The sequence below is a fragment of the Callospermophilus lateralis genome, chromosome 4 (assembly GCF_048772815.1).
Source record: "Callospermophilus lateralis isolate mCalLat2 chromosome 4, mCalLat2.hap1, whole genome shotgun sequence".
In the NCBI taxonomy this organism is placed as follows: Eukaryota; Metazoa; Chordata; class Mammalia; order Rodentia; family Sciuridae; genus Callospermophilus; species Callospermophilus lateralis.
In genome coordinates, this window is record NC_135308.1 from 78,714,774 (window position 1) to 78,786,862 (window position 72,089).

The following is a 72,089-nucleotide window of genomic DNA, read 5'->3' on the forward strand; positions in this document are numbered from 1 at the left end:
TTTGAAGATGAAATAAATATCTTCCATAATAAACCAAGTTAAAAAGAATTCACAACTAGAAAGCCTACACTACAGAACATTCTCAACCAAATATTCCATGAGGATAAAATGAAAAAAAAAAAAAAAGTGAAAACCAGCAAAGGGAGGAACTACACTAAAAGAATACTCAATCAAAGGAGAAACTAATTCAAATTAAAAACCAGAAATAAGCCAAAATTACCAGAAATACAAATCACAACAACCTTGAATGCTTATGGCCTAAATTCATCAATCAAAAGACATAGATTGGCAGATTGGATTAAAAAACAAGCCCCTTCACATAAATACAGTTATCTCATACTAGACAAGGCACCAAAAACATATATTAGAGAAAAGATAACCTCTTTACCATAGTGCTGGGAAAACTGAAAATCCTATGCAACAAAATGAAAGTAAGCCCCTATCTCTCACCAGGCACAAAACTCAACTCAAAGTGGATCAAGGATGTAGGAATTAGATCAGAGACCCTGCAACTAATAGAAGAAAAAGTAGAATTAGGCCCTGACTTCCTTAACAAGACTCCTATAGTGCAAGAAATAAAATTAAGAATCAATAAATGGGATGAATTTAAACTGACAAGCTTCTTCTCAGCAAAAGAAACAATCAGTGAGGTGAATAGAGAGCCTACAGAATGGGAGCAAATTTTTACTACACACACATCAGATATAGCACTAATCTCTAGGATATATAAAGAACTCAAAAAACTTAACACCAAAAAAATAATAATAATAACCCAATCAATAAATCAGCTAAGGAACTGAACAGACACTTCTCAGAAGTAATATATAATCAATCAACAAATATTAAACATCTCTAGCAATTAGAGAAATGCAAATCAAAACTCCTCTAAGATTTCATCTCACTTCAGTCAGAATGGCAGCTATTATGCATACAAACAACAATAAGTGTTCCCAAGGATGTGGGGGAAAAGGCACACTCACACATTGCTGGTGGGACTGCAAATTGGTACCACCAATTTGGAAAGCAGTATGGAGATTCCTTGGAAAACTGAGAATGGAACAACCATTTGACCCAGCTATCCGTCTCCTCCATCTATACCCAAAGGTATATACAGGGACACAGCCACATCAATGTTTCTAGCAGCACAATTCACAAAACCTAAACAGTGGAGCCAACCTAAATGCCCTTCAGTAGATGAATGGATAAAGAAAATGTAATATATATACACATTGGAATATTATTCAACAGTAAAAGAGATTAAAATCATGGCATTTGCAGATAAATGAATGAATCCTAAGTGAAGTAAGCCAATACCCAAAACCAAATGCCAAATGTTTTCTCTGATATGTTTTCTGCTGATTCATAATGGGGATGAAGGGCCATGTGAGGAACAGGCAAACTTTAGATAGGTCAAAGGGAAGGGAACGGAAGGGAAGGGGCATGATGTAGAAAAGACAGTGGAATGAGATGGACAGTACCTGTATAAAGACACGAATGGTGTGACTACTTTGTGTACACCAGAGACATGAAAAATTGTGCTCTATATGTGTAATATGAATTGAAATGCATTCTGCTGTCATATATGACAAATTAGAATAAGTAAAAAAAAAAAGATCCAACAATAAACACTCTCCAAGAGATTCATTTCATAGGCAAAGACATTCACAAACTGAAAGTGAAAGGATGGGGAAAAAAACATATCACTCATTTGGATTGCATAAATAAGCAGAGTTTCCATCCTCATGTAAGAATATATTTTAACATCTATAGGAAATAGAAAATTCCTACAAAATACCTATTTAAAATTTTAGTATAACAAATAGTTGAGCAAAACTATATATTAAATAAATTTATTAAAGAAATTTAATCTGTTATATAAACCATTCTAAAGACTAATCCTACAAATACATATGGTATCGTGAGTCAGTCAGCTTTCATCATGGACATATTTCATTATGAAATACCTGACAAAAATTACTTGGAAGAGGAAATATTTATTTTGGCTCATAGTTTCAGAGATTCAGTTCATGGTCCACTAACACCAATTTTATTTCATAAATTCAAGATTATTTAATATTTTAGAAAGATATAGGTAATTTTTTCATAAACACCATACAGAGAAAACATCATTCCAATTGATACAAAAAATAATAATAAAAAATCACTTGATAACAAAGTCTAATAGAAAAATAAGAATATTACAGAACTGTATCTATTGGAGAAGTTGTGATAAAAATTCATAAATCAGATGAAATGTTGAAATTTTTTTCTAGAGTAGGAAATGATACACGTAATATAAATAGAACTTTGAAAATCAAGCAATTGCACTTGGAAAGAAAATAGAAGTGTGATTATTTATATATAAAGCAGTAGTTTACAGAGAAAATACATAATAATCTATATTTGAATGTTAGCATTAATTCATAAAATCAATGAAGCATTGGATGTAAGATCAACATGTAACCATCAATCATAATTTTATTCACAGCAACAAAAATTACTAAAAACAATTTACATTTAAAAATAAGGATGTCATTTACAAAACCGTTATTGTGAATACTTAAATTTCTGTAAGACTAATATCAAAAGAACATGTGATCAAGAAAAATTAAATAACCCTAATTTGTTGAAGAACATAGCATAGTCAATATTATAAGGATGACTAAACTTTACCTGAGTCAATGCAATCTCAAAGATAATTCTGGAAAAAAATGTTTTAACAGCATCATTGAAATACCCAGCATAAAATTCATACTGTTAAATTCTATAAATCAGTGATTTTTAGTATATTCACTTAGCTACAATCATCACTGCTATCAGAAATCTAAACAATTTCCATCACTCCAAAAAAAAAAAAAAAAAACACATACTTAGTAGTGGTCAAGTTCCATTGCGTCATAATCTTAGCCCTGGTAACCACTAATCCACACTGTTTCCACAGGTTTGTCTGTTTTTGGCATTTCACAGAAATGGACTCAGGTAACATGGAATCTTTTAGAAAGGTTGAATGTCATGAATAGAATATTGAGTAAAAAAAGACAGACACAAAGTATTATTTTTATTTTTGGCATATATTAGAATTCAATAATTGTTTTTTGAAAATTTTTGTTATTAGAACAAATGATATAATTCCATTCTAAGACTAAAGCAATCCTAATATTACTTCCTCTTCATGAAATACAAAATTACCTGACAGACTTCAGATTTAGGTGTATTAATGTTAAAGCTTATGTTTACAATTGTATGTATTTGAAGATTCGCAACTGTCTGATTTAAGCTCAGATGAGTACAGCATAGCACAGTTACGTTCATCATCTGATGATTCCTTTACCCTGTAATGATGAAAAGTGCAGAATTCAGTTATATTTTATAGAAAAAAATCTATTAAGTGAAAGCATTTTTCTTGTAATTGTAAAAAACAATACTAAAATGGATGACATTTTCATATAATTTTAGTAAAAGCTAGTAATTATAAAGACAATCCATTCTTTAATATTTATGTCAACATTTCACTAATTTGCAATATTTTTTACATGTTTATAAGTCAAATTATTAATACTATTCTTTCGAACATAATTTTTTTAGATGTAGCATAATTTAAAAAAAAAAAAAACTTACTTTAATTTGAAAGTTGAGCCATTTATCAATTTCCATGGATGATCCTTGCTCTTACGAAAGACTCCAACCCATGACAGAAGTGAGAGGGAATGTAGAAAAGACTGCCAGAAAACAGAATTTTTATTTAAATAATCAGTGTGAAAGGTTTCATTACTTTTAAAAATAGTACATTATGTCATAGTATCTTAATGTTCCCAACCAATTAATTGGATAAACAATAAACCCACTTTTTGTATTGTTGAAAACCTTGCATAAATGTTCATAATTGAACATTTTTTGAACTTTAAAATTAACTCTTTATTTAATAACCACATGCTGTTTCTGTGAATAAGGAATACTGTGATTCATGTATTCTGTTACACATGTTAACAAAATAAACATAGCAAGAATTTAAATAAGTTTCCAGACACTATATATTTAATTCTCCAGAGGCTGTGTCTAAATCAATGTATTTTTCCACTATGTTCCTCAGAGTGTGAGTTTTAGAAGGAAATTAAGGGTTTCCACTGAAGAAATAAATTACATGGAAGCCAAAAATCAGGTGTTCTATGCACCACATCATTTTTTAAAGTCTCTACTGTTATCTGTTTCTGTATTTGTGAAATGCTGATAGTTCAGTGAAGGTGGCATTGATTTGTGTCTCTCTGCTGCTACATGATAATACAACTATAAATTATGGGATTAGTGAAAGACAGGAGCAAAAAAGAATTCTGAAAGATGGAAAGAAAGAGGTAAAACTGGTTTGACACTGTAGTATTAGGGAACCACAAAGGACTTAAATCCCTTATCCAAAAGAAGAAAGTGCCCCTTGCATGCTGGCTCCCTACCCAACCTAGCAATAAGAGGTAGCTCTTGTAAGCTCCTCTGTGTGAAAGGAACTCCCATTAGCAGGACCCGACACAGTAGAAACCATTGGTGAAGATGATCTTTCAGAATATCCATCAACAGCGTGAGGGGATTCAGAAAAAGGAATTCCACCTTGGAAGTCTGTTTGTCCCTGGGGGCATGAGACTCACCGCTCCCATCCAGAGATCAGCTATTGGAACGGATTTTTAAATGTTATATCCACATAATACAGTAGTGAAAATTAGAAAATTACAGGTAAATGTAGTAAGATGGATAAATCACCCAAATACCATATAAGATTGAAACGGGAAAAAATAAAAATGCATAGTTATGATTGCATTCATGTAAAGTTCAAAAACAGGCAAAGCTAATTTATCATAGCAGAAGCCAAGATAGTGGTTTAGGCAGGAGCCAGAATGTTGAGCACATATGCAAGGGTGGGGACAGGTGGGAATTGGAAACTTTTTATCTAGTGATCTGACTATAATTACCTCAGTCTAGTCACTTTGCAATCAATCTGCACAATCAAGAGATGTTTAGTTTTCTTTATGTGAAATAAAATTAAATAGTAAAGTTTATTTCAGAATGAAAGGATAAAATTTTTATGAGCATGACTTTTCATAAAAAGGAAATAAACAAATGTATATTAAAGCATACAAATAAAGATAAAATCATAAAGCCAAATAATGAAATATTATTCAGACTTGTAAATACCTGGCAAATATGTTCAAGAATATGAATGAATTCTGTAAATATAATATTGCCCATGAAAAAGCTTTTAATAGAATGAAACATTTAAAACCTTACCATTTCTTCTTCATTGTCTATATAAAGCAGATTAGAGTTCTTAGAAGCACAGGACACCAAACTCTCATTCCAAGTCACTTTTTCTATGCTAATGTAGTAACAGTTATTCGAATATGTTAACCATTCCTTTGGACAACGTCTGCAATGATATGCTGAAGGAAGATTTTCATGAATTTTTATTCAGAAATGAGGTAAATTTTTTAAAATTAAAATGAATTTACATATTTGTGTACATAAAAAAATTGTATACCACATACCTATGTACCCCTTGGGCAGTTACATATTAAACCAAAAATATACTTATATACACAAACACGGAAAAGGACCAGCCTCTCATCCCATGGATGTGCCCATAGAAAGCAAACAAAGAGAAAAACCTCACATGAGACTCTTAAAGATCACTGAACACTTCTTTTTCTAGAATATAAAATTAGTTTATGCCATGTAATGTACCAAAATTAGGAAATTGGAGCCATTAGGCCAAAAGATTATATAGTTATTTTAAATTGGAATTTCATCTTATTGTCTGGACAAAAAGAAATGTCCTCCTATAATCTTTATTTATGGGAATTTAGTGCCAATTTTTCTAGATGTATTTTTCCCCAAGAAATTGATTACCATCTTTGCATAGCTTTAGTCACATAGAAAAATATAATATATACAAATATATCAGAACTTTGAAAATCATTATGTACCTTTCTGGGTTCCTATCAGGGAAGAATTATTCTCCTCCTGTATTACAGTAGCTAGAAAAATTAAAATAGGTCTTATAAAAATTATTATCCAAATACATCATAATCATTTTAGTTTCTTAGTGTAAAATATATGTATTATTTAGAATGAGAATAATGTAGACTCAAATTGATTTTTAAAAGAAAATCAATAAAGAAAAAAATTACTTCAATGAAAACCTAACATCACCATCTCTTTCAGTACAATATTTAGCATAACCACATTCAGAACACAATTTATATTTCTCAGTGAAACTTCCCAGTCTCCTAAAGTATGTTTTTGAGTTACAAAATCACAATAGATAAACATAATATAAAATACTTACTGCAATCCTTCAGTTATATTTTTGACAAATTCAGAATAACCATTTCACATTTAGTCTAAATATTAAAAGGAAAGTTCTGTTCCCTGAAATGAAATATATAGAGGACCTTCCAATGATTAGTGAAAACTTCCCTTATAATCTTCCAAAAATATTCTTACATGGAATAACAACTGTAATCATCACCACCACAGTGACCATTAAAACAAAGCAGGTGATTCCCAGGATCCCAGCAATGAGCTTCTCTGGAGGTGATGGAAACTCTGCAGAGGAGAAATGGTAGCACGGAGAAAGGAAGATGCAGATAGCTGTTCAGAAGGTTTACATACAAGAGAAACCCCATACACCGGGAATCATAAAGATAAATTTGAACCCAATTTCACGTCTACCATTGTAATCTGTCTTTAGAATACACCATCACATTTTCAATGAACACAATGCTCCAGAAGTTCTTTATCAAGGATTAGAAACTTCAACAATGTGACAAAAACTAGTCTTCATATTTTAAAATAGAGTAACAGCTCAAGTTAGAACTCCTATCATCACAAATATGAGAGTTTATTCCCTACTTCCTACCCACACATCTGCATCCCAACTACACATCCTAGAACAGCTAGACACTGAGGATTGATTACATATTTTACCTTTGCAGTGGTTGTCCTTGTCATTCCCTGGATGTTCCTGAGAAGAATTTCGAAGATTTAAATCTGCATAAGTTATTTCCTCCTCAGTTACTGAAATGGAGCTTTTAATGTCCTTATATTTTCTTCGCTGCTTCTTTGGGTTCTTGCCAAGATTCAGTTCTGTGTAGATCACTCCTTGATTACTCATTTCTGAAGCTGAGTTGATGTCAGGGACTGTGCTCTGATAATTGTGCTTAACTAATGGCATATGTGGTGATGAGAACCTTAATGCAGTCAATGGGCGGGGTGAGGAGCAAGTGTTGGTGCTCACTTTGCTTTTGAAGATGGCAAATCTTTCCCAAGAGAATTAAACATTAAAACTTATGGTTAAATTAGGTAATATTTTAAGGATCCTCTACTTTTGACAAAATATTATTGGTGGGGCATCAAACAATAAATTAGTGATAAATTAAGATGCTTATGAATAAGGAGATCTTTAATAAAGTTGGTTTGCACAGAAATAATTTAAGATCATGAAGAATAATATTGGCATGAAAAATCACAATGCTGTAATAGAAGAAAGTATATGTTGACTTTATGATAAATTGACATCCAATGAGGTTTAAACTGTTTAAACAGAGAATTGAGAAGTAGACACATCTTAACTTCTTGCACTGTCCTACCTTTATTTAGTGGCTTATATGTATTTATTAAAATTGATTAGAAGTATTAAATAGTCTTATTTTGAATAATTGAGAAGTGATTAGGAAATTACTAAAAATTAAGGATATTGTATATGTTGAAAAATGTTCTCTGACATTAAAAACATATGCATGACATAAACAGTATTGAAAAGACTACAAAAGTAATTTTAATACTTATTTTATGGAAATAATTGGCTATGAGATCATGAAATGATAAAGTATAGAGTTTTCATTGTAAGTTGAAACTTCCAGATAGTCTATGGTCATGAAAATCATTGAGGGTTACTTTAGTTGTATAAGTAATTAGAATAATGCAGATAAAGTAATTTTATAATTATCAATAACCAAGTTTACTCTTCTAAAATTCAAATATGAATATATAAAATATAATGCATGTAAAACACTTAACACAATCTGGCACTTAAAATTTTCCATAAATGTTAGCTATTTAAACTACTATTTAAGTCATAATTGCTGTCATTGTTTATAAATCATATCAGCTATGCCATGTATAAGAAACCTTTATACAAGTTTGATATATATTTATTGATTAATTGTTTAGAAGTCTTTATTAAGTTTAGTAGTTTGTTTAAGCTAGCTCATCCGGATTTTTATTGAAAGCATAAACTACAGTTATTTACCATCTAAGTAAGTATCTGATGATTTACATTTGGCTTTCACCATTCATAGAAATTTCTCTTAAGACTCTATAATGGCTGAGCTAAATATAAATTGTTATTTTTCAAATATTCAAAGCTTACTGATTATAATATTTAAAAATTAATGGTCTATTGTTTCAATGCCCCTGGATTTCATTTTAAATCATATTGATTAAAAAACCCCAATATATGTGGATGCACTTGATTAATTAGGTAATAATTAGAAACCTTTAAGAAATCCTCCAATGTATTTCATATTGTAAGAATTTTCCTCAACCTATTTAAGACATGGATGCCGTACTTTGATCTTATTGTCTATGACTTGTACTTCAGGTGCAGCATGTCTAGTATTTGCAACCCCCCTCTATCTGAGGTGGGCTAGCAGAGACAGGAGAGTAGCGACACATACCTTGTGTTGCCATCCTTTATTGGGAAGACCTGGTTATTCACATAAGGAGGTCTGCCATAGCTGAGTAAGAAAAGGTGAAATTGAATGACCTAAGTCCAGGATAAGAACAAACAATATCTATGATCTTCACAGATTGCCCTTTGAAGACTCAGAGTGAGTCAAGAATGGAAAAAGAAGATTTCTCATCAATGTGTCACTTTAGGTTGAACAGGAAATTCTCACACACAGGCTATTTTGAAATCAATTTATCTTATCACACATCACTCCAGAATATAGGACACTTGGGCTTCTGTTGAAGAACAATAGGGACTTCTAAGTGTGTCATTTAGTTTTTCCATTTCCAAGTGCCTCTAAAAACTTGTGTACATATTCTACAATATCTGGAGGGACAGAATTCTAATCACTCGTGCACTTAACTGGTTTCCATTTTAAACAAACATTTTCTTAAGAGAATCTTAGATTTTAATTTCTTTTTAAATATTAGGCTTCTGAATCTTAGGATTATATCTTTTTTATTTATTTGCTTTTGCTTTTTTGTTTTTGGGGGCATTGTTTTCATATTGCTTTTTGATTTCTGATGCTGGGGCCTAGGGCCTCATCTATACTAGGTATGTGTCTCATCACGGACTTCTTTTCCTCAAATTTTTTAAATCATTTATGTTATAATGGAAAAAAATACAAAACTCATAACATTTCAATAGAAATATATGTGTGTGTGTGTGTGTGTATACATACATACATGTCTCACTAATTATTCTGAGCAATTACTACACTTTCAACTTCTGTATTTGGCACAAAAAATACTAGTGCTGAACTTATTTTCTCTGCTTGAGTTCTTTAAACTTCTGCATTTTATTTTATTATTATTTCTTTTTATTTTATTTTATTTTTTTGGTGTACTGGGGCTAGAACCCCAAGCTTCACACATTCTAAGCAAGCACTCTCCCACTGAGCTACTTTTCAGTCTTTTGTTTTGTTGAGAAAGGTCTCACTAAGTATGGCCAGGCTGGTCTTCAACTTGCAATCTTCCTGCCTCAGCCCTCTGTGTAGCTTTAATTACAGGCATTATAGGTGTGCACCATTCTTTCCAGTTTAGGTTTTCAATACATTAATCTTCATAATTCCCTTGATAAAAATAAATATATTTAGATGGATAAAATATTATTTGATGTTGAGCTATATCAGCATGCCTGAGGTTAAAATATTAAATAACTACTCTTTCATTCACTCATTCTCAATCAAAACTGTCAATTTTAATAGGTATAATTAGTTGTAAGTGACAAAAAAGAAGTTAAAATCTAGAAAAGTATAAATTTCTTAAAATTTCTCCTAAAAGGTAACATCAACAAGTTAGCAGAATAGGAGTCCTTCATTCAAATCCCACCAGAGAAACAATAATTTTGCAGCCATCCATAGATGAAATGCCTTGGAATTCAGGAAGGAGTTTGAAAACTCTATTGAAGACCAAGATCAAGGAGAAGTGTTTTAAGAGGGTAGACTCATACCCATGTGGGGGATTTGCTGAAAGGGGTCCCTACTCTAGACCCAGAAATAGCCTTATCCCCTTTGAGTTCAGTTACAACCTATCAGGCTTTGGTCCTGCTACCAAAACCATCTACCAAGGGACCTGGAAAGAGTCATACTCACTAGAACTTTGAATGACAGTTTGATTGACCTCAGTCTAAGCTCAGACCATGGAACCACCATGTACCTTCACTCTGGCCCCTCTCAGCTTCACTCTGGGATCAATCTTGTTCCCTCAGGAACCTACTGTGAGATATACCCATTTACATTCCCAGAACAGGCTTGCTGACATCAGAAATAGACCCTGCTATGGTTTAGATATGATTTGTGCTTGCCAAGACTCACTCTGAAATTTTGTTGCCAATGTAACAGTGTTGAGAGGAGTGGGACATTTGAGAAGTGATTGGGTCATTGAGGCTCTCCCATCCTGAAGGAATTAATGTGGTACCTGTGAGGCAGAATTAGTTGGCATACGAATAAGTTGTTTAGGAAGTGAGTTTCACAGGTTGGGGTTGTGGCTTAGTGGTACAGTACTTGCCTAGCACATGTGAAACACTGGGTTCGATTCTCAGCACCACATAAAATAAATAAATAAATTTATGAAGCTTAAAAAAAAAAGTGAGTTTCACTTCTTTGACTCACTCTCTGCTTGTTCTCTCACCATATGACCCCTTTATTCCGTACATGCACTCTGGAGTAGCATGTGTCTTTCATCAAAAGACCAGTTGCTAGCACTTTCCTAGCTTCTAGATCCATGAACCAAAATAAAACTCTTTACCTTCTGTATTAAACATCCTCTTGAATTTTGCCATAGTAACAGAAGACATATTAATAAGGCATTTAATCAAAATTCCACCCCTCCACTGTAGCTTGGGAACAGTCCCACCCCCACAGGGACCTGAATTAGACTTGGTCACCAGCAGTAACTATGATCTGACCTGCTGAATTTGTGTGGATCCTTAAATGCCCCTGTAATTCAGTTCAAGTTCTTCTCGACTGCGACTTGAGCAAAGTCCTCCCTAGCCAGTTACACACCAAATAAATAATAGAATGTTCATGAACCCAAAGCATGAGAAACTTGGTCTCAACTATAGACACTGACAAAGCCCTGGGACTCCATTGCATCCCCTCTTAACTGTGGACCAGGGCAGTGTTGTCCACCCAGTAACCCACCCAATGACAGTGGAGGCTTTCTCAAGGACCCCCCAAAAGTCACAATATCACATACCTATTATTAGACCCACCATATGTACAAGAGGCAGACTATCATCCCAGCACTAGTCCTGTAAACCAATGTCCTAGACAGAGTCTGAGATGGGACAGAATCCATGTCCATTAGAGACCTAGTAACAGGCCCAACAACCATGGTTGCCACGGTGGACACAGAATCTCCAACCTTATTTGACTATTATCTTGAAGATAATTTCATCATCCCAGAAACAAAACAGAAGTCATTAAGCTGTCAAAAACAGGTTGTAAAGACTAAAAGAGGTATCTGCTCTTTCAAATGCAGACATAAGTGCAAGAATATATGGATAATGAAGAATCAGGCAAATAGAATATCAGCAAAGGAAACTAATAAAACTCTAATAACCAACCCCAAAATGGAGATCTGCAAATTCCCTAAAAGAGAATTCAAAAGAATCATTTTAAAAAATCTCAAAGAAGATCAAAAAAACACACATAGGTAAATAATAAAATTAAGAGAACAATGTAGACACATAACTAAAAGTTTAAAAATTCAATAGCGAGTTTTCACAGCTGACTCAACTATGCAGAAACAGCAAACCTAAAATAGATTTACTTAAAATTAACCAATTAGTAGAGAAAAAAATAATAAAAAATATGGAAAGAAAGAAGGCATACAGTACCCAAATGGTAATCTATGAACTATTTTGACTAATGGGATACCATCCCAAATATGAATGTATGGATTCTGGATGTCAAAAAGGGAGAAGAAAGATAAAAGAAAATTCATTATTTCAAAGAGCACTGTTTGAAAAGTTTGCGAATCTTGGAATGAATATGGTCACCCAGATATGTGGAGTTCAATAGATCCCAAGGAATATCAATCATTGAAACAATTTATGAGCCACATTATAATAAATTGTCAAAAGCCAAAGACAAATAGTCTCTTTTTTCATTTGTTCTGATTTGTTTTAAATGACAGTAGAATACATCCTGACACATCTTACATAAATGGAGTATAATTTCTCATTCTTCTAGTTGTACATGATGTAGAATCACACTGGTCATGTAATCATATATACACATAGGATCATAATGTCTGAGTCATTCTACTATCTCTTCTACCCCCATATCTCTCCCTTCCCTTTACTGCCCTCTGTCTAATCCAAAGTACCCTATTCTTCCCTAGCCATCCCCTTTTGTGAATTAGCATCCAAATATCAGAGTTCATTTGGCCTTGGTTCATTGAGATTGGCTTATTTCGCTTTACTAATCAAAATATTCTGATATATTTGGAAATATATATATATATATATATATATATATATATATATATGAATAACTGATATTTTCCAGTTCCATCCATTACCTGAAAATGCCATAATTTCATTCTTCTTTAAGGCTGAGTAATATTATATTGTGTATATATACAACATTTTCTTTATCCATTCCTTTGTTGAAGGGCATCTAAGTTGGTTCCATAATTTAGCTATTGTGAATTGAGATGCTGTAAGCACTGATGTGGCTGCACCACTGTAGTATGCTGATTTTAAGTCCTGTGGGTATATGCCAAGGAGTGGGACAACTGGGTCAAAAGGTGGTTCCTTTCCAGGTTTTCTGAGGAATCTCAATACTGCTTTCCAGATGCTTGAACCAATTTGCAGTTCTGCCAGCGATATGTGAGTGTACCTTTTCCCCCACATCCTCACCAACATTTATTGTTTCCTGTATTTTTAATGATTGTCATTCTGACAGGAGTGAGATGAAATCTTAGAGTAGTCTTGATTTGCATTTGCTAATCTTTAATTGCTAGAGATGTTGAACATTTTTTTCATATATTTGTTGATTGACTGTATTTCTTCTTCTGTGAAATGTCTGTTTAGTTCCTTGGTCCATTTATTGATTGGGTCATGTCTTATTGGTGTTAAGTTTTTTGAGTACTTTATATATCCTAGAGATTAATGCTTTATCTGAAATATGTGTGGTAAAGATTTTCTCCCATTTCATTGGCTCTTTCTTCATGTTATTATTTTTTTTTATGAGAAGATTTTTAGTTTGAATTCATCCCATTTATTGATTCTTTACTTTTTGTGCTTTACAAGTCTTGTTAAGGAAGCCAGTTCCTAAGCCAACATGGTGTAGTTTTGGGCCTACTTTTTCTTCTGTTAGGTGCAGGGTCTCTGTTTAGTGTCTAAGTCTTTGATTCACTTTGAGTTGAATTTCATGTAAAGTGAGAGATAGGGGCTTAATTTCATTTTGTTATGGATTTCCAGTTTTCCCAGCATCATTTGTTGAATAGGATATCTTTTCTCCAATGTATATTTTGGTGCCTTTGTCTAGTATGATATAACTGTATTTATGTGGGCTTGTCTCTGTACCTTCTATTCTGTACCATTGGTCTACTTTTCTGTTGTGTTGCCAATACCATGCTGTTTTTGTTACTATGACTCTATAATATAGTTTAAGGTCTGGTATTGTGATGCCACCTGCTTCACTCTTCTTACTAAGGATTGCTTTGGATCTCTTATATTTGAATATTATTTATCCCTCTTATTTTTCCAAATGAGTATCATGATTGCCTTTTCTATGTCTATGAAGAAAATCATTGGGATTTTAATGGAAAGTACATTAAATCTGTATAATACCTTTGGTAGTATGGCCATTTTGACAATGTTAATTCTGCTATCCAGGAGCATGGGAGTTCTTTTTATCTTCTAAGATCTTTAATTTCTTTTTTCAGTGTTCTGTAATTTTCATTGTAGGGGTCATTCATCTCTTTTGTTAGGTTGATTTCCAAGTATTTTATTTTCTTCATGACTATTGTCAGTGGGATAGTTTTTCTGATTTCTTTTTCATTGGATTTATCACTGATGTATAGGAATGCATTTGACTTATGGGTGTTGATTTTATATCCTACTACTTTGCTGAGTTTATTTATAAATTCTAGAAGTTTTCTGGTTCAATTTTTTTGGCTCTATAAAACCATATAATTGGCAAATAGTGATAGTTTGATTTCTTTTTCTGTTCATATCTCTTTAATTTCTTTCTTCTGTCTAATTGCTCTGGCTAGAATTTCAAGAACAATATTGAATAGAAGTGATGAAAGAGGGCACCCTTGTCTTATTCCAGGTTTTAGGGGAAATGATTTCATTTTTTCTCCATTTAGAATGATGTTGGCCTTGATTTTAGCACAGATAGATTTTACAATGTTGAGGTATGTTCCTACTACCCATAGTTTTCCTAGTGTTTTTAACATGAAGGGGTGCTATATTTTGTCAATTTTTTTTCTCCATCTATTGAGATAACATATGATTCTTGTCTTTAAGTCTATTGATGTGATGAATTACATTTATTGATTTCTGTATGTTAAACCAACTTTACATCCCTGGGATAAACCCCACTTCATCATGGTTCACTATCTTTTTCATTTATTTTGTATGAAACTTACCAGAATTTTATTGAAAATTTTTGCATCTATGTTCATCAGGGATATCGGTCTGAAGTTTTCTTTCTTTGATGTGTCTTTGTCTTGTTTTAGTATCAAGGTGATACTAGCTTTATAGAATGAGTTTGTATGGGTTCCCTCCTTTTCTGTTTCATGGAATAATTTGAGAAGTATTGGTATTAATTCTTCTTTGAAAGTCTTGTAAAACTTGGCTGAGAATTCATCTGATCCTGGGCTTTTCTTGATTGGAAGGCTTTTGATAGCATATTCTATTTCATTGCTTATAGATACTGTGTCCACCTAAAACTAAAGAAATAAATATTTTTAAAAAATCATGTATGTCCTCCTGATTCAGTTTGGGTAGTTCATATGTCTCTAGAAGTTTGTCAATATCTTCAAGATTTTCTATTTTATTGGAGTATAAATATTCACAATAGTTTCTGATTATCTTCTGTATTTCTGTAGTATCTGTTGTGATATTTCCTTTTTATCAAGAATTTTAGTAATTTGAGTTTTCTCTTTCTCTTCACTGGTGTAGCTAAGTGTTTATCAATTTTATTTATTTTTTCAAAGAACCATCTTTTTGTTTTGACAATTCTTTGAATTATTTCTTTTGTTTCAGTTTTATTGATTTCAGCTCTGATTTTAATTATTTCCTGTCTTCTTCTGCTTTGGTGTTGATTTTTGTTGTTGTTTTGTTTTATTACCCTCGGGCTGTGAGATGTAATGTTAGGTCATTTATTCATTGCCTTTTTGTTCTTTTAATGAATGAGCATAGTGCAATGAACTTTTCTCTTAGCACTGCTTTCATGGTGTCCCACAGATTTTCATATGTTGTATCAGTATTCTCATTTACCTCTAAATATTTTTTTATTTCATCCCTGATATCTTCTGCTATTGATTCATAATTCAGTAACATATTAGTTAGTCTTCAGGTGTTAAATTAGCTTCAATTTTTTAATTTATTGTTGATTTCTAATTTCATTCCATTATGATCTGATAAGGATGCAGGGTAGTTATCTCCATTGTTTTATATTTGCTAAGAGTTGCTTGGTGGATTAACATATGGTCTGTTTTAGAGAAGGATCCATGTGTGGCTGAGAGGAAATTTTTTCACTCATTGATGGGTAAAATAGTCTATATATATGTTCATTAAATCTAAATTACTGATTTTTTTATTTAGTTCTATAATTTTTTAATTTAGTTTTTGTTTGGAAGATCTATCCAGTAGTAAAGTCACCCAGTATTATTGAGTTGTTTTCTATTTAGTTCTCAAAATTGAGAAGGATTTGTTTGATGTACATAGATGCTCCATTATTGGGTAATGATTGTTATGTCTTGCTGATGTATAGTTCCCTTAAGCAGTATGAAATGTCCCTCTTTATCTCTTTGACTAACTTTGGTTTGAAGTCCACTTTACCTGATATAAAGATAGAAACTCCTGCTTGTTTACTTGATCCAAGTGAGTGAGATGTTTTTTTCCATCCTTTCACCTACAGTCTGTGTGAATGTATTTGCCTATGAGGTGACTGTCTTGGAGACAGCATATTTTGGGGTCTTGTTTTTAATCCAATATCCAGTCTACATCTTTTGATTGATGAGTTTTGGCCATTAACATTCAAGGTTATTATTGAAATATAATTTGTATTACCAGTCATTTTGGTTTATGTCTGAGTTTTAGCTTGATTTAGTTTCTCCTTTGATTGACTATTACTTTAGTGTAGTTCTTCTCTTTGCTGGTTTTCACTTTGTTTTTTCCATTTCATCCTCATAGAATATTTTGTTGAGAATAATCTGTAATGCAGGCCTTCTAGTTGTGAATTCTTTTAACTTTATCCTGAAAGTGTTTTTATTTCATCTTCAAATCTGAAGCTTAATTTTGCTGGATATAAAATTCTTGGTTAATATCTATTTTGTTTCAGAGCCTAGTATATGTTGTTCCAGGCCCTCCTTGCTTTGATGGTCTGAGTTGAGAAATCACCTGAGATATGAACTAGTTTCCCCCAATAACTAATCTGATTTTTTCTCTCATAGCATTTAAAATGCTATTCTCATTATGTATGCCAGATATTTTTATTAAAATGTGCCTTGGTGTAAGTCTGTTGTAATTTTGTACATTAGGGTCATGAAACCTCTTTTACTTGATTTTCCATTTCATTCTTTAGGTTTAGAAAATTTTCTGATATTATTTCATTGAAAAGATTTTTCATTCCTTTTGTTTGTATATCTTCTCCTTCCTCTATCCCAAGAAATCTTAAATTTGGTCTTTTTGTGTTATTCCATAATTCTTGGAGATTCTATTCATGGTTTCTTACCATCTTCACTGTGTGGTCAATTTTATTTTCAAGATTACATATTTTGTCTTCATTGTCTGAGGTTCTGTCTTTCAAGTAGTCTAGTCTATTGGTGATGCTCTCCATTGAATTTTTAATTTGATCTATTGATTTCTTCACTTTATGGATTTCTGCTTCATTTCATTTCAGAATCTCTATCTCTTTATTGAAGTTATCTTTCATCTCCTAAAATTTACTTCTCATTTCACTCCTTATATCATTCTTTATGTCACAGATCAGTTTTACTACCCACATTACTCATTCTCTGACATTTCTTTTACTGTGTTACCAATGAATTTTATGATTGGAGACACTTGGTTTCTTTGGGGCATCTAGTTTCCTTATTTTTTCATGTTGTTCTTGTGTCTTCCCATCTGGCAGTGTGGATCTGAGGCAGCACCATTTCTACCCTGTAGATTTATACTGTCACTAAAGGTTTCCAGTACCTCACCTTTAAGGGAGAGACCAATATTAACAGCACTCAATGCAAGCAATATACAGACTTAAAACAAATTGTTCCGATTAAGATGTCTACAGTTTTGTGTCAATAAACAGAAATGGTATGATTAATTATTGTCTACTTAAATACAGTAAATTTGCAAAAGGATTTACAATTTCAAATGGTGAACAAAGAGAGAATAGAAGTGGTGTAGGATGTGATGTTTATAAGGCAGCAGGAGAGAAGACAGAGGTAGAAGGTTATATTAAAAGTAAAAGAGGAAATGATAGAGGTTGGCTGCTAGCAGGAGAAAAGAAAGAGAATCCAGGGAAACAGATGAGAGGAAAAATATATGCATAATTTTTAAAGTAATATATATATATACATATATAATAACAAAAATAGTAAAAATAATAGAATGCAAAACAAAACTGTAATATACTATTCTGACATACCAGTCCTTGATAAACTGATGCATAAAGAATATTTGGTTTCAAAAACAATAGAGATGTGAGAGAGAAATACAAAGATCTTGATGGAAAATTGAACAATTGTTTTCATTGGAGTTCAGAAGTTCCTCAGCTTCCCTTCTTAGCCAATTGGTGGGATTATCTGGAGTTTGATGATAACTCCACACTCAGAATGCTTGTAGTTGCTAGGGTGAAATGGTTTGTCCTGGGGATGTAACTCCTGGAGGTGGGATGTAGTCTTAGGATTGCTGTTTGCTGGGAGCCTATTAGCCTGGAGATTTTAAATCAGAGAATTGCAATTGCTAGTCCACATTGGAAGACTGCACTCCAGGACTATCTTTTGGGTTCCACTGCTGCCTTAATGAGATATATTTTTAATATAAGTACAAAGATTGATAAAAAAAAAAAAAGTACACCATAAAACATAAACCAATAAAAATTGCTAAAAATACTGTCATAATAAGATAAGTAAAATATGGGCCAAAAGAGTGATCATGTAGCACTTCCTATTCTTATTAGAATTATGATGAAAATATATGTTTATATATTTATAAAATATATAAATATCTGTATTGTAAAACTTGGTTGACTTAAATTCATTACTTAAGAAAAAAGAATTTAGAAAAAGTAAATACCAAAACATGCATCACAAGAAATTACGCTGAAAAGCAAATTAAATAAAAATGTACTACACATAAGATAACATTGACTAAAATTAATGACACAGTACAAAAATTGCAGTGGAGAGAATTAAAAAGGCCAGAGGTTTTTCACTGAAAAAGACTAATAAAATTAGCCCCTGTGAGGCTATTGAAAAATAAACAGAAGGCACAAATAATACACAATTAGAAATTAGGATGCCATTGTGGTTCTTATACACATTAGACAGATAATTAAAGCATACTCTGAATACATTTTAATATCTGTATAAAATAGAAAACACAGGATTCCTCATTACTCCAGGCTCCAATGGAACCAAGATCCAGACCCAGTATAGTTGAACCTGATACTAGGTTGGTTACCATGGACTGAGGCTCAAGGACCACACTTGCAGAGTCAGACCACAGTCAGCCACCAAGTAAGTATTAAGGACCTAAGTCTACCTTACAAAAAATTGCAATGGAGAGAATTAAAAAGGCCAGAGGTTTTTCACTGAAAAAGACTAATAAAATTAGCCCCTGTGAGGCTATTGAAAAACAAACAGAAGGCACAAATAATACACAGTTAGGTCTCAGACTCATCCTTTCAGAATCAGAAGCCATAGACATTCTAGCATGTAAACAGTCCTTGAAGACTTAGGCTAAAAGTCCTTACTAGCATGAGATCAACCTGCATGAACCCACACTTCTCATCATCCCTTACAGACCCAGGTAACAGGCCATCCTACCCAAAGAGTTCAGCAGCAATTCCACCCATGCACCATGAAAGATGGCCTGCCTAAAATCTCTGGATAGAATAACCAGTGAAGGTTTTCCCAACCAAAGCCAGTCTGCTAAGACTGGAGTAAATCTCTACTTCTTCAAAAGTATGGACACCAACATATGACCAAAGGATGAGAAACCATGAACCATAACACTATCAATAAAAGTGTTAAATAAAACAATGTAACAGGGCATTTTAAAAATGAAGATTTATAAACTGCTTAAGAATTCAAACTAATTGTATTAAAGAATGATAATAAGCTACAAGAACTGTTAGGGGTTAGGGGAACAGCACTGGAGAAGGCACAAAAATTCATTTAGAAAGGAGGAATAAGTTGAAAAGATTCATTGTACAACATGATATCTAATTTAAAACAAATTATATACTTGGGTCTTAGTCTATTTTCTGCTGCTATAATAGACTGGAAAGCTGCAAGTATAAATATTTTTACAAAAAAGCTTTACTGGAGTCAGAAGTCTGAGGTAGAGGAACCAGAACTGGTAAGGACCTTCCTTCTTGCTGCATCATAACATGGCAGAAAGACCATGTGTCCTTCAGAGAGATGAAATTGAGCTGAACTCATCCATTTTATAAGACTGAACCATCTGCTGAAATAAATAACCCCCCCCAAATAAGAGTACATCCTCTCATGAACAGAACCCTCATGAATCACCTCTTAAAGATCACACTGTTTACTATGTCCAACAGCAATTGAATTTCAACATGAGTTTTGGAGGGAATATTTAAACCATGGCAACTTAAAACTCATTTAAAAGAGTAGTATTCTCACCACAAAAAGCATCTAATATGTGAAGTAATATGTATGCTAATAAGCTCTATTTAGCCATTCCACCTGTATGTGTATGTGAGTATTTAAGTTTATATTTCAAAATATTATGCCATACATTATAAAATATATAATTTTGCCAGTTATAAATAAATCAAAAAAACTAATTATTGTAACCATATCAATAATTACATTAAATACACATTATAATAATCTACCCAAATATGTGGTATAGATTGTCTCAATAAAACAACCATCCCAATTATGTGCTGCCTTCAAGAAACATTTTTAAATATAAGGCATATATATTTTAAAAATAAAAAATAAAAAAGGAAATACCATAAACACTAATCAATAAAAAAAATCTGCACTGACCACATTGATATAATACAAAATAAAATACAGAACTAGGAATATTATCAGAGATTTAAAAAAAAATAGGATTATATAATGATTACTAAAAAAACATAATTTCAAATACTTATGTAACTAAAAATAGCTTTAAAAAACATGAAGCCAATCTTATCAACTTGAACAAGAAAGGTAAATGCACAATTCAGTTCCAGATGTTACAACTCTCTTCTCAGTACTCAATACAGCATGTATACAGGAAAGTACTAAGGTATCAAGTATATAAAAAATTTGAACAAAACCATAACTACTTTGACCCAACTGACTTGTATGGAACATTCTATTCCACAGTAAGGAATAAGCTTTCTTTTTTCACATACACATAGTATATTCACTAAGATATACCATATTCTAGAACATAAAACAAAGTTCAAAATGTTTAAGGGATTCAAATCATTAAAAGTGTATTACATAAACACAATGTGATGTAATTAGAAATCAATATTTAGAAAAACATTTGAAGATTTAATACCAGCCAAGCAGTCAAAAAGACTATCAGGAGGTTAGGTCAGATGCATTTCACTGTTCTTTTTTCCTGTCCCTTCTTCCTCCCCCTCAATCCCCTTCATCTGCTCCACTTATCTTTACCCTGTTTTGATGAAATTCCCTCTTCCCCAATCCCCCAACCCCACACCATTTTGGATTAGCTTCATATATCAGAGAAAACATTTCACTGACATTTGGCTTTTTGGAACTGGCTTATCTCACTTAGCATGATAGTCTCCAATTCCATCAATTTGCCAGCAAATGCCAAAATCCCTACATTAAATATATCCACATGACATTAATTAAAAAAAAACTAAATAAATTGCAGAAAGATCAGTAGAGTAGAAAGAAGGAAGTAGGGAGTAGGAGGAGGAGAGAAGGAGGAATTGCAAATTATACTCCATGCTTTGGTTATTATGTCAAAATGTATTCTAATGTTATATATAATTAAAAAGAATCAATATTTTTTGAAAAAAGAATGTCAGGAGGGAAATTAGAAAAAAGCTTTTAATGTAATAAAATGAAAACACAACAGATCAAAATTTGTGAGAAATAAATCACAGTTTAGGAGGAAATTTATAGAATTGAGCAATAACTCCATGAAGAAGAAAGTCTCAAATTAATGAACCAAGTTTCTGAAAGAAAGTCAAAAGAGAAGAGAAAGACCCAAAGAAAGAAGAAACATATGGATATTAGGACATATCAATGAAAATAAAAATTAAAAAACAAGTTAACCCAAATTTTTATGAAAACACAACTATATTGATAGACCTCCACATGGACAAATCAATAGAGAGAAGAAACAAATTTCATATATATATATATATATATATATATATATATATATATATATATGAAAGAGGATATATAATTACTGAAGTTGGTATTTATTTGAATAATTAATAATAAATAAATTTTATTTGAAAAAGTATTGCACTGAGGTTCCCAGGGTGGTCTCACCACTATGATCCTCCTGTCTCAGCCTCCTGAGTAGCTGAGATTATAGGTACATATCATAGCACCTAGCAATAAAAAAAAAAAAAAAAAAAATTGAAAGATTTTTAGACTTTGTCAAAGATACATCACGGAGACTATATTCTATGTAAGTGTCCAATGTGTAATAGGAAGTGTTACCATTCTTCAAAGACAAAGTTAACTCAGTTACCCATTGATGTAAATAGAACAGAAAAAAATGGGAAAATACTGTGGCTAGATCTGTACTCTGACCTGCACTGGCTCCAAATGTACTGCTGCTGTGTTAGAATTTCACTTAGAGATGGCCTTGAAACAGTATTGAAAAAATATGCCAACCCTTTGGTGAGAATTCCACACATCAAATACAGAATAAAACATAGATGGTGGAGAAGGCACCATCTTTTTTTTTTAAGTTACTAATGGATTTTTTTTTACTTTATTTATATGTGGTGCTGAGGATTGAACCCAGGCCTCACACATGCCAGGCAAGCGCTCTACCTACAATCCCATTCCAGAAGGCACCATATTTAAAACAGAAAAATGACCTCCCTCCAGATGGAATCTGCCCTATCTTGAACTTCCCAGTCAGCTTTATGAAGATCCAGTTTCAGACATGAGATGACTTCATTGAGATCCACTTGAATGACCTTGTGTCAGATACAAGAGGAATGTGCCATGGCTGAGGCAACTCAAATTTTCTTATTACCAGTCTCTGTTTCTTTTAATTCTTCAAAAGAAACTACATTTCTGGCAGCCCCTAAAACTCAGAAGTCCAGTCGATTATTAAAAAAAAAAAAAAAAAACATCAAACAAAAACACGCATGCTTAAAAAACAGCAGGAAGAAGCAGAATGGGAAATTATAAATGTGCTATTGATGAAGCATGGCTTAAAATCTCTGTGCTTAGTCAAAAGATCAGATATTAAAGATTGCATCCTTTTTGATAAACATCACCACAAAGGATGAGACATAATTTGAAAAGGTTGATGGAAGAAACAGCACATCAACAGAACATGATACAGGAGCTTATAGAAAATAATCAGAAGCTTAAAAATGAACTTCAGCTAGAACAAAACCAAGCAGCCCATCAGGAAGAGCAAGCAAATAAGTTGGAACCAATGAAGGAGAGTGTGAAAGCCAAAATTGGTGAATTGGAAGATGTATCCCTAAATAGGGTTTGCCAGCAAGAAGCTAAAATAAAAGATGTTCAAAAGGAGCAGAAAATTTTACAGGCAAAATGCCAACATTACAAGAAAAAATGAAATGAATAGAACAACAAGAGATTATTGGTTCTTTGCAAAAAAAGATATCTGTAGATTAACAAAGGAGGATGAACAGAGCATCATAGTTCAAAACAGAGTGTTTGCCTATCTTTACAAAAGAGTTTCTCACACTGTCCTGGATAGACAGTTGCTTTGCCTAATTGACTACTGTGAATCTAAGGAAAAATCTAACAATGATTTGAAAATCCAGAAGTAGAAAAAGACTATTGAAATATAGGTACATCACCAAGCCTATAAATGCCTTCTAGTGTCATTACAGAATCAACTCAAGTATGTAAAATCCAAGATTGATGCACTTACAAGTGAAAAGCTGAATCTCCAAAAAATTTGGAAAGCAGGCCCACACAACAGGAATTAAAACTTAAAAAAACAACAAGTAAAGAAACTGAAAAAAATCTGTAAAGGAAAGTATCAAATTACAGGAGCTTGTCAGTCGCTAAAAAACACTGAGGACACAGAGAAAATATGAACCCAGTAAAGAAAACCATCAATTGGTCCTAGCTGATGGTTTTCTTTGCTGAGTAGCATCAATTTACAACCTAGGAACTCCAGTAATAATTTATAAACAGAACAAAGGAGGAGCCCAAAATTTTAATAAAGATCTTATACAACATTGTGGATTTGACCATCTTATTCCTATAATAGAAATGAGGGAAGATGAACTGACATCCCTAAAGGAATTGTATAAGTCCTTGAAAATACTATCTACTGAACTGGTGCCTTGGTATAATTTAAAGAAACAGGATGAAAATGAAGATATTAAAGTTGAAGATCTGTTGTCCATGGTGGATACAATGGAGGAAGAAGTTAAAAATAAGGAAAAGGATAGCAACATGTCCTTTAAACTTTGTAAGCTATTATCTCTCACTTCCAAAAATTATTTGATGTGCCTTCTTTAAATGGAGTCTATCCCTGAATGAATGAAGTTTACACTAGGCTTGGAAAAATGAACAATGCTGTGAGAAACCTCCAAGACTCTTAGAATTAGATAGTTCTTCATCTTTGTATGTGCTGGTGAGCACAGTTGGAAAATAGTGTAGGCTGATTAATGAGGGTGTGAATGAGCAGGTTAAGCAGGTGTTAGGACCTTAAGACTTCCAAAGGTATTTGTTTGAGAAGTATCATCCAGAATGCTTGGAGTGACGAAATTAAAGACATTCAAAAGTTCATAACTTATTTACCTTCCTATTTGGAATGGCACTTGTTAAATAACTCGACAACCTAAAATTATCCCACACCTTTAGGGATGGAGAAAATGCCAAGTATTTTCAAGATAGAAATAAATTGTTGGGCCTTTAAGTTTATACAGGGTGGGTAAGAAGCTACTCAGCATAAGCCTGTTCCCAGGGAAAGTTATATGTGGAAAAATTCAAACCATCTTAGCTACTGTAGAAACTATTAAAATCAATTTTTAAAGAAAAACATAGATAGCTTTACATGTATAAAGGGACTAACATTGCAATTAAAAACATACTGGTTTGGGTGATCACTTTGGCAGCACATATACTAAATTGGAATGATACAGAGAAGATTAGCATGGTCCTGTGCAAGGATGACACACAAATTTATTTTTTTGAAGGGGAGGTCTGCTTCCCACTGTCACTGGGCTTTAGGATGTTGACTACTTTGCTTCATTATTTGATACATTTTTTGTATTCAAAACCTTGAAATGTAGGACATCATTAAGTTTATATTATATTTTTGAAATATTTATTTTACTTACAATTAATTAATAAAAGCAGATTTTAAAAACCTAAAAGAAACAACAACAACAAAAAATACTGGTTTGGAACATAACAGACAGATTTTTATAAAAGGTGCAAGCACAAACTTATTCTCTCCCTGAATATTTTTTAAAAGAGTCTGAATCAAATAATGAAACAAAGCTTTATTTGAGAGAGAAAAATACAAGTTAGTGAGGGAGAGGACAAAGTAAGATGAGAACAGAGAAAATCAAAGTAACAATAATAATAGATATGGAAGGAGAAATAAGAAAATCCACAATATAATTCCAAGCATTACAACTGTAAGCAGACTACTTTTTACTATGCTTAATACTGGTTCCTAATGGTTTGCATGCAGAGCCTTGACAGAAAGTCAAATAGGTCTCCCAGAATAAGAAAAGCATATGAAAACATTTATTTCCTGCCCAAATTCAAAACAGAGTAACTGTACTACAGAAGAAACTCTCAGTAAACAACAGCAGGCTGGGTTACATACTTTTGAGATTATGATAAGGTGTATCCCAGTGTTGCATAAAACTAAAAATATTTTTAAAAGGCATTTTATACATCATAGATCTTTCCATTTAAGATCAATGAAGAAAGAATTAAATAGAAAAGCTGCTATTGAAAAGAAGAATCACAAATAGCCAAAAAAAAAAAAACATGAAAAACTTTTCAACATCCCTAGCAATCGGGGAAATGAAATTTAAAAATACACTGAGATTTTATCTCCCTCCGGTCAGAAAGGCAATTATCAAAAATACAAATAGTGATCAATTCTGGTGAGAATGTGGAGGAAAAGGTACACTCATGCTTTGCTAATGGGACAGCAAATTAGAAAAATCACTTTGGAAAAGAATATGGAGATCCCACAAAAAAAAAAAAAAAAAAAAACCTAGGAATGGAACCACCATATGACCCAGCTATCCAACTCCTTGGCATTTATCCAAAAGAACTAAAATCAGCAATCAGCAAACTCTACAAATATAGATACATCAATGTTTACAGTAGCACTACTCACAATAGCCAAGTTATGGAACCAGCCCAGATGCCCATTAATAATTGATTAAGAAAATGCGCTGTATATACACAATGGAGTTTTACTCAGCCATAAAAAATGAAATTATGGCATTTGCTGCTAGATGGATGGAAGTAGAGAATATCTTGTGGAGTTCAATAAGCCAGACCCAGAAAATTAAGGGTCAAATAAAGCAGTGGTGGGGGATTGCTCTGATCATAAAGATAGAGGGGATGTCAGTGGAGTAGAAGAAGGATAATGGGGGTAGGGAGGAGGGAAGAGAAAGGGGAGGACCAGGGACTGAAGTGGAGTAAATTAATTTATATACTTCCATACCTGTATCTTTATGTCAAAATGAACCCAACTGTTATGTACAACTAAAATGCACCAATAAGAGAGAAAAATTAAAGACTACTTGATGAGAACATCACCACATCAAATCTGAGAAAGAAAATGAGCCAAACTGAAGCTTCGTGGGAGGATACAAAGAAGAAGAATCTCATAGAACACATAAAAATGCATGTAGGTTTGTTGGAATAGAAATTATATTTTTCACTCTACCTGTTAAATTGCATTTAATAATTCTTAGTGGTAGCCAAACTAGAACACATTGCATAGTGCTTGCATTATGTTTAGCATAATATAGAAAATATAGCCTGGTGTGGTATGACAAATAACTATAACTTGAAAGACATCAGTGGTCACCAGTTAACGAGCATTAAGACATTACCCTACTTAAATTTCAAATTTAGGTAGTTTGTACCTGATGACTCAGAACCACCCTACTGACATCATTTCCCTCTGGCCTTGATCACATCTTTTTTCTTACAAAGTTCATCTTCCCATGACAGTTTATTTCCCCTATTCACATTCCTGCCTAGGTTCTTCCAGACATCCTTTATATTAATCACTGATGATGAAGCACAGCCTTTCTCTCCATCATGTTGCCCCCCCCACCCCGATCCTCATACACACTGGCAATTAGAACTCTTTACTTCTCTACCTCCAAATAACCCTCTTCCGCTGTCTCAATCACTACCATGGCAGCACATTAGTCATAGTCATGAATTTTAACTGTTACCTCTCAAAAATGACTTACTGAATTCTGTATGGTGTTAACAGTTTGTTCATTATAGCACAATACAGTATAACATAGTAGAGTAAGATGTGTCTTTTTTTTAATAACCTTTAAATGGTTCATCTAAAAATGTCCTACCTAAAGTCTCCCACCTTCCACAAACATCAACACTCAAACTTGTTCACATCATTTCTAAGTTGGAAAATAATGTTTTCATTTCATTAGCTTCTCCAGCCCTATCTGCAACTCTACTTTTAACCCATGGGTCTTCGTCCTTCTTCACCTTTCTCCATGTTCACATTGGTTCCATTGTATGGTATTTCTGCCAATGCACTAAATTTTCCTGAACTTCTTTTACCCCACTTGTTCAGCAAAATTATAATCCTATCTGAAATTGTTTCTTTTTCTGTCAATGACTATTGAGACAAATACTTGCAGAATAGATCAGATTTACTGTGATACAAATTCATTGTCACCAACATGAAATTATTTGACACCGATACGGTATGTCCTGTTACATTACTTTGTCACCACTCTCATATTCTATGAAAATAATTTTATTGCACATCTTCCGTTTGTATCAATCTCTTACTCTTTCACATATAATTCCTCTTATTCTGAGATAATCCATATTGCAGAGAAAGAGAAGACACTGATTAGACTGAAAATCTTTTAGCTGCCCTTCTATACACACACACACACACATGCTTCTCATATTCTGACTTGTTAGAAAGCTGAATTCTTCTTACTCATTGAAAAAGTTAATTTGCTCTTTATTTGAGTCCAACTGTTCCTTCCACCAAGGTGTCATACACTGTTTACTATACCTCTTTCTTTCTGAATATTCAGTTGTAATAGTGGTATCCTTCACATCAGCCTAAAACTATATGCTATTTTTAATCTCATATCCCAATATACCTGTTATCCTCACTCTCAATCTTTTTTAAATAAGCAAAAGTTCCCAGGGTTCTGTCTGCATTTGATTTTACACTCACTACTCAACCCATTAAAATCTGGTTCCATTCTCATGACTCCAAGGCTCTTGCAATCTTTTAGGTGACATTTGATCTATTTCACTCAATGGACCTCTTATCATCAGCATTCATAACTCCCTTCTTAAGCACCTCTTTCCTGGCTCTATATTTTCTTGATATCTTTACCTGTCCTCACTATTTAAATTACCACCATAAACAGGTATTCATAATGTGCATGTGCTGAAAACATTTGTCCATTAGGTTTCATCTTATACATTTTCTTATCAATCAACATCTCCTCCTAATGTTCCAAACATTAACTGCTCAAACTCAACATTCCCAAACGAAAATTAAGTAAATAATATTTCCCTTACAAATATGTTCCTATGTTAGAAAAGCTCACCACATTTCAACTGAATATAAAGACAGACCCTTGGAGTTGTCCTATTTATTTCCTTCTCTACACTACTGTGTCAATCACAAAGCCTGGCCTGTTTTAAACAACAGATGATTTTCAAACTTCTGCCTCTGTGAGCCAGGCTGTCTCTGCAGTCTCACAGGTATCAACATTCACCCTGTCTGGATGCTACTGCCAAGCCACCCTCCTTAGTGAAGGAAGGGCCATTCTTATTAACACCAGTGGGACTTTGAATGCCCTGACATCTTTACCTGAAACACTTTCTCCCACTTTTCTTTCCCTTTATTTATTTGTTCTTTCTCCTCCTGCCCCCCTTTTTCTTTTGTAATACTGGGGATAGAGCCCAGGGCCTCAAGCACACTAGGCAAGTGCTCACTCACTGAACTACATCCCCAGTCGGCTCCCTCTTCTAATAGAACTATAAGAATTAAATTTATTAATAGGTTATCTCAATCTGCATTCTCTCAGGAAACTCTGAGAGAACTCCTGATCTATGTCAATTAGTTCTGTTATAGTTTTATAATACCATGTTTTAAATTTACCTTTCCTTTTAAGCAATAATAAAATTTTAAATTTAAAAACAACTTATTTGGTTATTGACTAATAGTTACATTTTTTCCAAATATTGAGTTTATTTTTCCAAAAACATAGTCAGTTGTTCCAGCAAAATTCATTGAATGTTTCATAATGTATTTTCCAATTCATTTACAAAGTAACATTTTTTTGTTTTCTTTTCTTTTTTTGGTCTCTAGTGTATGTTAAGTCCTACAATGGCAAGACAGTGAACTTGGAATCTTCCTGTTTGGAACTTAGAATATTTGGTGATTTATTGGTGATGAAATACTAACATAATAGCCACAAAAGAAGAACAAAAATTGTATTATTAATTTTTTGTTTGAAAAACACAAAAAGAAAAAAAAATACAAAATGAAGTGATTCTTGGGTTGGGATTGTGGCTCAGCGGTAGAGCACTTGCCTCGCACTGCGGGACCCGGGTTCAATCCTCAGCACCACATAAAAATAAAGGCATTGTGTTGTGTCCATCTACACCTAAAAAATAAATATTTTTTTAAATGAAGTGATTCTTTAAAAATGATAAATTTGGTCAAACAAAAAAAATATAGTTAATGTGATACATAGTCACATATTGAAAGCTCATAGAGATTAATAAAAAAAAATAACAACCTTCACAAATGGGTAAAAAGTGTTAATAGACATGTAATAGACTTGAGTGGGAAATAAGGAAAGGAGAAGGGATTTGGCTAACCACAAAGAAATAGTAATATTTAAAAACCCATATGAATTTAATGTGTCTCTTTATTTCAATGAATGAAACAAAAGAAACAATTGAAAAAATTGACAAAACAAAAAGTTGGTTCTTTGAAAAAAATAAATAAAATTGACAAACACTTAACCATGCTAATGAAGAGAAGGAGAAAACTCAAATTACTAACATACATGATGAAAAAGGAAATATCAGAAGAGACACTATAGAAATGCAGAAGATAATTCATAATTATTTTGAAAATTTGTACTCCAAGAAAATAGAATATATTGAAGACATCGACCAATTTCTAGAGCCATATGATTTGCCCAAATTGAATCAGGATGATATACACAATTTAAACACATAAATTTCAAGCGACAAAATAGAAGACACCATCAGAAGCCTACCAACCAAGAAAAGCCCAGGACCAGATGGATACACAGCTGAGTTCGATAAGAAAGACCTTTAAGGAAGAACTAATACCAATATTCTTCAATTTATTTCAGGAAATAGAAAAAGTGGGAGCACTTCCAAACTCATTCTATGAGGCCAATATCAACCTGATTCCAAAATCAGGTGAAGACACATAAAAGAAAGAAAACTTCAGACCAATATCTCCAATGAATATAGATGAAAAAATTCTCAATATAATTCTGGCAAATTGAAAAGAAAAACATATCAAAAAGATAATACACCACAATTAAGTTGGATTCATTCCAGGGATGCAAGTTTGGTTCAACATACAGAAATCAATAAATGTAATTCATCACATCAATAGACTTAAAGATAGGAACCATATGCAATATGATAATATCAACAGATGCAGAAAAAGCGGTTGACAAAATACAACATGCCTTTATGTTCAAAACACTAGAAAAACTAGGGATGACAGGACCATATATCAACATCATAAAGGCTATCTATGCTAAGCCCCAGGCCAGCATCATTCTAAATGGAGAAAAATTGAAAGCATTCCCTCTAAAAACTGGAAAAAAACAGGAATGCTCTCTTTCACCACTTCTATTTAACACAGTTCTTGAAACACTGACCAGAGCAATTAGACAGACAAAAGAAATTAAAGGGATACAGATAGGAAAAGAAGAACTCAAATTGGCACTATTTGCTGAAGATGTGATTTAATACCTAGAAGTCCCAAAAAGTTCCACCAGAAAACTTCTAGAACTAGTAAGTAAATTAAGCAAAGTAGCAGGATACAAAATCAACACCCATAAATCAAAGGTATTTCTGTATATCAGTGACAAATCCTATGAAAGGGAAATGAGGAAAATACCTCATTTACAATAGCCTCAAAAAAACCCAAAAACTTGGGAATCAACTTAATGAAAGAAGTGAAAGACCTCTACAATAAAAACTGCAGAATACTAAAGAAAAAAATCAAAGACCTTAGATGATGGAAAGATAGTTGTTCTTGGATAGGCAGAATTAATATATTCAAAATAACAATACTACCAAAAGCACTATTCAGATTTAATGCAATTTCAATCAAAATTCCAATGACATTCTTCATAGAAATAGAAAAAGCAGTCATGAAATTCATCTGGAAAAATAAGAGACTCAGAATAGCCAAAGCAATCCATAGCAAGAAGAGTGAAGCAGGTGGCATCACTATACCAGACCTTAAATTATACTACAGAGAAATAGTAACAAAAACAGAATGGCATTGGCACCAAAATTGACTAGTAGACCAATGTTATACAATAGAGCACACAGAGACTAACCCATACAATTACAGTTATCTTATATTAGACAAAGGCACCAAAAACATGCATTGGAGAAAGATAACCTCTTCAACAAACGGTGCTGAGAAAACTGGAAATCCATATGCAAAAAAAATGAAATTAAATCCCTATCTCTCACCATGCACAAAACTCAACTCAAAGTGGATCAAGGACCTAGGAATTAAACCTAGGTCACAGACACTGCATCTATTAGAAGAAAAAGGAAGCCCAAATTTTTATCATGTTGCATTAGGCTCCAACTTCCTTAATGAGACTACTTTGGCACAAGAATTAAAATCAAGAATTAATAAATGGGATGGATTCAAACTAAAAAGCTTCTTCTCAGCAAAAGAAACAATCCGTGAGGTGAATAGAAAGCCTACAATTTGGGAACAAATTTTTTTTTTTTTTAAAGAGAGAGTGAGAGAGGAGAGAGAGAGAGAGAAATTTTTGATATTTATTTTTTAGTTATCGGCGGACACAACATCTTTTGTTTGTACGTGGTGCTGAGGATCGAACCCGGGCCACACGCATGCCAGGTGAGCGCGCTACCACTTGAGCCACATCCCCAGCCCCGGGAACAAATTTTTATCACACGCATATCAGATAGAGCACAAATCTCTAGGATATATATAGAACTCAAAAAACTTAACACCAAAATTTGAATAACCAATGAAACCAATCAATAAGTGGGCCAAGGACTGAACAGACACTTCTCAGATGATGATATACAATCAATCAACAAATATATGAAAAAATGTTCAACATCTCTAGCAATTAGAGAAATGCAAATCAAAACTTCTCCAAGATTTCATCTCACTGTAGTCAGAATGGCAGCTATTAAGAATGCAAACAACAATAAGTGTTGGTGAGGATGTGGAAAAAAAGGCACACTCATAGATTGCTGGAGGGACTGCAATTTAGTGTGGCCAATATGGAAATCAGTATGGAGATTCCTTGAAAAACTTGGAATGAAAACACCATTTGACCCAGCTATTGCACTCCTTGGTTTATACCCATAGGACTTAAAAACAGCATACTACAGGGACACAGCCACACCAATGTTTATAGCAGCACAATTCATAAAACTAAACTGTGGAATCAACTTAACATGTCCTTCAATAGATGAATAGATAAAGAAAATGTGATATATATACACAATGGAATATTATTTAGCAGTAAAAGAGATTAAAATCATGACATTTGCAGGTAAACAGATAAAGTTGGAGAATATAATGCTAAGTGAAGTTAGCTAATCCCAAAATAACAAATGTTGAATGTTTCCCCTGATTTAAGAATGCTGATTCATAATGTGGTTCAGGGGAGGATTATATGAATTCTAGATAGGGCAAAGATGAGGGAGGGGAATGGAGGGGGCATGGTGGTAGGAAAGTCAGCGGAATAAGATGTACATCATTACCCCAAGTACAAAAATGAAGACATGAATGATGTGACTCTACTTTGTGTACAACCAGAGATATATGAAAAATTGTGCTCTGTATGTTTATTATGAATTGTAATGCATTCTGCTCTCATATATAAAAAAACTAAAATAAGTTAATAGACTAACTGTATCACAAATGTTTACAGGCACTTTTTTTCCAACAGAACCCTGCATTTTGTGTTCTGCATTTTTTATTCTTCACTCTTTGGAAGACATTGCTATTTCTCACGAGGGATTTAACTTATATTTTGCATGTTAGCATATCTGTATGAGCTCATACTTCAGGTATATGGGGAGAATTAATTGTAAAGCTATTCTTATCTTAGTGACAAGTCCCTTGAACTCTAAATGCAAAACCTGGTTGTGAAAACACTTTGAAATAATTATTCGAAAATACATGCCATAAAGGCTGCATACCTCATTTTCAGGTGACCACTTCTCTCTCTCTGCTGTAGTGAGGAAGGCCCTGTAAAGTCACCATATTGTTTATTCATCTCAGCCACCAAAATCATTAATAAAATTAACCTCATTTCTCTAAACATAACCCAGTGTCAGGTATTTGTTATAGAAACACAAAACGAATTAATGCACTTGTTTTTACAGATAAGATTGGAGGAAAGAAGAAAAATATACTAATGGAAGAACAGTTGTATCTAAACCTTGTCTTTCCTCCGAGTGACGTTCACAGAAATTTACTTGGTAACACTTAGGAACTAAAAAGGATCCACTTCTAGATCAATCTATAATCCTGTATCTCTAGTTTGGTCATTAATATTTTCATGACATTATCTTGCACTGTTCTACCTAATTTTAGCAATTACTTGAATTAATAAGTCAACATAGAATTATTGACTGATGTCCAGACAGCTGGTCCAGAAAATGACCCCCCAAATTTGTTATATATATAAACCCAAGTACCATGGGGAACTTATGGAGGGCAATGAGCTAGGCAACCCAGTATTTATGGAGTTCTCATTCTGTGTCACACATGATTCTATGCACTGGAATCATAGCAATTACTAAAAAGCACAAATTTGAGGTCATTGTAGACACTGTGATTTATGCATGAATATTGTGATAAACTGTTGAAGGGGGTTCTAGCAAGGTAATTACAAGAGGTAGTTTCCTATTTTAAAAGGTCACTCTGAATATTCCATTGACATTAGATTGTGTGTCAGTGGAGGTAGTTTAAATAGGGTTGCTGAGTCTGCCTAAGAGCTCTTTGAGAACGATTTAAGAGCTCTTAGGGAACTTCAGGCAAGAAATAATGGTGGCTTGATCAAGGTTGGTAGAGTTGGTGCTGGCAAAGTGTAGCCAGAATCTGGATATATTTTGAAAACATGTGAAAGAGAAAACAGAGATATTTCCAAAGTTTTGGGTCCAAACAGTTTTGCAAAAATATTGTTGTCATTGACTGATAGGGAATATCAGTTTAGTTTAGTTTCAGATATGTTTTATAAGTTTGTCAAACATTTTTATGTCTATGGGGACATCGCATCAACATTTTGATGTATGATTATGAAGTTCAGATGATAGTTCGAATCAAGTGTATTGATATTATTAAGCAATATTATGAGGTATGTGGCCATAGGAATATCTGAGTTCTCACCCTTTGAGCACCCAAATGTGTAAGGTATTGGGATGATGGCAATAAACACAAAAGGTTTCTGAGAAAAGCATTTAAGAAGATAGGTGGAAACCATAAAAGCACAGCTTAAGATGAGATGCCTCAAAAAGACTGTAATGAATGGTGATGGTTGGTGACTTCACCACTGCAATTTTTTGATGGTTGAAATTATTACTTCTTACTTGCTATCAGTTAAATTTATGTTCATTGGAAGGAAAATAAGAATTATGCAACATTTTCTACCACCTATTATAATTTGAGATCCATGATCTCCATTCTCAAAATGTTAACATTTTGTATCATGTGCAAAACATTAGGCTTAGAGAGAAAAAAGTAACTCATGTTGAAAATGCCAACCACCTCCTTCAATACTGGAGGTGAGACTAGTACTGAAGCCTCATGCTCTTTGCACTTTAATGAGTCACAGGAAAATGGAGATATTTTTTATCTCTAGTTACAATGTGTCATATAATAGATTTTCTGTGTTTAGTCACTTCCTGGGAGTTCCAGAAAACTCAGAAGAAAAAGAATCTAATCTTTATCTATATACCACTTTCAGTACCCTTTCTTCCTAACTTTACTTAATTATCAGCAATAATGAATTAGTTTTAGAAACAATTAATTCTTATTATTTAATAGCTTATGCATATGTCACAAATTTTTTGTTCATTAAATGATTCCACACATATTTTTAATTATGCTAATAAATATTTGCTTAAGGAATGACATTCTGCAATAAATATACTATATAATAAAGTGATTTTCAATGAACAACTACAACTGATATGAAAAGTGGATGTCTCAAGCCAACATATTTTAATAATGCTATGTATTTCCATTACATTTGGAAAGAGATTTACCTGCCTTACTAACTCATACAATTGTTTTTTTTTAAGCAAAAAATGGACATTTATTGAAAGGGTACCATGAAATTCAAGAACATCAAGAAAGAATGATGCTAGTAACTGATAAGTCAGCAATAACAACTTACTTTCTTCATTTTTCTAAGGCAGAATGCTCTTCATTTTTCTAAGGCAGAATGCTCATACAATTGTTAAAATCAAAGTCTTAAGTTTTCATTCTTTAATTACTATTAGAAAAGCAACAACTTAGGGTGTTCACTCATCTCAATCAACCATGAATGATTTACAAAAGATTATTGTCTCTTAAAACATGCCTAAGCAAGGATAAAACAAGAAGTTTTCTATAAGTAAAGTCAAATAAATCCAAAAATTAATTTATTTTTTGAAATGTCAAGAATCAACAAATGAGAGTATAAACAAATTCATCCTGATTGGGTGAAAGAGTTTACATTTATTTTTTCTTAATTATTCAATTAAATTTATTTAAATAGGTAAATAATACATTCACATTATTTACAATGTAAATAGAAATAAAATTATAAAATATAAAACAATTCTTCATTCCCATTTCATGTCCTATTCATTTAATCACCTCTCTCAAAAGTAAAAAAAAAATAACTAGGTTCTTAAATTATTATTTCAAAGATAATCTTGGAAAGTGCAAACATGCATGCTACCTGTTAAACCAAATGCTACATGACTACACAATAGGACTGTCTGCTTATTTTTTATTTGAAAATATATCTTGTAGATAATTCCCTATTAGTACTTAACAAGCCACTTTTTGTAAGCAATTGCAAATGTTATACTACATGGATGTAACAAAATTTGATTAACCAGTTTTATTTCAAGAAACTTTTTTTTTTTTTTGGTTTATTCTGGACTTTTGCAATTATAACAAAATACTGCCATGAATAGCACATTATATAATAGCATTTGGAGTCATAATATCTATCTTTGGTTCAGTGGTTAAATGCCTGGGGTTTAATCCCCCGAACCCAAACAAACATACAAACAAACAAACAAAAAAAAAAAACACAAAAAAACATTCTTTAATATTCAAGTGTGACATTTTCCTGCATATTTAATAGTTCTTATTTTTATGCTCACCATTAGGATTTCTCTTATGGTTTTATGAGGCCTCCTTTTTTGTTTTTTGAGGTTTTGTTGTTGTTTTGTTTTGTTTTGTTTTGTGTACCAGTGATTAAACCCAGGGGTGCTTAACCACTGAGCAACATCCTCAATCCTTTTATTTTTTATTTTGAGGCAGGGTCTTGCTAAGTTCTTAGGGTCTCAGTAAGTTGCTGAGACTGGCTTTGAACTTGTGATCCTCCTGCCTCAGCATCCCAGGTTGCTGGGATTACAGGTGTGTGCCACCTTGCCCAGCTTCTTTTTTTGTTTGTTTGTTTTTAAAGTTAGTTTCTATGGGAATTGTCTTGTAAGGGCCATAGTATTAGTGGTGGAGTCATCTCAACCTGCTAGTTCACGGTTTTCACTTTAAGGTCCTTAAGAACCTCACTTATTGGAACCAACTCTGTGCATTAGTCTCTAGCTAGGAATTTTTGCTCTTTGGCTGTTCTTAAGTTCTTATCAGAAATTGATGAAATAAAAGTTTCAGAGCTCTGAAAATGGTCTGGGTTTACACCAAACAGAGGTATGAAATATTCTCCTACACCACACAATCCAGCTTGTGTAAGATCTGCCACAAACACAAAGGTAAGTTTGTCTGCCTGACACAAGGGAGAGAAGGATAGTTAAACTCCCACCTAAGAGCAGGCAAATGAATTATGCACAAGACCTGAAGCTAGACCACAGAGTGGGACACCACCCAGTCCTTTCCTAACCTACCAAGCACCTAGTGACAATGATCAGCATTCTATTGTGGTGGGTAAGATCACCAGCACCAAGAGAGCAGCCTCCCGAGAGGGGGACATGGCTGGTAGACCACAGACACCGTCTCCTAGGGGGATTTCTTCTGGGGTAGGCTGAAGGAGAACAAAAACAACTTCAATGCAACTGGAGAACTGTGTTTCCAAATAGCTTTAATTATAATGAATTTAAATTCAAACTTAAATGCCACAGGTGCTCCTAAATCCATTTACCATGTTGCATTTTATTACTATTTAAATATGAGGCAAACTTCAAGCATGTATACAAATTTAAAAGTTGACAATCTATTTACATTTTACAAATTATTCTCTTTTTTCCTAAGTTAGCCTAGCTAAAGGCTTATTAGTCATTTCATTTATCTTTTTAAAAAGTTGGAGTTATGCTCTTTCTTTCTTTCTTTACCTGCTTCTTTCTTTATCATGCTAGGTATTCTCAGAGCTTCCTAGATCTGTGGACTGATAAATATATTTAATTTGGAAAACAGTCACTGTTACCTCAGAAAACAGTCACTATTACCTCAGATATTTCTTTGGTTCCTTTCCCTTCTCTTTCAGGAGTCCCCATTATGCACATATCTTTTGTAATTATGTCACAACTTTCAGATGTTCTGTTTCAACTTTTTCATTCTTCTTTTCTTTCAACATTTTCTTTTCAGAAGTTTCTATTTACCCTAATTCTAGCTCACATATTCTTTTCTCATCTATTTTCAGTCTATTGGACTATTATAGGCATTCTTCTTTTTGGTACAATATTTTTTTTTATTTTCAGAATTTTTTTCTGATTCTTACAGTTTACATCTCTGTTTACTTTGCCCAATAATTCTTGTATGTTGTCTCTTCTTCTATTTGCATAGTGTCAGAATTCCTAATCTCATAATTCCAACATTTCTACTATTTCTGGTTCTGATTTTGATGCTTATTCTGTTTCTTCAAGCTGTGTTGTCTTTTGGTATGATTATAATTTTTTGCTGAAATCTGCAATTATTCCATAAAATTTGTTATGAATGATGTATCATCAGATCAAAGAACTGAGGTAAACAGCCCTTTAGTGTAAGGATTCTTGCTTCTATGCTTAGGAGTTAGAGTCTGTTTACTGTTTTCTAGAATTGTGTGTATTGGAAGCTAGTTCCTCTGTTGTCCCTGTTTTGGTCTTCACTGGTGTCTTGATTTATCTAGAGATTTCTTAAATATGGCCTGAGAAGTGCAATGTTTCCTGTCATTTTGCAGGAGCCCTATTAACATGTATAGGGAAAGGGGAAGCATTCCATAGTCCTGTGATTGCCTGTCACTCCTTTAATTATGTTTTACCTTCTTAAGTATTTCTCTGAGACTTACCCACTAACAGGTAAAGATTAGAGAGGGCTGGCACTGTGTATTTTTCTTCCTTCCTTCAGAGCAGGCTGAACTTTGATCTTACTCCTTCCCAGGTTGGTTATGTGCTGTTAAAAACACACCATTAGGTTTTGTAAAATAGTTTCTGTTGACAGCAGGACTTGTTACAAAGAACAGAATGCTCTGAATTCTTCTCAAAATAGTGAATTTTCCCTCCTGTGCCAGATGAACCACAAGGTTTATTTGTCAACCTTCACTGTAAGAACAAGGATCCTGGAGGTAAAATAATCAAAATGTAGGCAGCCATTGAGACTGGGTCCCCCTGAGTTTTCAGTCTAATGCTTGTCCACATTGAGTGTGTAGCATTACATCAATAACTGTTTTCCTAATCCAGGGACAAAATGCCATAAACCAAGTGGTTTCTCAACAACCAAAATGTGTTTCTCACAGTTGTGAATGCTCTAAGTCTGAGATTGTGGTGTCAGTTTCTGGCTGGCTTCTAATAAGGGGCCTCCTCTGGGCTGCAAAGCTGATTTCTTGTATCCTGACATACCAGAAAAAGGGTCAGAGAATTTTCTGAGATCTCTCTTACAAAGGGCACTAATTTCATTAATAAGGCTCCACCCTCATGACCTAATTAATTATCACACTGGGGATTAGGATTTCAACCTGTGAATTTGAGGGGAATTCAATCCTACCACTCAGTGATATTCTTCTAGACTTCTGCTCCAGTAAGATGTGATTTGCAATGTCCATGTCTCTGTCTCTGTAATTGTGGTTAACTCTGGAAGATCAGTTTTCTGGAGAAATTAAGGAAAGTTATTGATTGACACTCCATTCAGGTTTTTCTTCTCATCAGAATGGTCATGACAAATTCTAACTAACTTACAGGTTGGACCCAGAATTCAGAAGACTTGGTAGGTTCATTTGTTTTTACCTTTAGAGATGTTCCTAGTGCCTGCCTATTCATCTCCACTGTTTCCGATTTTTAAAAAAGTCAATTTCCTGGGGATCCAACATGGCGGCCGGCGAGGAAGCTGCACTTTCAATATCTCCACATTAACGGGATCAGAAACACCAATTAAAACAGCTACATTCTACCTACTGAGGATCTTCTAGCAAAATTCCGTTGAAAGGAGACCTGCCGAGAATTAGTAAGTTTATTAGACGTGACAGTTTGCCCCAGACAAGTGAATCTTGACTGGCAGCGCGGGCTCAGAGTCCAATCCCGCGGCCACCCGCCGCTTCTGCAAGCGGCAGGCGGCCCAGAGCAGCGCGGCAGAAGGGTCCCCGCCCAGCCAGCAGACAGCGCCCGCCATCCCGGCTACCCTGGCGGCCCGGCTTTCGCCCGGCGAACAGCCACCCCACCCAGCTGGTTCTTAGCCACGCCGCTGCAGCCACCCGGCTTTACAAGCACCCCCGGCGGCCCTGCTCGGCGAGAAGGGTCCCCGCCCTGCCGGCAGACAGCTCCCGCCATTCCGCTCTTGTTCTGCAAACAGCTAGCCCGCCCGCTTGGTTCTTAGCCACGAGGCTGCAGCCGCCCGGCTTTACAAGCGCCCCCGGCGACCCTGCTCGGCGAGAAGGGTCCCCGCCCTGCCGGCAGACAGCTCCCGCCATTCCGCTCTTGTTCTGCAAGCAGCCACCCCGCCCGCTTGGTTCTTAGCCACGAGGCTGCAGCCGCCCGGCTTTACAAGCGCCCCCGGCGACCCTGCTCGGCGAGAAGGGTCCCTGCCCGGCCAACAGACAGTTTCCACCATCCCGGCTACCCTGCCGGTCCCGCTCTTGCCCTGCAAACAGCCACCCCGCCCGCCTGGGTCTTAGACACGCGGCGGCAGCCACCCGGCTTTACAAGCGCCCCCGGCGGCCCTGCTCTGCGAGAAGGGTCCCCGCCCTGCCGGCAGACAGCTCCCGCCATTCCGCTCTAGTTCTGCAAACAGCCAGCCCGCCCGCTTGGTTCTTAGCCACGAGGCTGCAGCCGCCCGGCTTTACAAGCGCCCCCGGCGACCCTCCTCGGCGAGAAGGGTCCCCGCCCTGCCGGCAGACAGCTCCAGCCATTCCGCTCTCGTTCTGCAAACAGCCACCCCGCCCGCTTGGTTCTTAGCCACGAGGCTGCAGCCGCCCGGCTTTACAAGCGCCCCCGGCGACCCTGCTTGGCGAGAAGGGTCCCTGCCCGGCCAACAGACAGTTTCCGCCATCCCGGCTACCCTGCCGGTCCCGCTCTTGCCCTGCAAACAGCCACCCCGCCCGCCTGGGTCTTAGTCACGCGGCGGCAGCCGCCCGGCTTTACAAGCGCCCCCAGCGGCCCTGCTCGTCGAGAAGGGTCCCTGCCCGGCCGGCAGACAGCTCCCACCATCCCGGCACTCCTGGCGGCCCACCCGCTCTGCGAAGGGTTACCCCACCCGGCTCTTAGCCACGCGGGCGCCATCTGCCTGGCGCTGAGGGAGCCCCCGGCGGCCCAGCGCAGCCAGAAGGGTCCCCGCCTGGCCCGACAGAAGGCACGTGCCCTTCCGGCTCTGCTAACGGCCCTGCCCACCCAGGAAAGGGCTCCCCACCTTGAGAGGATGGGAAGGAAATCTAACCAAGCCTCTATGAATTAGCGAACTGGGATCTAAAACCAGAGATTATATCAGACCAGAGACAAGCCAGTTCCACCTCTCCCTTCGGTCACTCCTGCAAGGAGCCAGGGGCCCGCCATAGCAGAGAGGGGAAGTCACCAAAGATCGGCCAAAGAGATTCCTTCCCAGCGGACTCTAAATTAGCAGGAGCAGCGAGGGAGCCGGACGGAGCTGGCGGGAACCGCGGCAGCGGCACGGGAACCGGCGGGAGCTGAGGCGGCGCTGACGCAGGAGCCGGCGGGAGCCGCGCGGCGCGGGTCTCCCAGCTACAGCCCCCACCAGTGCTGACAACTGAGGTCTCTTGCACCAGATACGGGGGCGTGGCTACCAGAAGAAAGAAACGCAATCAGTATGAAAAGACAAGGAAAGAAAGGACCACAAGCAATGCAGGTCAACTCAACTTTAGAAGAGGTAATATCTGCAGCAGATGGAATGTCAGATAAAGAATTCAGGATATACATGCTTCAGATGATCTGGAGTCTCAAGGAAGACATTAGACAGCAAAATCAGACAATGAAAGACCACTTCGACCACTTCGACAATAAATTACACAAACAAATCCAAGAAGCAAAAGATCAATTATACAGGGAGATAGAGGTTATAAAAAACAAACAAACAGAAATCCTGGAAATGCAGGAAATAATAAACCAACTTAAAAACTCAATTGAGAATACTACCAGCAGAGTAGAACACTTAGAAGATAGAACATCAGACAATGAAGACAAAGTATTTCAACTGGAGAAGAACATAGACAGCTCAGCAAAGCTGTTAAGAAACCATGAGCAGAACATTCAAGAAATATGGGATAACATAAAGAGACCCAACTTAAGGGTCATGGGGATACAGGAAGGTATTGAGGTCCAAACCAAAGGAATGACCAATCTATTCAACGAAATAATACGAGAAAACTTCCCAGACTTGAAGAATGAGACAGAATCCCAAATCCTAGAAGCCTACAGGACGCCGAATGTGCAAAATCATAAGAGAGCCACACCTAGACACATTATAATGAAGATGCCCAACATACAGAATAAGGAGAGAATTTTAAAAGCTACAAGAGAAAGGAAGCAGATTACATTTAGGGGTAAACCAATCAGGATAACAGCTGATCTTTCAACACAGACTCTGAAAGCTAGAAGATCCTGGAATAACATATTTCAAACGTTGAAAGAAAAGGGGTTCCAACCAAGAATTGTGTATCCCGCGAAATTAAGCTTCAGGATGGAAGATGAAATTAAAACCTTCCATGATAAACAAAAGTTAAAAGAATTTGCAGCTAGAAAACCAGCTCTTCAAAACATCCTCGGCAAAATATTACAGGAAGAGGAAATGGAAAATATCAATGAAAACCAACAGCGGGAGGTAGTACAGTAAAGGTGGGGGGGAATAATCAAAGAGGAAAACAAACCATGTTTAGTAACATAAATAAACAAATATGGCTGGAAGAACAAACCATATCTCAATAATAACTCTAAATGTTAATGGCTTAAACTCACCAATTAAGAGACACAGGCTAGCAGAATGGATCACTAAACAAGACCCAACAATATGCTGCCTTCAGGAGACGCATCTGATAGGAAAAGACATACATAGACTGAAGGTGAAAGGTTGGGAAAAATCATATCACTCATATGGACTTCGCAAACAAGCAGGAGTGTCCATACTCATTTCAAATAAAATAGATTTCAAGCCAAAGTTAATCAAAAGGGATGAAGAGGGACACTACATACTTCTCAAGGGAACCATACACCAACAAGACATAACAATCATAAATATATATGCCCCAAACAATGGTGCAGCTATGTTCATCAAACAAACTCTTCTCAAGTTCAAGAGTCTAATAGACCACCATACAATAATCATGGGAGACTTCAACACACCTCTCTCACCACTGGACAGATCTTCCAAACAAAAGTTGAATAAGGAAACTATAGAGCTCAATAACACAATTAATAACCTAGACTTAATTGACATATATAGAATATACCACCCAACATCAAGCAGTTACACTTTTTTCTCAGCAGCACATGGATCCTTCTCAAAAATAGATCATATATTATGTCACAGGGCAACTATTAGACAATATAAAGGAGTAGAGATAATACCATGCATATTATCTGATCATAATGGAATGAAATTGAAAATCAACAATAAAAGAAGTAAGGAAAAATCATGCATCACTTGGAGAATGAACAATAGGTTACTGAATGATCAATGGGTTATAGAAGACATCAAGGAGGAAATTAAAAAATTCTTAGAGATAAATGAAAACACAGACACAACATATCGGAATCTATGGGACACATTGAAAGCAGTTCTAAGAGGAAAATTTATTGCTTGGAGTTCATTCCTTAAAAAAAGAAAAAACCAACAAATAAATGATCTAATACTTCAACTCAAAATCCTAGAAAAAGAAGAGCAAAACAACAGCAAAAGAAGTAGAAGACAAGAAATAATTAAAATCAGAGCTGAAATTAATGAAATCGAAACGAAAGAAACAATTGAAAAAATTGACAAAACTAAAAGTTGGTTCTTTGAAAAAATAAATAAAATCGACAGACCCTTAGCCACGCTAACAAAGAGAAGAAGAGAGAGAACTCAAATTACCAGCATACGGGATGAAAAAGGCAATATCACAACAGACACTTCAGAAATACAGAAGATTATCAGAAATTATTTTGAATCCTTATACTCCAATAAAATAGAAGATAGTGAAGGCATCGATAAATTTCTTAAGTCATATGATTTGCCCAGATTGAGCCAAGAGGATATTGACAACCTAAACAGACCAATATCAATTGAGGAAATAGAAGATACCATCAAAAGACTACCAACTAAGAAAAGCCCAGGACCGGATGGGTATACAGCAGAGTTTTTCAAAACCTTTAAAGAGGAATTAACACCAATACTTTTCAAGCTATTTAAGGAAATAGAAAAAGAGGGAGAACTTCCAAATTCATTCTATGAGGCCAACATCACCCTGATTCCTAAACCAGACAAAGACACTTCAAAGAAAGAAAACTACAGACCAATATCTCTAATGAACCTAGATGCAAAAATCCTCAATAAACTTCTGGCGAACCGGATACAAAAACATATCAAAAAAATTGTGCACCATGATCAGGTAGGATTTATCCCTGGGATGCAAGGTTGGTTCAATATACGGAAATCAATAAATGTTATTCACCACATCAACAGGCTTAAAAATAAGAACCATATGGTCATCTCGATAGATGCAGAAAAAGCATTCGACAAAGTACAGCATCCCTTTATGTTCAAAACTCTAGAAAAACTAGGGATAGCAGGAACATACCTCAACATTGTAAAAGCAATCTATGCTAAGCCTCAGGCTAGCATCATTCTGAATGGAGAAAAACTGAAGGCGTTCCCTCTAAAATCTGGAACAAGACAGGGATGCCCTCTCTCACCACTTCTGTTCAACATAGTTCTCGAATCACTGGCCAGAGCAATTAGACAGACGAAAGAAATTAAAGGCATAAAAATAGGAAAAGAAGAACTCAAATTATCACTATTTGCAGATGACATGATTCTATACCTAGCAGACCCAAAAGGGTCTACAAAGAAACTATTAGAGCTAATAAATGAATTCAGCAAAGTGGCAGGCTATAAGATCAACACGCATAAATCAAAGGCATTCCTGTATATCAGCAACAAATCCTCTGAAATGGAAATGAGGACAACCACCCCATTCACAATATCCTCAAAGAAAATAAAATACTTGGGAATCAACCTAACAAAAGAGGTGAAAGACTTATACAATGAAAACTACAGAACCCTAAAGAGAGAAGTAGAAGAAGATCTTAGAAGATGGAAAAATATACCCTGTTCATGGATAGGTAGAAGTAACATCATCAAAATGGCGATATTACCAAAAGTTCTCTATAGGTTTAATGCAATGCCAATCAAAATCCCAACGGCATTTCTTGTAGAAATAGAGAAAGCAATCATGAAATTCATATGGAAAAATAAAAGACCCAGAATAGCAAAAACAATTCTAAGCAGGAAATGTGAATCAGGCGGCATAGCTATACCAGACTTCAAACTATACTACAGAGCAATAGTAACAAAAACAGCATGGTACTGGTACCAAAACAGGCAGGTGGACCAATGGTACAGAATAGAGGACACAGAAACCAATCCACAAATCTACAACTATCTTATATTTGATAAAGGGGCTAAAAGCATGAAATGGAAGAAGGATAGCATCTTCAACAAATGGTGTTGGGAAAACTGGAAATCCATATGCAACAAAATGAAACTGAATCCCTTTCTCTCGCCATGCACAAAAGTTAACTCAAAGTGGATCAAGGAACTTGATATCAAATCAGAGACATGGCGTCTGATAGAAGAAAAAGTTGGCTATGATCTACATACTGTGGGGTCGGGCTCCAAATTCCTCAATAGGACACCCATAGCACAACAGTTAATAACTAGAATCAACAAATGGGACTTACTAAAACTAAAAAGTTTTTTCTCAGCAAAAGAAACAATAAGAGAGGTGAATAGGGAGCCTACGTCCTGGGAACAAATCTTTACTCCTCACACTTCAGACAGAGCCCTAATATCCAGAATATACAAAGAACTAAAAAAATTAGACAATGAGATAACGAATAACCCAATCAACAAATGGGCCAAGGACCTGAACAGAAATTTCTCAGAGGAGGACATACAATCAATCAACAAGTATATGAAAAAATGCTCACCATCTCTAGCAGTCAGAGAAATGCAAATCAAAACCACCCTAAGATACCATCTCACTCCAGTAAGATTGGCAGCCATTAGGAAGTCAAACAGCAACAAGTGCTGGCGAGGATGTGGAGAAAAGGGTACTCTTGTACATTGCTGGTGGGACTGCAAATTGGTGCGGCCAATTTGGAAAGCAGTATGGAGATTTCTTGGAAAGCTCGGAATGGAACCACCATTTGATCCAGCTATTCCACTACTCGGTCTATTCCCTAAAGACCTAAAAAGAGCACACTATAGGGACACTGCTACATCCATGTTCATAGCAGCACAATTCACAATAGCAAGACTGTGGAACCAACCTAGATGCCCTTCAATAGACGAATGGATAAAAAAAATGTGGCATTTATACACAATGGAGTATTACTCTGCATTAAGAAATGACAAAATCATAGAATTTGGAGGGAAATGGATGGCATTAGAGCAGATTATGCTAAGTGAAGCTAGCCAATCCCTTAAAAACAAATGCCAAATGTCTTCTTTGATATAAGAAGAGTTACTAAGAACAGAGTAGGGAAGAAGAGCATGAGAAGAAGATTAACATTAAACAGGGATGAGAGGTGGGAGGGAAAGGGAGAGAGAAGGGAAATTGCATGTAAATGGAAGGAGACCCTCAGGGGTATACAAAATTACATACAAGAGGAAGTGAGGGGAAAGGAGGGAAAATATAAGGGGGAGAAATGAATTACAGTAGAGGGGGTAGAGAGAGAAGAGGGGAGGGGAGGGGGGAGGGGGGATAGCGGAGGATGGGAAAGGCAGCAGAATACAACAGACTCCAGAATGGCAATATGTAAATCAATGTGCAACTGATGTGATTCTGCAATCTGTATATGGGGTAAAAATGGGAGTTCATATCCCACTTGAATCAAAGTGTGAATTATGATATATCAAAAACTATGTAATGTTTTGAACAACCTACAATAAAAATTAATTAAAAAAAAAAAAAAAAGTCAATTTCCTATATCATTATTCCATTGAATATGATTTTTCTATGATAGTATTCAATATATTTTCTTCATTTTAAATTTTTATTACTTTGATGATGATGTCCCTGAAAGGCCAAGGTTCGTTGTTGGTGATTAAAATGCACACACACAGATAGCAGTGACAAAGATGAAGCACTTTACTGCAAGCTGGTGCTAGTTTATAAAGAAAGTGAGAGTCAGTTATCTTAAACCAGGAAGCTCCCAGGGCCAATCATAATAAAGGTCAGGTCATCACCTTACTGTGCACACACATCCACCCTGCATAAGATTCATGGGGGGCACGAGCTGTCCACGAGCGTGGAAGACAGGAGGACCAATTAGAAGGTTTTCAAAACAACTTGTTATCCACCCACTGGCAACTTGCCTACCGCCATGTTTGAAAGGCCTGGGGAGTTCTCAGGGAGACTCCCAACATTTCTCCTTTTTTGTTATTATATGGAAAGGGACGTCAATTCGTTCTGGCTACTTCCTGCTGAGTGGGGGCATCACAGGGGAAGGGGTCTGAAAGAGGGAAGTTAGGAGTCCCCACAAGAGAGCTGCAAAGATTGGTATAAGGTCAGATGTGACATCACAAAATGTTCCCTGTAGCCAAAGGTCAATTATCACTTCAGTCCAGTCGGTATAAGTCTCTATGGCGGGTACAAGCCAGGCATCATCAGATATTGCTCTCAAGAAGGTATCCCAGGAATCTTTGAAGGGTTTTTCAGGATTGTGAGGGATGTTCTCTGGAGAAGGCGGTTAATTCATCTGTGGCCAGAAGCTGATAATTTCTAAGTAGAAACTGGTTAAAAGTTTGGTTAGAGATTTTACCTAGTTGAGTTTGAATAAATTTTATAATACATGGTAAAAATAGACACCTTAAAAAGATTACACATAGTGGTCCAAGGATAGACCATACCCATGCCAGAAGGGGAGTGGACATTAAGGAAGAGAAAAGGTTTTGACTTGTTGGGGTCCTTAAGGTGGCTGCCAGGTCAGTGAGCTTAACAACATTGTCTTCTACAAGACCCAATTCATTGATATAATAACAGCATTCTTCCCTAAGGAAAAGACAGGTTCCACCCTTTTCGGTGGTGAGTAAATCTAGGGCCCTGCAATTCTGAAGGGTGACTTCTGCCAATGAGGTGGCCTGTTTTTGTAAGGATGATAGAGATTCTGCTGTGGAAGAAAGTGCTCCTTTAAGTTTTGAATTAATGTTCTTGACAGCCCATAGGGAATGACCTAAGTCTCTTCCCGATAACCCTGAGCTTGCCACTGAGGCCGTTAATGAAATGCCTATCACTAATGGAAGGAATGCAGCCTGTTTTCCACATTTTAGAGGGTTAAGGATGGATTTTACTTCAGAGTTGCTATAGAGAGTGAATTGTGGAACTATAGTGACTAATAAACATGGGCTAGGCATGTTGGAGAGTATGATGGCGGTGAGAGTGCCATTGCACCAGAAGAAGAGCCCTGGTGGGGAGTAAGTGGTGTGGTTGATGGTTAGGTTACAGTGGCAAAAAAACCTGCCAGAAGGGAATTGGGAGTTTCGGATCCCAGAAGGCAAACCCGAGGAATCATGGTGTGGTTATTTTCCTCGGGTTCCCATAAAGGAACATTCTGCAGGGGTTTAATAGGATCCTTTTTGTAGGATGAGTTGGGCAAGCTGGAAACATCCGCACTGGAAACTTTTATTGGAATTGTGGCAAGTAAGGGCCGTGCTAGGGAAGTGCATAGAAAGCAATTTGCTGGACTTGCATTGGGGAAAGTTTGGTTTAGGTAGGACAATGTGTCAGTGAGATCTGTAACCAGGTATAGATCAGTGAAGCCTGAGAGTCAGAAGTGCGTTGGCTTTCTAGGGATGTGAGCAGCTGTTGTTCTGCTTGTTGAAACAAGAGACACTGGGGACTCTCTGGAAGCATATTTCTGGATAATGGATAAAGAACCACAGGGAGTGGAGGCATACCCGCTGTAATAACAGGAAGCTTTTATTCTTGCTGCCCAGTGTGGGTTCCCAGGGTCTGGGATGATCAGCTTGTATTGGTGGGAGGCAGACTCAAGTTTAAATCTTCTTATATTTAATTGCCCTGAATATGCATCATGAATTCTGCATGACCAATAGGGGCAGCCTCCGTAGGATTCCAGCCACTGTTTGCAGTAATCCTTATTTTGTTCATATAAATAAATAAATAAATAAATAAATAAGGGTGGCTGGCTTTCTTAATGAGCTCAGAGGAAGAGGAAGAGAGTACAATATAGATGGCCGAGGAGCACCCTGTAAGGGGACAGTCAGAAGTGGTAGCCAAGTGGGTATCTGGGTGTTTTTTGTGTATGTTTCTCTCACCTTGAATCTCCAGACATACGATGGTGAAGGCATTACCCTTGGGGTGAGGATGAGGATGAGGATCAGAAAGTTAAGGTACATTTTTGGATATGTTCTCAGCTATGGGTGTAAGGGCAGAAACACAAGAGAGACGAATTTTTAAAGGGCCAGTAGGGTGGGGAGAGCAAGAGTATGTAGGTGTGGATTCTTGCGAGTCCTCTGGTCCGATGTTGCCAGAATCAGTTTCCTGGATGCATGGTTTGAGCGTGGAAATGTGAATCCATGGAGTTAATTGATTATTTGTGAGTCTGAGTTTTGCTGCCAAGGGAGTGCACATGATAACCGAGGCGGGGCCCTCCCATTTGGGGTGTAATTGGGGTCTTTCACCTGGGGGCAGTAATATACCTGTTAGCCAGGTGTTAGGGTGAGGGGGTTTTGAGTAATGGTTGGGTCAGGTAAAAGCCAGTCCTGGTATTTCCAAAGTTCAGAGCGTAGATGGAAAAAGAGAGGTAGAGCGTAGGAATCAGGTATAGGTAATTGTTCAGTCTGTATTCTGGGGGGTAAGAATGAACGGCTGTACATAATTGCAAATGGGGAAAGGTTTGATGGTTTCTTTGGTAAAGCCCTGAGACGCAACAGGGCCAAGGGGAGGATCTTAGTCCAGTCTAAGCTTAATTCCATGGTGAATTTGGTGAGAGTTTCTTTGAGAGATCGATTAGTTTTTTTAACTTTCCTGAAAGCTTGGAGACAGTAAGGGCAATGGAAATACCAAGGGAGTGATGGTGCCCTAGCTAGCCCCTGAGTTATCTGCGATGTAAATTCTGGGCCATTATCTGATTGGATGGAAGTGGGCATCCCAAAACGAAGGATTATGTCAGATATCAACCGATCCACAACTGTGGATGCCCGCTTATTGGATGTGGGAAATGCCTCTATCCACCCTGAGAATGTGTCCACCAGTACTAAGAGATATTTGATGTTTTTTACCCTGGGCATGTTTGTGAAATCAATTTGCCAATTAGCTCCCAGGGTGTGACCACAGGCCTGATGAGAAGGATAGGGTCTGGATTTTAAGGGGGTGTTGGTATTGGTCCTCTGGCAGATCTGGCATGTGGATGTAACCTGTTGCAGAAAGGTCCGATCGTCGGAGGAAAGAGGGAAAAAAGATGGAAGGAAAGTTGATAAGCTCTGGGGGCTAGAATGGAACAGTGAATGGAGAAATCTAATGAGCTGGTGAGGGTCAGGAGGTCACTCATCAGAGGAAAGATGGAGTAATGAGGAAGAGGGTGGGGCCTGTAGGGTGGCTGACCTGGTCAGCTTTAGTTGCCCACTGTGGCAGGAGAAGAGTCAGTCTGATGGGCTTTACAGTGGACTATTCCTAGTTGTGAAGGCAGCATGGAAGCCTGTAGCAGATTAGAAATAAGTCTGGCATTTATAATAGCAGTTCCTTTAGTCGTTAGGAGTCACCCAGTTGATGAGGGTCCAATTCAGTTTGTGGTTGTGCTGGGATTGAGGCAATGAATAGTGCAGGAAGGCACTGGTCTGCATGTTTCCTTAGGAGTTTGTGTGGAAGTGTGAGATAGGGCAGGTAGGACACAGGGGGAGGAGGAGTGATTGAAAAGATTTGGGTGGTTAAGAAAGGGCACTCATAGAGTTGCTCAAAGGGGCTAAGGCCTGAGTGAGCCCTTGGGGCTGCCTGAATTCAGGTGAGGGCCAACAGCAGGAGATTGGGCCAGAAGAGCCTAAGTTCAATAGCAAGTTTAGTGAGATGATCCTTGAGAATGCTGTTAGGCCTTTCAACTTTACCCAAGGATTGGGGTTGGTAGGAGATATGGAGCCTCCAAGTGATGTTGAGGCCTTTGGAGACTAGTTGAACAACCTGAGAATTGAAGGCCAGACTGTTGTCTGACTGGATGGAGGTGGGAAGTTCAAACCTGGGAATGATCTGCTCAATGAGGATGGAGGCAACAGTGTCAGCAGTCTCCCTGGATGTAGGGAAGGCTTCTATCCAACCTGAAAAAGTATCAACTGAAGTAAGTAGGTAGAGAAGCTTTTTGTGCCTAGGCATGTGAGTGAAGTTGATCTATCAGTCTTTGCCTGGCTGGTGGCTCCTCATCTGAGGTGTGGGGAGTTTAGGTTTGATGCTTCCTTGTGGGGATGCTGTAGAGCAGACAGAATAAGCAGGTGGACCTGCTGGAGAGTAGTTCTCATTCCTATGAAGTAAAAGAGGGGTTGTGAAAACTGGAAAAAGGGGTTAGAGAGGGTATTAGATGGGCACAGAGTCTCTGGAGCCAGAGGAGTTGGTCATAAGTCGTAGGTCTCCATCTTGGGCACCAGAGCTGGTAGTCTTAAAGAAGTAGTTGATTGACTGACTGGTTGGTGAATCTATATATCTGATCTTGCAGGAACTTCTGTAGGCAGTTTAACAGATGTGGTCCTATTAGGAGAAACCTAAAGAGGACTAATAGGGGTCCTGCGAGGGGGAGGAGCCAAGGCCATACTTGACTGAACATTCCCCATGGAGACTGTTGGCTAGTTGCTGTCTCCTCTTTTCTAGCTGTTTTTGTCTTTCATTATTCCTAGGAATGACTTTTTGGCTTAACTGTTTTTGGTAGGGGTTTAAGATCAAGCTGGTCAAAATTGACTTTGTTTTTATCTATTGTTAAGAGTCAGCTGAGTTCCCATAGGGGTCGCTCGTGGGGGAACTTGAGAGCAGCTTCTTAGTTCCGCTAGTGCCATTTGTGCTAGGATGGGTCCAGGTCTTGCTTGACCGTGTGGCTTCCCTTGGAAGCATTAGGGATGTCTCCCTTCTCCAGTGACCCTCCTATTCACAGCAAATGCATGGATTGGCTTTTCATTCTCCAGTGGTCTCATTAATCTCCCTGATCAGGAGGTTATGTGGCCCAGAGTTGCAAAGCTCTTTAGAGAAGTTCCCTGCTCCCTGGATTCAGATTGACTCAGAGGCCAGAGCCAAATATTGGTTTTCTTGACCATTTTAATTTAACTTTCAATCTTGATCATAAACGTCCAGCAAAGTCAGTTTCACTTTAAATTAAGAGTACTGGGCTTTATCTGAAGTCTGGCCTACTTTGGAGTCATTCTTACATGTAGTGAGACGGGACATAGGCCTTATCTCAGGTAAGGTGGCACGCTTCATAAATTTTAGGTAAAGTGTTCTAGTATTGAAGCTGATATTTGTTTTTAAATATCATTTTTAAATATCATAAATTGTTGCTTGGTGTCACATGAATACTAGGTGATACAATATAATATCACATCTAAAATATGAATTAAAGAAAGGCTGAAAGCTTTTAACCTTTTGTAGAAAAGTAGCAAAGTACTTTTGTGTTTTGCAGTACACAATTAATCACATCCGTTGACCATTTCATGAAAACATAAATAATGTTTAAGTATATGGAATTATACTGTTGTAGGGACGGACAAAGCAAGGCACCTAAGATAGCACCGAAGATAGGGAAATAGTCTTATTTGGTTGCAACCGGATTCAGAGGGCACTGCTTCTGTTGTAATCAATTAATCCCCTGAACCCCAAGTTTAGGTAGTTTCAGAATTTTGTACCCAACATGTAAGAGAAGGGGCTCAGAAGTTCACAGACTGCAGAAGTTCACAAAAAGCAGTTTTTGTTTCTGTTTTTTTCCTCTGTTCTGGGCAAGTTAACTTTTCAAGGACACCTGGGAGGGGGAGAACTTCTTCTTTTCTTGTTTTCCTCCCCCTGCCAGCTGTTACCATGGAGCCCAGTTGGTAACTTCCTTGTCTTAGAAATGTAGCCATCTCTGTGAAGCCCCAGCTCAAGGCTAGAGGCCTTGTTCACATATTTTGTGAAAAACTAGTAAGGGGGTGTCTAGCTTCTGGAGTACTGATTTTTCCAGTCAGTGGCCAAGTAGAACAGGGCAACACGAAAAGAGAAATTTTATCTACACTGAATTCTTTTATAGGGATTTTTGCTGAAAGTCCTAAAACCAGCCATGGTGAAGACTTCTGGAGAAAGTCAGTTAAGATTTTTCTGTGGGCCTGGTAGGGAGGGGGAAGATGGGAAGGCGGGGTTGAGAGCAGCTAGGGTGGATCTGAGAATGAGGAAGGAGATGTGAAAGAATAATGGAAAAGGGGTTTGGGATTTTCCTAGCAAGGAAAACTTGAGCAGCAGAACAGGTAGAACAGAGGGGAAGACAGGAGTGAGTATCCCAAAAAGCCTGTAAGGGACTTTAAATTCTTAGTAACCTATTTTCAGTGATGACAAAGCAACTTTAAAGGCCATTTTCACCAGACCTTGAATAGGAATCTGAGGGCTCTCTTCAGCTGGTTTGAGCTTTGGGTTAGCTGGTAAGAGGACCTGGTGGGACCCAGTGTGGGCACTGACAGAAGAAGAAAGGAGTGAGTGGGTGGAGGTGTACCTCAGTACCTGCTACCTCAGCAAGGGGGCAATGGTCTGAGAACTGGCAGAGGTTTGGGTTTTTGATCTTGTAATTGGAGGGGAGAAATCAGGTTGTTGAGGTGGGAGTGACAGCAGAGAGTCTGGGGCAGAAGGCTGAGGGTGAGGATCTATTGGAAAAGCATAGTTCAGGGTGGAAGCAAAGGAGGGAAAAGACCTCCATATAGGGGAAATCTCCTTCCACCCTTTTGAGCACTTGCAGAAGTTAAAAAGGTCATGCAGAATTTGAGGATCTAGAGACCCTTCTGGGGGCCATAGGTTTTGGTTATATAATTGGTAATATGGCCAATTTTGTGAACTGAATTTGATGAGGAGTTTGGGTTTGATGTCCGGAGTGAGGGACAACTGGTTGAGGTTAGCCAGAAGGCATTTGTGAGGGGAATCAGCGGGGAGGGAAGAAGAGGCTCCCATGATGACTCTTGGCAGGAAGAGAAGCAGTGAATGGCCTGGACTGGAACAGAATTTGGTTGCGTTTCCTTCAGGAATCCCCAAAAGGAGAAGTTAACCAAAGAGACTCAGGAGAGTCGGGGCCGGGGAGGGCAAATGAGTTGTCACCCAAGAGCCCAACCAGCAAGACCTTCTGAAGGCCGGGAGTCACAGGCCACCTGACGTCAGGGTTTTTCCAGGAGAGGAGAAGGAGATAAAGAGAGTCAGGGAGTGCCTATTCTTCTATCCCTTATAGCTCATCAACCATGAAATGGGCATCCAGAGAGTTCACCATAACTGTGAAAGTTGTGGTGGGGTGCGTTCTCTCCTCCAAACTAGGCATCAAAGGCCTTGCTGGATGTTCACAGCCAAAGCCCTTGCATATAGCCATTTGGAGATGGATTCCCAAAGAGGGGGAGAGGGGCTCACTGGTCATTGATCAGGAGTTACCTATTGGAGAGCCGGTGTTGGGTGGAATGTAGCAGCGCTCAAAAAGGTGAACAAGGACAGCGAACCTCGAGAGAGGGGGTCCTCAGAATGAGGAATTTCCCCTCCCGGGTTTCGGCACCAATGAAAGGCCAAGGTTCATCATCAGAGATTAAAATGCACACACACAGATAGCAGTGACAAAGATGAAGCACTTTACTGCAAGCTGGTGCTAGTTTATAAAGAAAGTGAGAGTCAGTTATCTTAAACCAGGAAGCTCCTGGGGCCAATCATAATAAAGGTCAGGTCATCACCTTACTGTGCACACACATCCGCCCTGCATAAGATTCATGGGGGGCATGAGCTGTCCGCGAGCGTGGAAGACAGGAGGACCAATTAGAAGGTTTTCAAAACAACTTGTTATCCACCCACTGGCAACTTGCCCACCGCCATGTTGCATTAGGGGCTCCTTATCTGAAAGGCCCAGGGAGTTCTAGCTGCCCACTGGCAATTTGCCCACAGCCATGTTTGAAAGGCCCAGGGAGTTCTCAGGGAGACTCCCAAGAGTCCCCAGTTGTGATTTTTAATTTTTTAAGTTCCTGAGGTTTGCCAAGCATCTTATATTTCTGTGTAAATTATATTTTTTAAACTACAATTGGAAAATTTTAAGCCTCTATTTCTTTAAATATATAAAATATTCAAATTTTTCATTTTATTTACTAATCTCTTAGTTCTAGAATTTTATTTTGGTTTCTCTTGTGGTTTTATTTTCTCTGTAAAATTTACTATTTGATTTAAAATTTTTAAAATGATTTATACTACCTGCTCTTTAGCAATGGTGATGACTTACCACTTCAGGTAGTTTGAGTATATTAACTTCTTTAACCTTAAATTGTATTTTTTATTTCTTGTTTTTCCATTATACATGTCCTCAATGCTTTAAGTAGTACCTGATTAAATCTCTTGAACAACCTCAAAAGGTGCCCATCTCATGTCAAAACCTTAAGTTTAGCCTGGCCTAGTGGTATGTGCCTGTAGTTATAGCTACTAGGGAAACTGGGGCATGAGGATGGAATGAGCAGCATAAAAGATCCTGTCTCTTAAAATTAAAAAAAAAAAGGGAAAAAAAGCCTAAATGATACAAAAATATTTCTTCTCAACATATCCCTTGGATTTGCAAAGTTGATTAATATATAGTTGCTATAGGATAATTAATTAATTAGATAGTATCAACATGAATTGTGATAGGATAATTAACTCCAAGATGTTTAAATTTTCCTCAATCCCAGTACAATTTAAAAAGCTACAAATTTAACCAAAATCTTCAGAGTGCATAGGATTAGTTAGCCATAAATTATTCTAAAAATTATAAAGTCAATAATTGTAAATATTTTGTAAATATTTTATTAGGATTTATTAAACAGATGTTGCTTTATTAAATTTATATTTATATTATATTAAACTCACATATGTAAATTTTCCTAGACAAACAGTGTGCAGGATAAATATATTTTCCACTGATATAAGCACAATTCTTGTTCTTCTTTTTCATCAATTGAACTCTGTAGAAATAACAATAACAGCTTTTAAAAATCAAGTTGTGATCATGTACAACCACAAGAATGGGAAGTTACAATCCACGTTTGTATGATATGTCAAAATCCATTCTACAGTCGTGTATAACTAAAAAGAACAAAGTAAAAGAAAAGAAAACAAAAAAATATATATACTTTTTTACACTGGACATGGTGATGCAGACTTGTAATCTCAGCTACTCAGAAGGCTGGGCAGGAGGTTCCCAAGTTCAAGGACAGCCTGGGAAATTTTAGTGAGATCCTGTCTCAATATAAAAAGTAGAATAAGCCCCAGTAAACAGAAAGAAAGAAAGGAGGGTCTCCTTTAATTTCGGAAGAACCAATCACACAAAAAAGAAGGCCTCAACTCAGGCCAATCCGAGTTGACTGGAGGCTTCAGCAGTCATCTCTTTGTGCCTCATGCCTGCTCTGCACCGAGAACTCTGAGTGGGGAAAAGGTGGAACATGCTGAGAATATGGCAGTTTCCCTTATCCATAGGAGATATTTTGAGAAAGGCTGAGTAGACACTGAACAAATGTGAATCCAACTTATCTGTTGCCCCCTTCAAGAACATTCCCAACTTTGGACCCAAGAGACTCTTTCTGTCCCCTGGGCTCCACTAGTGTTTACATACCTGAGACCTAGGCTCTTCACAGTTAGGTCCTTTCCCTAGTTTACATTCCCATTTTTTGATGTTGTTGTTGGTGTTTTTTGGTAGCATGGATTGAACCTAGGGTAACTTTATCACTGAGCCACATCCCCAGCCATTTTTATGCTTTATTTTGAAACAGAGTCTTGCTGAGTTGCTTAGGGCCTCACTAAATTGCTGAAGCTGGCTTTGAACTCAGGATCCTCCTGCCTCAGGCTCCCAAGTTGCTGGGATTATAGGCATGCAGCATCGTGCCAAACTAATTATTTCAGAATAAAATTTTTTAAGAACATAAAAATTATACATATTTATGAGGTACCATGTGATGTCTCTATACATGTTTACCTTGTACACATCAAAACATATAGGATAAATTGAATCAGGGTAAAAAAAATCATGGTATGACATATACAAATACTAATTTTACCTCAACAAACTTATCAAAAATAATTACAAACCTAAAATAATTTTAAAAAGCAAATAAAACAACAAATAAACTGATATAAGAAAAAATACCCCACTGATTAATAGTCTTCACAAGTCTTACAAAACAGTAAGCCTCATCAAAAATATTAAGCACTATCTAATACTACTGTTTATGTAATTAGAATTATGAATCAAAAACAAATAAAAGAACATGAGATAGGTTTATACATTTCTAAACTTATCTAAAACTATGCACCAATTTTCTAAGTCTAGTAAGTTAAAAATGTTCCAAAATGTGACATTACTTAGAAAGGCTAGCAAATTTTTCCCAGTTATTTCCCATATGTTGCAGGTCATATGTAAACACACACACACACACACACACACACACACACACACACACTACTCTCAAACAGTCCAATTTATCCAAACACTATACTTACTGACTTTCATTCATTTTGGTATCATTTTCCATTAACGAGGACCAATCAATTTCACACATTTTGAGATCTATCCATCCCGACATTTCAAATGTTGATAAGATATCCTATTGGAAAAACATTTCATAATCCAGAAATGTTTATATATTACCATGTGTTCCTTCCTAACTCAGTGATTAGCAGTAAAAGTTCTCCCAAGGGCTTGCACACATGCACATAGTATTAATAGGCCCTATTTCAAGATAATACTACTTGATTAGTTTGGTTTTCTTGCAATGTTACATATTCTAGTGATAGAGTTTCTCTAATTTTTCCTTGAGAAAACAAATTTGAAATAAAATATCATGCATCCTTGAGAACATTCAATTTGCCAAATTATAGTGTTCATCCAATGCCTCAAAACCAAACATGATTACAATGTGAAAGAAAAGAAGTATTGTCTGCCCTACCCGCAATTCTTTGGTCTGTGTCTTCAGAAGATGAGAATTCAGTTCTGCACAGGCAATCTGGCTTTCTGACCAGGTTTTGGTTTCATTGGAAACATGATAGTAACTATTTCCAAACCCAATCCAGTTGTGAGAACTAATATCACAGGAACATTCTAGGAAATAAAAACATATTAAATGGGTAATCAAGTTTATGAGTAACTTATACAGCTATAAAGTTCATGTGTTTGTAATACAGATGAATATTGAACTGTGCTGGTATTTTAGTCAGCTTTTTTGCTCTTGTGACTAAAAGATCTGACCAGAACAATTTTAAAGGATGGAAAGTTTATTTGAGGGCTCACAGTTTCAGAGGTCTCAGTCCATAAGTCTGGCCCCATCCAGTGGGGCTCAAAGTGAGACTGAACATCATGACAGGAGAGTGTGGCAGAAAGATTCAGCTCACATCAAGATCAGGAAGAAGAGACAGAGAAACTACCCTTGCCAGATACAAATATATACCTGAAAGCCATGCCCAATTCCCACTTCCTCCACAACCTATCACTTCAGTTACCACTCAATTAATCTCTATCAGGGAATTAATTCACTTATTGGATTAAGACTCTCACAACCCAATCATTTTTCCCCTGAACCTTCTTACATTGCTCACATGTAAGCTTTTGGAGGACACCTCACATCCAAACCATAACAGGTAGAGATAGAACCCATGGCTCCATCATCAAGGCAAGTGCTCTACCAGGGAGCTACATCCCTACTTTAAGCACTTTTGTATCATTTTTGAGCAATCTTTGCACAATCCATAGCTAATCATGATTAGTAAAACAATATTGCTTGTTTTGAAATTTTCCATATGAAAATAATATAAAATAGGGCTTATAAGAAAACTACATTTCAAATAATATTATAAGCATATTTGACATGATTGAAATCAGGTACATATGTTTAAGTGGCTAAACAATATATAATATAAGCATAAAAAGCAACTACTGAATGATTCATTTCTGGTAGAAAATTTTTTATTAATAATCATTTTGGATATGCAAAAGAAAATGCTGTAATTTTGAAACTAATGTTCCAATAATTAATAAGTAAACCTTTTTGCATAGCTTCTTCATTTTGTAATTCTAATAACCATTAAAATGCAGTTTAAAGTTACTTTTTTTCTTTTAGAAAATTGATTGCATTTCCTTCTCTATCTCTCTGAGGAGAGATGTTGGTTTGTATCCATCTCATCAAGGTTATTTCAATAACAATAATATATATATATATATATATATATATATATATATATATATATATACATGTATATACATATATATACACACATACACTATATATAATACACACACACACACACACACACACTGAGACATAAATTGTATTATTTTATATTTTTGTTAACTTACCGAGTTAATACCTACATCTTGGATAATATATGTCAGGAGAAGTAGATCAAGTAAATCAACATTAATAAAACTAATATAATAAGGCCACTGTTAACCATTATATAATGAAAACATTCATAATTGCCTATGAACTTAGCATCTATCATATAATAATTTATATTTGTACTTTTTATCTTTTATGGTCATTTCACTCATATCTTTTGCCCCATATTCTTCTGATGAGTTATTCTTTTTCCTACTTCCTTTCTCTATCCCTTGGATTACTCAAATGTGCAAGGTACCATTGCAGGCTTTCCCAGACTTTTTAGAGTGTTGAATAAAAACACTTGTTAAGCCATTTGTTGTGACAGTTGCTGCTATTGTAAGATAATTGGCATCAGTACATATTGCTTTATTACTGCTCTTTTCATGCTCCTCCTTCACTCCCCTCCTTGACTGGGTATTTATCTCTCAAAAATAAAGCTTACTCATGGTATTTATTGCTTTAGGTTAAATTTCTTTCTTTTCTTTTCTTTTTTTTTTTGGTACCAGGAATTGAACCCAGTGATGCTTAACCACTGAGCAACAAACCCAGGCCTTTTAAATGTTTTATTTAGAGACAGGATCTCACTAAATTGCTTAGGACCTCACTAGATTGCCAAGGCTGACTTTGAACTTGTGATCCTACTGTCTCAGCCTCCCAAACCATGAGGATTACAGACATGAGCCATCACAACTAGTTTTATGCTCAATTCTTAAAACACTGAGGCAAACACTAGGTTTATGTTTGGTCCTTTCCTAAAAATAGGAAATTTCTCATTCAATCTTTTGTGTGTCTTTAATTCCACTGCTAATATTTGCAACATCAGTGGTTATATTCCTTGATTATTACATTAGCTAAATGTATTAACATTTAATTATTTTGTTTGTTATTTCAGCTCTTGTTTAGCAGCCTGGAATACTTCTAAAGCCAGGGGGACAAAAGGCAGTAAGTTTATATAATAAATAATTGGGTCTGATAGAGGATATGGGGACTAGTTCAAAAGGAAAAGAAATCAAAGGCTGATATCTCCAAAGCCCTTCTCCCTCCTCCTTCACCTGTTGCCAAGGTAACTGCCCCCAGAGAATTGTTCCTCCCTACAAGGAGTTGTTAATTAATGCCTCCTGGCCTGTTCCCTTCCCGCCCAGAATCACTCCATCTTTGGCCCACCTTTTGGTCACATATGCAAGATAAAGGGAGAAGGAGGGCATGAGAACAAAGGAGATGCAAAAAGTATAGAAGGGGTGAGACACCCCCACTTCCTTGGATACCCAGATCTGGGACCCCGTTTCTGTGGAGAAGTCTGTTTCCATTCTTATTTTTAAATAAAACTTGCTTTCTACACTTGCCTCTGTGTTTCTTGGATGTTCAAATTTCACATCTGGAGAAATGGAACTTGACTGTGAATGAATCTCATCATTACTGGTATCACTACCAATCTAGAATCAGATAGGTAATGTGACTGTAAATTCTAAGACTGCCTAACTGAGAAATGACAGAGAAGTCTATTTTCAACTAGAATTTGAGCCAATACAGAAAAAAATTCTTGATATTTCCAAGCATTATACAATAATCTAATTTTCAACTCTTGTTCAAATTAAAGCCTCACCCTTTGTCTTGCACCTGTTTAATGTTGGCAGCACCATTGTTAAGATTCAAAATACTTCCAACTAGTGATAGCTTTGATGTCAGTATACCTCACTGATTTCAAGCTACAGCTATTTTGGACCTCAATGACCTTTTTTTTTTTAAAAAAAAAAAAAAAGCTAAAAATCTACATAAAAAGCCAAAAAGATATTTAATTTTTAAGAAACTTTGTCTATCTAGACCTTTGAAGCTAGGCAGGAGATAAAGGGAAGCTGGGTTTTATTGAATGTAAATATGGATGCCTGAGCTGATGAACTGCAGTCCCTAGGAAAAGATTAGAACAGGAGCTCTGGCTCCTAACCCCTCAAAGCAACCTCCATTCTCCTAGACTTTTAGAATTTGACTTGTTCTACTATCAAGGTTAGAATTACAATGAGAGCAATAAAGGAATAAGAAATGAAAAGAAACATAAAGGTGAGGAAGAAAAAAACGAAAGTACAGAATGACTGGAAAGAACATTAGCAGAGAGGAAAACCAACAAAATGTTTAAATGAATTTCTATAAGAAATAAAGTAACTAAGAGAGTATTAATTCTTGAGGGAGATGAAAATACAAAGGGCCAGCTATTAAGAAACAAGATTAATTCAGGCATAGTGACACATGCCTGTAATCCTAGCTGCTCAGAGGCTGAGGCAGGAGGATCACAAGTTAGGGAGACCCTGTAAATATAAAGGGCCAGGTATGGTGGCTCACACCTGTAATCCCAGTGGTTTAGGAGGCTGAAACAGGAGAATTGCAAGCTCAAAGCCAGCCTCAGCAAAATTGAGTTGCTAAGCAACTCAGTGAGACCCTGTCTTTAAATAAAATACAAAATAGGGCTGGGGATGTGGCTCAGTGGTTGAATGTCCCTGAGTTCAAACCCCAGTAACTCTATAAATAAATTTTTTTCAAATACATGCTTTTGGATCCTTTAACAAAATTAGGCTCTGTATATATATATCAGATCCATAAAGATCAAAAAGTGAAAATAGGATAATTTAAATACAGGAGAATTAGAAGTTAATCCATAGAGAAAAGCAAAATAGAGCAAAAACAAATAGAAAATAAAACATGGAATAACTGATAACATTTCAGAAAGAGAATCTGAAAATGAAAGTGGAAAAATAAAAAATCCAAATAGCATTTGGATTTAAGAAATTATTTAAGAAATATCTATAATTAATCAGTAAGGTATTTAACAATTACTTCATAATTTTTTTAAAAATACACAAATCAAATTAATGTTTCAACTCCAAATATTGAAATAATAATTAGAAGTGATAGAACTCCAAATTATAAGAATTAATTGAGTATCCAGTGAATTAAATACAAAACAATAAATGAACAAATGAATTCCACAAGAAAGCATATAGTTGTAAAATTTCAAACACCCTTTATGAAAAAGAAAATAAAGTAATTTTAAAAAGCAATATAAAATTTGTCTCAAGGAGTCTGAAATCAAATGATATAATATGGTTCAATACTTGCATTGAAGGAAAAAAATGAGATAATACTTTGCAAAATATTTTTTGTCTTGTTTTTGGTACTTGGGATTGAACCCAGGGGTGCTTAAACACTGAGCCACATCCTCAGTTCTTTTTATTTTTTATTTTGTATCAGGGCCTGGCTAAATTGCTTAGGACCTAACTGCATTGCCAAGGCTGGCCTTCAACATACGATGCTCCTGCCTCAGCCTCAGGAGTTGCTGGGACCACAGGCATGTACTACCACACCCAGCTACAAAATATAGTTTCATCAAAGAATTCTCAGTATTAATTAAGTAAAAAGAAAAATAGAGATCATTTAAATTATATTCAAAGCCTGAAATATAAAGTTTCATGAAACAATTTTAGGGAGTCACTAAGTTTGTCCTCAAGAAGAAAAAAAAATGGTTCACTAATCCTTTAAATAAATAAATAAATAACTGGAATCCATGCAGGATACAAACAGAGTTATAAGAAAAGAAATCCCCTGTAGTTATTTGCAGTTAATCCTGATTTGAGATGAGACAAAAGGGATTTAGGAGGAATGTCATCATATGATTATGATACATGTGGAAGATAGAGAGAAGACTGGGAAGCTATGTCCACTGTGTTCTTATTGAGATGGCTCCCTGGTTGCCTATCAGCACAGCCAACCCAATAATCTCCCCAGAGAGGCTTCAGAAAAACTGCAGTGAGGCAGTGGAGAGGCAGTCCAGGCAGGCTGGAATACAGGTGGCAAGAACTGGACTGCCAGCCCCCTAGAGCCCGCCTGAGGGCCTGAGACTGGCAAGCCAGATCTGAAGCAAACCGGGGCACCCCATTCTGTTGCAGCAAGGCAGGCCTTGGCCTGGTGTAAAAGCCCACTCCACACAGGCTGCAGCTCTAGACCCTGAAGCATGCAATATCTACTGACCTCAACCTCCTAGAAAGCTGGGGTTGCAGACCTGCAGTAGGAAAACAGAAGTGGGGCAGACCCAGTGGGATTGCAGGGCTAAACAATTGCCTTAGTACTTTTCTAAATTCTGATTAGCATAACTTTGAATCAATAGTATTTTTCCGAATCCTGATTAGTATAAATTTGTACCAATAACATTGGTACCATATATAAACCTCTAAACTAGCACACTCAGCTATCCTGTCCCTTCTCACCCTGCAAGGTTTCATCTCTTCTCTTCACACATAAATAAATCCTTCTCTTAAACTCACTCATCCTCATCTATGGATTTCTGGATTTAATTTTTCAACTAGTGAGACAAGAACTCAGAAAGAAGAAACTGGCATTGAGCTGGGGTTTGCTGCAACCCTGGAAGGCATAACCCATCATTAAGAGCTGCAACACTATTCTGCCACAGAGGCCTACAGTTTATGCAGACCCCACCTGCCAGGAGAAGCTGAAAAAGTTCAGTTTCATTATGATCATAATAAGAAAACAATGCTTACCATCTAAAACGCATAACTCAATATGTAGTAGTAAGAGCACATTATTTTGAAATGTGAAAGTAGTAAAGAAAATCTTGAAGAGTTAATAGCATTTGCCTATTGGGAGCAAGACTAAAGATTAAGAAAGAAGGAAAAATTGGACAGAAAAATCATTGTTATTAATTATTTCTTTCTGTGCAGTTTTAAAATTAATGTTGTAAAGGTATAATTTACATAAAATAAAATGCAGTGATTTAAAGTATGTGGTTTGAAGAGTTTTGACAAATGAATAAGATTTAACAATTTTGAACTATTTAGATCAATTTATTTCACTCAATGTTTTTCAGATTTTCCATGTTGTATATAGAAATATTTCATTCTATTTTATTTCTAGGTAGTCATCCATTGAAATTGGTTAAGGCCTAGACAGACCCAAACATAACTCATTTAACTAAAAAAGTTCAGTTATTTTATAACTATATCAAATGGATTCTACTGTCTTATATAACTGAAAAGAACCAAAATGTAAAATAAAACTAAAAAGAAGTTCTTAAATTATCTACAATGAAAAAGCACCAACCTTTCACTTAATGACTCTTAAGAGTTTGAAACTGGCTTTTTAAAAATGGATATCAACAACAACAACAAACAAACAAACAACAACAAAAAAAAAACCCTGATCTTTCAGTCAAAAAATGTCACAAGCTCAAAATCCCTTGTGTAGATAGAACATAAATTCCTCCCCCCAAAAGAAACTTTTGACCTGTGAAGAGACATGACCTCCAATCAACGTGTCGTCTCTTCCTCCATATGAATTCCCCTGACAACCAACTCACCTGAGAGGCCAATCTGAACTTAAGAGCTTCTGGCCTCTTTGCTGGTTGGTTGCACAATAAAATTTTTCTTTTTGCAGAAATCTAGTGCCATAATAGTGTTTGCTATGTGCTTTGGGCAGTGGGTCCCTGTTTGATAATATCATCATATGACTAAAAACAATTTGTCTACAATGGATATTTTGAATGTTTAGTTTGGAGTTGTTGTGAATAAAATACCTACAAACATTTGTGTACAAGTATCTTATGTACATAGTTTTCATTTTTTTAATTCAAATGTCTAAGAGTAGAATGCTGGGCATGTGAGCTAGAACTTCATCCTGCATCCTACTTGGTATTGCCAATCTTTTCTGTAGTGGTTATAAACTGGGATTTAATTTATGTTCCCCTATGATTCATTTCTGTTCAATTGATTTCTTTTTATTTTCAAACTAAGTGAATAAAAACAAAAACACAAGTAATATGAATGGTTCGTACTTGTTATTCAATATGTACTTAAATTAACCTTTTCTCCTAATAATAAAATCACAGCTAATACTTCTCATATTTTATTTATAATACTTTGAGCCTTTCCACATTCTTCTATGTCATTTTCCTTATTTTACCTAGTATTTTGCAAATACAGATGATCATATGATAAATCCAAATTTGTCTATCATGATTCATTGAAGTTAGGTTTTAAGAAGATATAAACTTTGCCCCAATAAACAAAAATATTGAAAGTGGCCTGGCCAGAGTTAATACTCACCATTGTCTTTAGAAGATGTGGTGGAAATTTTTCTGTTTTGCTCTTCTCTTCTAGAAAGTACTGTGACGAAAAATTATGATAGTAATTAATACTATTTAGAATATAATTATTAAGATAATGTAAAATTCATTCTTAATGGCAAATATATTTATATATGTATGTGGATATGCACACATATACATACATCATATTGCTGATATTTTAGTTGCAATGAGAACAAATATTTATTTAATTACTTACATTTTGAAAGCAAAACACCCACTGTTGTCAGCAAAACTATACACAAGACCACTAGGATGCCAGCTATCACCCGCCATGCTGTAGATTCAGGGTCTAAAAATAAAAGAAAGGAAAACAATGATTGAGTCTTCTCTTTCCCAAAAGCAGCAAATACAAAAACCAAAGATCATTACATCTCACTCTTGGAGGGCAGCTTCACATTTTCTAATGCTTCAATGCAGTCATCATGAAATCAACAATTTTTCAAATGCACTAAGAACCCCAGCTCCTGGCTCTCCAAATTCCCTCCCTGCTACTGGCTTCTTCTAAAATTCACTTTTCCCTCGTCCAGCTTGAAGTCCAGGGTATTTCACCAATGCCATCCTCACCAGCATCTTTTTTTTTATTATTATTATTGATTTTTAAAAAAATAAATGACAGCAGAATGCACTACAATTCTTTTTTTTTTTTAATAGATCATTTTTTTTAAGGGAGAGGGAGAGAGGGAGAGAGAGAGAGAAAGAATTTTAATATTTATTTTTTAGTTATAGGCAGACACAACATCTTTGTTTGTATGTGGTGCTGAGGATCGAACCCAGGCTGCATGCATGCCAGGCGAGCGCGTTACCGCTTGAGCCACATCCCCAGCCCCTACAATTCTTATTACATGTATACAGCACAATTTTTCATATCTCTATTTGTATATAAAGTAGGTTGACAACAATTCGTGTCTTCATCCATGTACTTTGGATAATGGTGTCCATCACATTCCACATTCCTTGCTAATCAACTGTCTCCTCCCTTTCCTTCCCACCCCTCTGCCCTATCTAGAATCCATCTAATCCTCCCATGCTCCCCTTCCCTACCCCACTATGAGTCAGCCTCTTTATATTAGAGAAAACATTCGGCATTTGTTTTTGGGGATTGGCTAACTTCACTTAGCATCATCTTCTCTAACGCCATCCATTTACCTGCAAATGTCATGATTTTATTCTCTTTTATTGCTGAGTAAAATTCCATTGTGTATATATGCCACATTTTTTAATCCATTCATCCACTGAAGGGCATCTAGGTTGGCTCCACAGTTTAGCTATTTTGAATTGTGCTGCTATAAACATTAATGTGGCTGTGTCCCTGTAGTATGCTGTTTTTAAGTCATTAGAGTATAAAACAAAGAGAGGTATAGCTGGGTCAAATGGTGGTTCCATTCCCAGTTTTCCAAGGAATCTCCATACCACTTTCCATATTGGCTGTACCACTTTGCAGTCCCACCAGCAATTTATGAGTGTAACTTATCCCCCACATTCTCTCGAACAATTATTGTTGTTTGTCTTCATAATAGCAGCCTTTCTGGCTGGAGTGAGATGATATCTTAGAGTAGTTTTGATTTGCATTTCTCTAATTGCTAGAGATGATGAACATTTTTTTCATATATTTGTTGATTGATTGTATATCCTCTTCTGAGAAGTGTCTGTTCAGGTCGTTGGCCCATTTGTTGATTGGGTTATTTTATTTTATTTTTTTGGTGCTTAGCTTTTTGGGTTCTTTATATACTCTAGAGATTAGTGCTGTATCTGATGAGTGAGGGGTAAAAATTTGCTCCAAGGATGTAGGCTCTCTGTTCATCTCACAGATTATTTCTTTTGCTGAGAAGAGAACTTATATAGAATATTTCAATACGCATCAAGCAGACACACTTTCTTCTCAACAGCACATGAATCCTTCTCTAAAATATACCATATAATACGCCACAAAGCAACTTTAAGCAAATATAAAAAATGTAGAGATACTATAGCAGCCATTCTGACTGGAGTGAGATGATACCATGCATTTTATCAGAATATAGTGGAATGAAATTGTAAATCAATGACAAAATAAAAAATAAAAATTTCTCCATCACCTGGAGACTAAACAATATGCTACTGAATGAACAATAGGTTACAGAAGACATTAAGGAGGAGATTAAAAAATTCTTAGAGGTAAATGAGAACTTAGACACAACATATCAAAATCTCTGGGACACTATGAAAGCAGTACTAAGAGGAAAATTCATTGCATAGAGTTCATTCCTTAAAAGAAGAAAAAGTCAACAAATAAATGACTTCACACTACATCTCAAAGCCCTAGAAAAAGAAGAATAAACTAGCATCTTAAAGCCTCCTTTATTCTTGGTATTCTACAAATTATTAACTCTGGACAATTACGAAACATGTTTTCTGTGCTAATAAATTCGAAGACAAAGTGCACTTAGAGAAAATACAACTGTCATGCAAATAAAAACGAGCCATGAAAATAAAATGATTTCTAAATCCCATGTGATCTTCAATATTCAACCATTCAACCAATATCTCAGTCAAGGGGAAAGTAATTTAAAAATTACATCTTTTTTGCGGGGGGAACAACAAATAAATATGGCAAATATGGAAATGTTCATACTAGTTTCACCTAAAAGCAGGAGACCTAGAAATATTCTCTGATAAAGTGACATTGCATTGCATTTTGGGGAAACATTTTGCAGCATGAGAGTATTGGGGAATTTCTACCTAGAGAGGCAGTATCTAATGCTCTTGGGCTTTGAGCTTTCATGAAATAAATTATAGTCATTCTGGAATTCAGGAAGCAAAGAGGGCAGTAGAGGAGGAGAACAGGCTAAATTCAAGGAAATAATTTTTCACTTGTGGTTTAATTGATCATTCTTTTTATTTTGGAATACTTTTTTTGTACTTCTCTCTGGTCATGTATTTACATATTTGTCTTGAATTTTCCTATGCTCAAGTCTTACCTATGCATATAAACATCTCTCTGACAGATGTTTCCTTCCTATATTCTCCATCTGCAATCTAACCTACTTACATCCCACTCTTCCACACCTGTCCCAGCCTCTGTCTAGAGATCTAGCCTTTTACATCCAATTTCTTTTTACACATTCTTTCTCTGAAATACCAAGAGAAATTAGAATGCCATAAATTATCTGACTTTAATTAGATTAGTCACTAGTGATAGCCTGTTTTTCTAATGATACAGAAAATTACTACCAACCACTTAAACTAAGAACCCTGTTAAAATATTTTGAAACAACTTTTAATTTCTCTCCTTTAACTCCAATATCTCATTAATTATGAAGTCTTTTAAATTTTATTTTCAAAATATTGTTAACATTCACTTTATATAATCTGTCATTCCTGTAACAATAACTTATGTCATTTTTTAAAAATTCTTGTAGTTATTGCTCCTTTATCTTTTTAGGTTGCATGTCCAGCCAAGAGCAGGCCAATAGTAAAAGTTCAACAAATATTTATGGTGCTGAATTTAGGCTGAATTGAATTAAAAAATAGCATCAATGATAATTTTAATATAGTATAGGAAGAAACAGAATTTCAAAATTTCCATTCTATTAAGCATATACTTCTTAAAAATAGTACAATTATATTGGAATCTGGGTCAATGTTTTACAGAAATGAACATATACTATTTTTAAGAGATAATCTATTCTACAAAGTATCCTGAAAAAGCTCAGGAAGTTGCTTTTTAGATAGATAATTATTGTACAGAAAATGTGAAAATTTGATAATGGTTTTGAGAGGGGTAATCTTCCAAACCCAAGAATCAAGATATATCTTTTAAACAAAATACTTATATAGCACTTTACCTTTTTTTTCTCTAACAAATAATTTTTTGTGTTTGAGGTGAGACGCTCTGTTGATTTTCAGTGGTACATAGATTACAGTCTCTTCATTTGATATTACAGAATCCTGCTTTTCCTTGAGTCTTTTTCTCTTCTGTTGAGATTTGAAAAAAATTATTTCTGTGTAATTTATCTCTTCTTTGTTTAGTATATATTCATTTTGTTTATTCTGAGGCATTTTTTAAAATCTGAAAATGCCTGGATAACTTCAGTTAATCTTGATAACTTGCTTCATTCGTTCTTTAAGATCTATGAAACAAAAATGTAAATAAGAGTAAAGTGCATCATTAAGTCAATGAATAATGTACTCACGCTGATATTAAAGCATTTAGGTCTGATATTATACGGTAATACAAGAGGAAAGGCAAATCTAAATTTCTCTGTGAACTTTCCATCTTCATTATTCAGAGGAATAATTCTACCTTCATTTAACAAGATCAGGAAAATTAAAAATTTAAATTTGTCACTTTATTTTAAATTATACATATATATGTATATATATATATATATATAACCTATTATTTAAACATGTATTATTCAATGGATTCTATATTTATTAGGAAAAACAGATTTATCTCAGAAGCTTGACAAATTAACATTTAAATATAACTGTAATTCTGGAGTTGCTTGCCTAATATAGTTTTTTAGTTAAATATATCTGTTATTTAACACACACAGAAGGAAACACAAACCATCTAAATTAACGAGAAAACCTCAATGAATACCAAAAATGAGGGAATTAGGCAGGCACTCACAAAATACAACATAAACATAAGATTTTCACTGAGAAATATATGCAAATTAAAATAATGGAACAATGTTCACTTTTGATAACACTAAATATTTTAATTGACAATTTTTAATTATCAAGTGATTGCAAGTAGAAAATTGTCAGTATTTATTAAAAGTAACAGTGATGACTTTTAAATTTGAATTATTCATCCTACAGATATGTCAAATATATGTTTGAAGATACACAACCCATGGGTTTTTCAATTATTTATTTCTTCTGATAAATATTTCAGACAAAAAAACCAAAATACAATGATATTTCAACAAAAGTGATCATGATTAAGTGTTGTTGAATAAATTATGGTACATCTATCTACTGAAGCAACATCAATAGCTTAGATAAAAGAATAATCTAGCAGGAGAGGGAGAGGGAAAGTGCTGGGGAGTGCTATTGACCAAATTATATTGCCATATGGTGTGCATATATGAATATATAGCAACAAATCTCATCATTATGTACAACCATAATGTAACAATTTTTAAAAAGTGTGGAAAAAATTAATAATTAAAATTTAAGGGCTGGGGATGTGGCTCAAGCGGTAGCACGCTTGCCTGGCATGTGTGCGGCCTGGGTTCAATCCTCAGCACCACATACAAGGATGTTGTGTCCGCCGAAAACTAAAAAATAAAAAAAAAAATTTAAAAAGAATATTTTTGAGGCACAAAGCAAGACAATAGAGTTGCAATATACTGTGTTTATTGGGTTATGTGTAGGTAGAGTTTTGAAAGGTTTGCATTACTCTGTACCTCATTGAAAACTAAAGTACAAGTTAAAATCTTGTTAAATGTGAAATCTAAAATATTTTAAAATATCAAATAACCACCTTGCACATAACACTTTTTACATCCATGACTATTTCTTAGGACTATTTTTCCTAAAATAAATATATAAATAAAAAATTAAGTGTTTGTTTTGTTTTTTACATTATGTCAAATTGCTTTCCTAAAAGTATTTGTTCAGTTCATATACCCACCAGCAGATATAACAGTTAATTTAATAACAGGATGAGAATGTTGCAATTCAACAATTTGTAATAATTATGTAACTTTTGTATGAGAAGGAATGAATCATTGGTTTGAGAACAGATAATAAGATGGGCATGGGGATAGAATCAGATGGAAAACTGGTTCCAAATGGGAGAATTACATATGTACATTATTAATTTCATATCATATACTCGAACTTCAAAACCAAAATGTTAAAGGTAAGCCAAGGCACATAAGAGAATAAAAAGAAAATACAGATAAATAATTATAACTTTAGTCACACACAGAGAAAGAAGAATTTGAATATAAATACATTCTTTTTATAATACAATTTCATCATAGGTAAGCATCTGAAAAGATATATTTCACTGCTAATCAAAGAAATGAAAATAAAAATATTAATGATGTATCATTTTCAGCTATAATATCAAATATTTACAAACAAAATACAATTACAAAAGTTGAACAATATGCAGAATAGGAAATCAGGCATCATTCACATCAGCCTCTA

The 72,089-nt window shown here is 35.7% G+C and overlaps 1 protein-coding gene and 2 pseudogenes across 2 annotated transcripts; 2 read left to right on the forward strand and 1 right to left on the reverse strand.

Moving 5' to 3' along the window:
- Positions 1-3,220: 3,220 nt before the first annotated feature.
- On the reverse strand, positions 3,221-7,156 carry LOC143396708 (NKG2-A/NKG2-B type II integral membrane protein-like). 2 transcript variants are annotated; one of them, XM_076852657.1, is made up of 6 exons: positions 6,970-7,156; positions 6,487-6,588; positions 5,967-6,017; positions 5,272-5,423; positions 3,619-3,719; positions 3,221-3,332 (listed from the first exon to the last, which is right to left on the reverse strand). In XM_076852657.1, exons 1-6 carry the CDS (start codon positions 7,154-7,156, stop codon positions 3,221-3,223), a joined length of 705 nt encoding a protein of 234 aa, XP_076708772.1. The 2 variants fall into 2 exon arrangements, with proteins under 2 accessions (XP_076708772.1, XP_076708773.1); XM_076852658.1 differs by lacking the exon at positions 5,967-6,017.
- Positions 7,157-22,875: 15,719 nt separating this feature from the next.
- Positions 22,876-24,625, forward strand: LOC143398366 (centrosomal protein of 70 kDa pseudogene; annotated as a pseudogene).
- A 339-nt stretch (positions 24,626-24,964) lies between these two features.
- Positions 24,965-25,057, forward strand: LOC143398659 (U6 spliceosomal RNA; annotated as a pseudogene).
- Positions 25,058-72,089: the final 47,032 nt, after the last annotated feature.

Excerpts from the sequence above, each read along its gene's own strand:
- LOC143396708 (XM_076852657.1), bottom strand. The coding sequence starts at position 7,156 with ATGAGTAATCAAGGAGTGATCTACACAGAACTGAATCTTGGCAAGAAC. Across the intron at positions 6,589-6,969 it reads CAAGGACAACCACTGCAAAG|AGTTTCCATCACCTCCAGAG; the intron begins GTAAAATATGTA and ends TCTCCTCTGCAG. Across the intron at positions 3,720-5,271 it reads TAGACAATGAAGAAGAAATG|TCTTTTCTACATTCCCTCTC; the intron begins GTAAGGTTTTAA and ends GTTTTCTGGCAG.